Below are 72,089 nucleotides of genomic sequence, written 5' to 3'. Positions count from 1 at the left end.
ATATGTACACACATATGTATATGTGTTTGTGCGTGTGTGTGTATATATATATATATATATATATATATATATATAATATTATAGCTTTGAGTTTCCAATATCTAGTAGTAACATATTTTTGGCAGATTTTCCTTCCATTTATTTTAAAATACAGTAAAAATAATTTGACAGAGAAAATACATGATTTTTTAAAAAATACCTTCTACTTTCACAGTTCCCTTGAAAATGGGAAAGTTATAGATAGGCATAACTTAATCACTAATAACTCAGGATTTGTGCTCTCTTTCTGAAGCACAACTGTCATAAAAATATACTCTCCACTTACAGATACTGCGAGTAATCGATTATAAATGACAAAGAGGAAAATGGATATACTCCCTAGCCAAGCATTTTCATCATTAACAATAATAGAAATGTTTCCAACAAGCCCTTGGGAATTGTTAGTACTCAGAACCTGAAAGTAATTGCTCATAGATGGGGCTTACCTGGCAAGGAAAGCTCTAGGACTTTTTTTCCTTCTCAAATGGTGATTATATAAAAATGGCTCAAATATTCCTCAATGAAACATTTGTGAAAAGACAAGGCATATTTCCTTCTCAAAAAAACTACCTCCTGAGAACAGCTCTTTTTCCAGGAAAATAAATAAATAAAGTAATCTGCTATAGACCTTCATGGTATAAACCCTTTTAGGTTAGGTAACTGTCCTAACAAGGTAGTATCTTAGGCTTTTTTATGGCAGCATTCTATATGCTATGGGTCAGTTACTTGATAATCTGACTTCCGTACAGTGTTTTGAAACTAAAATCATTCATCATCTCTGTGGCAAGGGAGAGTTTGGGGGCAGAGGAAGAAATTACATGCTCAAAAGTTGCAAGGTTAGTTTCCAGCAAGTTCTCTACCTGTTGTCCTCCTCTTCTAACTCTTCCACCTTACCTTGGTGACGTGCACTATCTCTTTAAGACTCAAATAGGGAAAATAAGGGCCATGTTATTTCTCCTCTAAAGGACAGCACAAGTAAGATGAAGGTTTAGAGTGAAAATGTTGCTCTTACTTGACTATAGTTCTTCCATTACATCTTTTTGCTCTGGACCTTATTATACTCCAAACTATTGAGAACCCAAAGAACTTTTGGTTATGTGGGTTATACCTTTGGATATTTACTGTGTTCATAATTAAAACAGATTATTTTTCAATATTTGTTAATGTATTAAAACAATAAATTAATTGAATATCAATATAAATTACATATTTTTATGAAAAATAACTATTTTCCTCAAAAAATTTAGTAGCATTAGTTTACATTTCTGCAAATAACTTCAACACCTAGCTTACTAAAAGCAGGATCCTTATATCTGCATTCCATCGGTTGTAATATCAAACTCTACCAGATATTCATGAGAAGTTGAGTGTGCAAAAAGGCAAACAAGAGCTTAGTATTATTATGCAGATAGTCAAAACTAAACCCCCATAGATATCTTTGGGACTCTTAAGAGTCACTGGACCACATTATAAGAAGCACCACTACAGAGAGTCTAATACTGTGGAAATAAGATTGAAAAATCAAATTGCAATGTGGTAGAACCAGGAAGTCAGAGACAAATTATCTCTTTCAGTTTAAGGAAAATGGGAGAAATTTTAAAATTACCTGCAGGAATACAAGTTGACAAATGACAACTTTTTAAGGTGTGGTAGGTAATGATCTACAGCTCATAAAGAACCCAAAGTTGAACTTCCCTTAACAGTAGAGACTTGCTTCTAATTAACAAATACAAGGTTCTACAAATTTAACAGGGAGGCCAGTGACTCAGATGTAGAACATAAGAACATTCAAGCTACAAGGGCCCATAGAGGTTATCTTTTATCGTCTTTAAGTTTTTCATTTTAATTATAATAATATTGGGACATAATCAGACTAGAGACTTTAACAAGGTAAGAGAACTCAAATTTCCTATTTCCCAATTAAGCATTTCTTTATTCTGCACCATGCTATAATACTGAAAATAACACTTCAAATATGTCCAGCACTGGCTAATTTAATTGTCCCTAACACTTGGAGGAGGGGTGATTAGTGACTTCTAACATTCAATAAAATCTAAGAATCTGTTGCCCAGAAAAATATACTCAAGCACTTACCACATAGGTCCCTGAAGCCCAATAGTGCAGTAACCGGGGCCCAGTGTAGCCCTAGTTAAGAAGCTCCAGGCTACTACCTACTGCCCCCACTGCACATTCCTGAGTTCCTGTCCCTGAGTCCACGGCCTCAGCCCCCAGGGCCTGAACCACCCCCTGCCTCATAGCTCTTGAGGTCCTGGAGCCCTTGGGTGAGAGGACAAGAAGAAAGGAAAGCCAGAGAAATTGAAACGCTGCATTCACATAGCAGCTGGAAGAGGCTGGGAGGACTCCAGCCTGCTAGAGTGAGATGCAGATGACTCCCAAATCTTCTGTGGGACTTGGGCAATGAAGTGAATGATACATCTTGGCATGAGCCTTCCGCTGCTTCCCATCCTTCCTTAAGGCTAAGGTGATCCGAGAAAAGTGCACGGGCAAGACCATGGGCTATGTATGGCTTTGTCAGCTTTAAGGACCAAAGTGACTACATGCACACCATGCATGAGATGAATGGGAAGTATGTGGACTTACACCCCATTAAGCTGCACAAGAGTATGTGGAAGGACTGGAACCTGGATGGAGTAGCAAGAAGCAGAAGAAGAAACTGGGTCTGAGATAGGGTCTGTGGCCCAGCACCCGCTCCTTCCTAGACAAGTGCTGTCTCTTCAACCAGTTCTCTTTGGAAGATCCCCGGTGATCCACCCACCCACCCACCCCAAAACTAGTTTCAGTAAATGTATGTTTTTTCTGTTAAAAAAATTAAATTAAAAAAATTAGACTTATTAAACAGAAACAATTCAGGGATCCATACATTTGGGAAGTGAAAAATTAGAGAGCAAAATATAATGGAAGCTATAGGAGCTAATTTAATTTATTTAATGGACCAAATTTTCTTAATTTTATATGGATTAACACTGTATCAAAATAACAAATGATAATGATAAACCTCTTCCAAGGTAGGATTTATTCATTCATTCACAAATATTTTAAGTGTCTACTGAACGCCAGGCCTTTATTCCTAGGTCCTGAAGATAAATACTGAGTATAATGGACACATTCTGTACCATGATGAAGTTTCCAGTCTAGTGAGAGAGAGAGAGACATTAAATAAGAATGCAACGTATCTAAGGAATAAAATTATTAAACCTTTCCCACCTAAACTCTCAGTTTCTATGGCTTCTCCAAGGTTGCATACTAAGAAGTTCAGACCACACCAGCACAACCTCAAACATCATCCACTTACAAGACCAGAAACTGATTAAGACAGTATTTTTGTCATTGCACCATCAGTGATACAAACTAAGAAAGTAAAAAAAAAAAAAAAAAAAAAAAAAATTTCTTTCAAGTATAATGACTCTATTGGTCATTGAGCATTCCATGCAGTGTTAAAGTTTGTATCACCTAAATTGTTTTCATTAATAATTTTTTTAACACTTGTAATATTTCCCTCTTGAAATCACCAAATACAGGAACATCATGGTTTATTGTTGCTGAATTCCAAATTTGACTGTTTGAGATTTATTATTTTTCTGCCATTTCCAAGGTGTGCTTCTTATCTTGGGGGATTTGATTTGATCACAATCTATAATTTCATCACTAGAAGAGTTTCTGAGAAAGCTGACTAAAGTGCATATTATTGACATGTATTAAATCATAGGAGAGAATAAACTATGAACTGCTGATTCAATGTCAGGAAGTGAATTTTCAAAGGGGCATAGTCCATCCTTTTATCTATAGGAAATGAGGCCAGTTTTTCATCTCAATTGCCTTGGAGAGAGGAAACATTATCATTTTTTTAAACTACTTTTAGGGAAAAGCCATGGCCTCCTTTGGATACCAGTAGTAATCATATCTGAGATATACTTGTTGATGATACACAATTTTCACAGGGAAGTAGGTTTTGCGGTATGGAGTGTAATGGTATAGTAGATATTTGGTGTTATTTGTTTTCTTGCTTTACTATTTTCAATTTTAGTGACTTTTGTTATTTTTTATTTTCTTCCTTTTCTTTGCTTGAGTTTAATTTACTTTTATTTTTCTGTCTTCTTAAAGTAGAAGCTTAACTTATTGATTTAAAAACCTCATTTTCTAATATAAACATTTAATGCTATAAATTTCCCTTTAAGCCCCCTTTAGCTCTACAATTTGGATAAGCTGTGTTTTTATTTTTATTCACTTTAAGATACTTTCTGAGTATTCTGTGATTCATGAGTTATTTAGCAGTATATTAATTTATAGATATTTGGATATTTTCCAAATATTTTTCTGTTACTGATTTCTAGTTTAATTCTGCTATGGCCAAAAATATGCTTTGTATTATTTCAATTTTTAAAATTGGTTGTGAATTATGTTATGGCCTGGAATATGATCTGTGTATTTGGTGATTTCAAGAGGGAAATATTACAAGTGTTAAAAAAATTATTAATGAAAACAATTTAGGTGATACAAACTTTAACACTTCATGGAATGCAGAGTCTCCTTTCAGAGAACTGGAAAATGTGGCAGAAGGTAAGAAGTTTTTGTAGGATAAGGAATAAAGAACAAGGAAGAGAAAAATAGAAAATATTTGATGGCTGGGCTCACTTTGTTGGGTGAGAAGGAACAACATTGAGTGAGAATGAACAAGGAAGTAAGTATAGAGCCCAGCGTCTGCTTGGCATTTGGGTTTGGCTGACTAAATTTCTGGTCAAGAAGAGCATTAACAAGGACACAAAAGTTACATACGTTTTGGTTTGCTGATGTGGCTGAGGAGCAGTTCCATTTTAGGCCTAGTAAGTTATTTCAATAGCCCCTCCCCTCTGCCTTTTAATCACTCCCCTTCCCATTCAAGAAGTTTAATCACATAGATCAATCTTTGTGTGACTCTCAGCCACTATTGTCCCTCCAGGTCTCAGCGTAGTATTCACAAGAGAAATGTTAGGCTTTTGTTCTTAGACCTGGTAATATTCTTCTGTTCTTTTTTGTTGTTCCAATTGGAGAGAGAATATCTATCAGCCAGCCAATGGCTACCCACATGCATCTAAAACTTTTAAGAGAACATAGTATATTAGGGAAACAATAATAATTATTAGCAGCAAAACAATGCCCCTGGAGATCTCTTTAGAGCCAGGAGCCCCATGACCCAAACCAGTTAGAATCAAGTAAGTCAAAAAATGATCCTGAAGACACGAATATTTCTTTAAGCCAGTTGGACTATTTATTATTTCATGTAACTGTGTCTCCACTCCCCCAGAAGTGTTTCTCCAGAGAGCTTGTTTCAGAAAAACTGAGGCACTGGAAATCAGGGAGAAGTTTGTAACAGGCAGAAAGAACTACAGGATCACCAAAATCACAGCCCATCCAAAAGTTGGTTGGAATGGGACACCTGGGTGGCTCTGTGGTTGAGCATCTGCCTTTGGCTCAGGTTGTTTATCCTGGGGTCCTGGGATCAAGTTCTGATCGGGCTCCCCACAGGGAGTCTGCTTCTCCTTCTGTCTATGTCTCTGCCTCACTCTCTCTGTCTTTCATGAATAAATAAATAAAATCTTTTAAAAGAAAGTTGGTTGGAAGCTGGATTACCCTCCTTTGCAATTGCCTGAAATATGTGAACAATGGTATTATCTTTTCAGGACAGGACCAGGAAAAAGGATAAAACAAAGAATCATGAAGACCTTCACCAGGTAAGAATTAGGAAAAGCATGGTTATACAGGGAAGGTTAAAATAAAGAGGGCAGCCCAGATGGCTCAGTGGTTTAGCACCGCCTTCAGCCCAGAGCATGATCCTGGAGACCTGGGATGGAGTCCCATGTCCGGCTCCCTACATGGAGCCTGCTTCTCCTCTGCCTGTGTCTCTGCCTCTCTCTCTCTCTATGTGTGTGTGTGTGTGTGTGTGTGTCTCATAAATAAATAAATAAAATCTAAATAAATAAATAAATAAACAAATAGATAAATAAATCCATTAAAAATAAGATAAAATAAAAATAAAATAATAAAATAAATAAAATAAAATAAATAAATAAATAAAATAAAATAAAATAAAATAAAATAAATAAAATAAAATAATAAAATAAAATAAAATAAAATAAAATAAAATAAAATAAAATAAAGTAAAATAAAATAAATAAAATAGAAAGAAGCATTCTTGGTCCAACGTCTTAGGATGAAGTTTTCCCTGACGTTGGCTACTCCTCTTCCTGGTCAATTTGATTTTGAGATTTCCAGCATTAACACTTAACCCCAGACCAGATGTTTGGTAGAGCCCTCTTCAGTTGTGAAATATGCACCCAAGGTTTGACACTGTCATCTGACAGTGGTTAGTGGTCAAGAGTACTTAAACTCACTTTTGCAAAAGCATCAGAAGAAAACACTGACTCTAAATGACAAAAGATTTTTTGCAAAAGCATCAGAGAAAAACACTGTTTATAAATGACAAAAGACTTAAAAATGCTCATGGTTAAAGATCTGATAAAAGTTCAGTATAATAGAATGGAGAAGGAAATTTCTGTGGTTTTCAATATTTTAATAACTGGAAATATCACTGATAGCATTATACCGGGATGTATCAGATTTCCAAGAATTTCATAAAATGCCTAGAACAATGAGATTAATTACATGCATCCACACAAATATAACCTAAGAAGATTTAGCATTGCTTCTTATTTGATAATGCTTCCCATGTAATTTAACATGCTAAATAAACATAATCAGTTTAATTCCTTACTAAGTGAAAGAGAAATCCTTTGAGATTTTCCAGGGACCCTCTGGGAAATCTTAAAAATAGTTTGAGAAAGGAAGGAAGGAAGGAAGGAAGGAAGGAAGGAAGGAAGGAAGGAAGGGAGGGAGGGAGGGAGGGAGGGAGGGAGGGAGGGAATGAGGGAAGGAAGGAAAGAAGGAAGACCAAATTCCCTTCAGAATTTGATTTGGGGAAAACATCAACAGGTTTGAACATACACTTAAATAGGATCATAGATCATTATGAAATAATACTTAGTTATCTATTTAACTAAAGTGACAAAAGAAGATTTTAAAGGCAATACAAATGGTTACATAGTTGTGAACAAAACTTAGCTCTTTTAACATTGACAAAACTGGCTTTTCTTTAGTAATCAAAGATCTGATAATGACAACCCAAAACATAGTAAATTATTTTGGTAAGACACAGAATCATTGCTTTCCAGGTAGATTACCCAAAAGGTAAAAAAGCTTTTCATAATTTCTGATCAAGAGCAAACCAGTAGTCCAAATAACTTTGTCCTTTTAACATGGAGAGAACCAAATTCTAATTTTGCACCAATGTACTTTTGACATTAAAACTAAGAACAAAACAAAACAAAGTTAAATAAATCCATTTCAATCTTAGCCAGCTGGAACACATATAACATTATTTTTTCAAGATTCCTTTTCCACAAACTTCTACAACTACTTTATATAAATTCAAGTTTTGTCCTGTTTTTTTTTTTTGTTTGTTTGTTTGTTTGTTTTCCTCTTTCTCGTTCTGGAACAATCAGTTGTTTTATTTTAGGACAAAATTACTCTCTTTTCTCTTCACAAGAACACATATCCACACCTCATACCTTTTTTTACCAAAAACACATCCTAGTCTCCTTTCATAGAGATGTTTCCCTTTTTATTTCTAGTAGTTTTAGTTATATTAATTAGATTCTTAACCCTTAGAATCTTTAATTCCTAGTAAAAACTAAGACGTAAGCAATTGTCAACTGTCACATGAGTATTCTGTAGATTGGCAAATTTATAAATGCATTTCATAATTTCTAAAAGTATATTCTTCACAGTAGATTTTTCAATGTGGCACTAAACATGTTTACTAGTAGGCCTCAATATCATTAGTTCCTCTATAAAAAGAAATCAAAATGGTAATCTGCATATGTCCAGTAATTAATGTTTCAGTATTTTTTCTTATTCAGAAATGACCTAGATATTTGATAAATATCTATCATTTAATTTACCTCAGTATAACTGTAAGGTTCCAAGTTACCTAAAAGATTTTGGAAATTGTTTTTAAGTAGAAATATCATAAAGTATAACTATTGTTGAAAAGTTCATTATAAACTTCTATCTTTAGTTATATCTATTAAATTTACTTGTTCTTAAAAATTATGTTTAGATTACTTATGAAAATTTCATGGGACATTAACAACTAACCATCATTTTTATTTTTCTTGCTCTCAAATTCTGAAACAGAGATAACATAACCTTATTTGACTTTTACTAAACCTAATTATAATAAATGTTTTATATTTAATCATGATAACTATAAAAACATGCCTGCTTTAATTAAACCAACAAGGTAACTTTCATCTACCAAAGGATAACCTAGATAATGTGAATTTGAAAAACATCTGAGTTAGTTTCTTTATTTCTGAGAATATACTTGATTTATATAAATGTTCAATTTTCTTTAAGCCAATTAAAAGAGCTCTTTACAATTAATTTTGTCAGTACCATCCAAAGATAGAAAAAAAAATCCCACAACTATAAAATATATATAGACATACATAAATATACAGACCCAAATAGAGATCTTACAGCTTTTGCTTTAAAGTTTTAGCTATGAGACAGGTACGATAATGCAAAAGTCATTCATTTGAAAAAACTTGAGTCCTAATTATGTTTCTGGCAGATATAAGAAGTTAAGGTTGTTAGAGCAAGCAGGTTAGGTTTTAACAGGATTCTTGGAGACCAGCAAAGGGGGAGTCAAGGCCCATTATCAGGAAAGTTAGCAGCCTGTTCTGGCAGCATTTCACAAACAAGGCTACAGGAGCCAGATCAAAGGACACACTCCCAAGACAAAGGACACCAGAGACTCTGACCAATTAAGGGAGAAGAGGCATGAAACCCTGTTCCCAAAAAAATCCCCTCCCTAAATAATAAATATTCCACCCCCTTATTAACAACTACCAATAAAAAGAGAACAACCCAAAGCCCAGGGTGCAGCTCCCCTTTGAGGACTTGATCTCGTAACTCTGGGATCATGTCCTGAGCCAAAGGCAGCCACTCAACTGCTGAGCCACCCAGGCATCCCGAGTGTACTTTTTCTAATAAATTCTTCACTTGTACCAGTCAACCACTCTCTGGTCTGTCCTTTAATATTTTACTTGCAAGGAGACTAAACACCTCTGGTGACATCCCAAGAGGGGCGAGGCAGAAGCCTCAGGGCCCAAGGTCTCTCCAGTCTACCAGGCAACAAGGTTACCTGCTCACATGGCTTAAAATTTACCAATATTTACCAAAAAAGACTTTTAAGAATTTTCACTTGCCTGGTTTACAAATAACCTTTCCCTTTCTTTTCCTTCTTTTAAAAAATATTTATTTATTTGAGAGAGAGAGAGACAGAACATGTGTGTGCATGAGCAGAGGAAGGGGCAGGGGGAGAGAGAGAATCTCAAGCAGACTCCCCATTGAGGGTTGGAGACTGATCCAGGGCTTGATCCTATTACCCTGAGATCATGACCTGAGTTGAAATCAAGAGTCAGACGCTCAACTGACTGAGCCATCCAGGCACCCCTCTTTTTTTTCTTTTGATAAGAATTACCTCCTTAAAGTTTGTGTTTCAAAGAGATGGCCCTCAGTTCCCAGAGAAGATAGAGCAGAGAATATTTACATCCCAAAGGTAGAGAAAAAACATGCAACCTGACCATTGAGTTGCCTATACACACAAAAACCAACAATCTGTGTGCCCCAGGTAAACAGAAAGCCAAGCCAAGTTCTCAGGGCAAATTCAAGACACAATAGAAGACAATAGCTATTCCGGGGAGAGAAAGGACTGATAACCACGGGCACTCTAAAAGCATATTCACAAGAGCCTGGATTTGGAAAAGAAGCGACAACATGAATTTTGCCTTTCTTTCTCAACCAGGCACTGCAGAGATCTGGGAAAGCTGACTCTGGTTGGAATTCTCAAGCTTCACCAGCTTCTGCAGATGCAGGCAGCTGGCCTGTGCATCTGCTTGTCCCATGGTCCATTAGCAGTCAGCTTGGGATCCCATTCTTCTTCACCAAAAACTATTAAAAATTGATTAAAAGAAAACAATTTAGGTGATAAAACAAACTTTAATACTTCATAAAAAAGACTCTCAGAGAACTACAAAATGGAGTGAAGGCAAGACACTTCTGTAAGACGAATAGTAAAGAATAAGGAAGAGAAAAATAGAAAATAACAGACTGAAGCCACATAGTCAACTTTGTTTGGGGTGAGAAGAAACGAAAGTATAAAGCCAAGTTGGCTTGGCGTTTGGGGACTAGCAGACTAGATATACTACATTTCTGGTCAAGCAGAGCACTTATAGGGACACAAAAGTTATCTAAGTTTTAGTATGCTGATGTGGCACCCCAGGCAGGAATGACTCCATCTTGGTTCTAGAATATTACACAGGTAATTTACACAGGTAAACTCCACTAATGTACAACAGCTAAGTAAGATAATGAAAGAATAACTGTTTAGACAGATGATGGCTTCAGCTACAGCAGTATTAGCCACTGGATGCATTCCCTCTATTTCAAAGTAATGCAATTCAGTAGATGTTTATGAGTCTACATTGTGTGCAAAGCACACATACTAGTGAAAGAATTCACTTTAAATCACAATATTTAAGATGAGATGTCATCTGATCTAACCTTTTTTTTTACAGATAAATTAAAAAAAAAAAAAACAGGAACAAGTGAGTTTGGCCATGTTTTACAGGATGTCCACTGAATCCACTAAATCTTCATGGCAACGCCAAAAAGAGAACTAGGTCAAGTGTTCTCACCATAGGTGCAAGCCTGCCAATATTTTTCACCTTTTCTGGGAAACCTTCCCTGACTGTTCAAGGAAATCTGATCGTTTATCCTCTGTGCTACAATTGGGCCAAGTACATATATCTATCATTGTAATTAATCATAGTATTACAATTATTTATATCCATCTCCATTTATCTGGTATAGAAATTAAGAGTATGGGCACTAGAGCTCTAATCAACCACTGACAAGTTGCATATTACCTAGAGGAAATTTCTTTACCTCTCCATGCTGCAGTTTCCTTACCTACAATAGGGGGATAATATTGGTATCCAACTCAGAGGTCAATTAATGAAACTTAAAGGAGAAAATCTATATAAAGTGTTTAGTGCAGTGTCTAGCACATAGTAAGTGCTGAAAAATATTAACCATTGTTATTCATAGAATGCCAACAATATTTCTAGTGCCAGATATACCTTGATCATTCAATAAAAAAAATTTATTAAGTACCTAATATATCTCAAGTGGTCTTGTCAAGCACTGAACTTTCAAACATTGGTAAAATACAATAATCAGTGTGAGATAATGATCATAACTGAAATGGATTGAAGTCATAACTGTAAACAAAAGAGTTGTTAATAAGGCTAAGGACATAGTAGAGAGTGAAGACAAGCTTTATAGGAAAGAAGAAACTTTCTATAATGCCTCCCCTTTCCTCTCCATTTCTTTTATCATTTCAGAGAAAAGAGAAGTTTTCCCTATGCCTCTATAAAGCCTAGAGAGAAATCTGAAGCAAAGAAAAGTTATTTGGGCATTATAGCACATGTCAGCTACTACATATGAGTGAGGGAATGTAATATAGAGCAAGAAGGGGCAAATTCACTATTAACATAAGGCCAGGAATATTGTTTCATTAAAAAAAAAAAAGTCTAGGTCAGATAAATTACCCATGCAGATGAGAGAGCATGGTCTTTGAGATAATGGATATCCCCACTAATAATGTGTGTCCTATTTCAGGAAGAAACTAAATAAAACCTACTATCAAAGCCCACCATTTTCCTTCCTTCCACATAAACCTACTTCCATCTATAGATCAGAAAACTCCTTCTCTGGTGGCCCAGATACTCCAACTCCCAGGGCCATTAGATCATGGGACTGTAAGTAATACCTTCCCTCAGCCACCCGGGTTATATTACTTTTAAAATATAACTTCGATGATCTACTAAAATTTGGTATACTCTTATTCCCTTAACATGCCCAATGTACAATTACAGCACAAAGAATACTAGTGGAAACTATTCCAAATAACTGTGTGGCAATATGAGCATCACACTCATCACTGATGATCACATTGAAACATAAGTCGCATAAAATTTTTAACTGAGATACTTGAGCTTTGAACACTGGAAAAAACACAGTGGTGGATTTTTTTTTTTTTTTATGTGTATCTGCTCAGTCGAAGATGAGAAAATGCAATTAATTCCTTTTTTATAGGTCAGTGTATTATTCCCATGATCATTACTTAGCTAAGCTACTTATGGATAACTGTCCTTTAAGAAAGGACTTTGATTCTCATTAACTAGATTTCTGACCCATAGAGGAGTTTTAGCATTTATTCTCAGGTCCTTTAATTTTTTTTTTTTTCAATTAAGCACTGCATTGAAATTTTAAGTAGTAGTGTGATTTAATAGTGTTTTGTCAAATGTTCTTACTTAATAAATCTGATCAGACCATTGACTGAAGTCCAAAATATAAAGGTGAAGCTCCTTGACGTAACTATTCTCTGAAAATTTACAGATATAAAGAATGTAAGCAGAGATACTCCCTAAGTAGGTTTGCTTTCAGAGAATGTAACTGAGATATTCCCTAAGTAGGTACTTTGAAATTTAGAAAACCAAAATAAGCAATAATCATCCTAGTCTCTGAGATAAGAAAAAAAATTAGTTGAAGTCATATATGCAATTCAGATGGTTAATAATCTGATGTGAAGGAGAACTACGTACAGTATTTATCAATTGTCCTAGATAATAGAACCAAGGGCACTATATATGACATAATCAAAGAGTGGGTTAATAAGAAGTAACTGGCCTTTACATACTTTGCTCTGGCAGAAAGAATGTAGTGATTGCTGTTTTGCCGAAACCCTTAAGAGAGTGGTATTATGATATATTAATACAATATTTTTTGAAAAAAAGGAGTATAGATCTGAAGCAGGTCTTATATTTTTCCTATCTTAAAAAAATTGATGAACTAAATGCTTTATTTTTGTAGCTTTTCCATATTTACTTTCAAATTTATTATAAGTTATAAACTTTAAAAGACTATTCAGGGATCCCTGGGTGGCGCAGCAGTTTGGCGCCTGCCTTTGGCCCAGGGCGCGATCCTGGAGACCCGGGATGAATCCCACGTCGGGCTCCCGGTGCATGGAGCCTACTTCTCCCTCTGCCTGTGTCTCTGCCTCTCTCTCTCTCTCTCTGTGACTATCATAAATAAATAAAAATTAAAAAAAAAATAAAAGACTATTCAGATAACTGAATTCCCACACTCACACCAAAAAGAAAAGAATATAGGGTGGGGAGAGCATGAGGAGGAAAATGATCTCTCACAGGTGTTCTTTGCAAATGAAAATGCTACAGTAAGTTACTGCATTTGGCCTTTCTCCCAGGTTTCCAGGTCTTAAGTAAGGAAGTCACTATCAAGTCCCTATCAAAGCAGGATGAAAAAGATTGAAGGCACATTAGCAAAGGCCCAGAAGTGACAGAGGCAGAGCACAGCCACATTCACCAACTGCTGTACTGTTCAGGATGTGGAAGTGTTGGTTGACAACAGGGCTGCGACAACACAACAGGAGACTGAGAAGCCATGTGTGTAAAGAGCCTCCTATGCTGCCTCTGGAGCTTGGACTTTATACTAAAGCAACTGGGAGCTATTTAAGTTTTCATTAGGGGAATAATACTATCAGCTCTGTGCTCTAGAAAGATCCCCCAGGCTGCTGTGTAGACAACAAGGTAGATGGAGCAATATTGGAGGAAAGAAAACCAACTGGGAGGCAACTGCAGTAATCTAAAGGAAGATGAAGTTGTTATGAACAAAGTTTATGACAGTGAGGATGGAGAGAAGCAGCTGGCTGTGAGAGATATTAAGGAGGTCGAAGCTGCCAGACTTGGTGATTGATTGGGCAACAATGAGGTTGAGGCATTAAAATGACATGCAAGTTTCTCCCTCAGGCAACAGGATAAATAATGGTGCCTGAGTTTCCTTTGGAACATCTAGGGGTGATATCCACTACACAGATTGATATACAGATCGAGGGCTCAGCAGAATGACCTGGGTTAGAGAGAAAGACCCCTATAGAAGATGCATTTCTTCCGCATTTCTATAGCAAGCTGGATCTATTTCTATGGTATTAATCACATCATTGCAATTATATGTTTACTCTCCTTTCCTCTACCAGGCTGTATATTCACTGACAGCAGGGATCATTTGTATTCATCTTTCCATCTCTAGCGCTCAGCAAATGATTAAAAGAATATTTATCAGGCCCTGTATTTACATGCATCAATTGACTTAATTCTCCAAACAACTGATGAGGTAGTAGTATTATTATCCCCACATCACAGATGAGGAAACTGAAGCTGAGAATCAGTAAATAAATTTACAGAGCCCTCGCTACTAAAACGGACCCTAAATATAGATTGTCACTTTAGGGGCATGGTAGGTACTTAGTATCTGTTTATTTAAATAAACTGACCTGAGAACTATATGGAAAATGTTTTACCTAAAGAAATGGAGGACAGGGAATACAGGGGCATTCAGGTACCAGTTAAAATACCACCTACTGGTAAAATCTTCTCTAGCCCACTTGATTAAGTCAAATTCCTTTAATAAGCCCCCAGATATTTTCCTTTATAGTATTCTGTAATTGTATGTTTCTTTACAGAGTTTTCTATTTCTTTTCCCCACTGTTTTTCCCATCGTAATATTCTAATCTTCATATACCTAGTGCCTGGCAGTGAATCTGGAGCATGGGAAAAAAAAAAATTCTGTCTGACTTCTGCTCAGTCTTCTTTCCTGGTTAGACTTTTGAGATTTCACAGGGCCAGGCCATACCCATTATATCTTATGACAAGGTTTCTCAACCTTGGGACTACTGACATTTTGAACTGGATAATTCTTTCTGTGGGGGGCTGTCTTTGTGCACTGCAGGATGTTTAGAAGCATCCCTGGCCTCTATACACTAAATTCCAGTAGCACTGATGCCCCAAGTCATGAGAATCAAAAATGTCTCCAGTCATTGCCAGACATTTCCTGTGGATGGAGGTGGAAATCCAAATTACCTCAGGGGAACAACTGTCTCAGGGGCTGAAGTGAAAGAGGACAAAAGAAAGCTAAGAAGATTCACCTTAGGAGGTATAGAGAATCCTCCTTCAGCAACTCCTGCTGCCCAGGCCATGCACAAATTGGTGACTGGTTATTTCCCTTAACTTCAAATTCTCTTGAATCTTTTATTCTAGGTACATTCGTGTTTCTATTCGTCATGTGCCAACCATTTGGCTTTCCTCAGTGTTTTCCCTTCAACTTCAGAACAATTGTGTTCTCTTACACTGAGGCACTGAGTTATGTATTGATCCAATGTCAAGCTCTCTCCCTTCTCCCTTCTCTCTTCTCTCTCTCTCTCTCTCTCTCTCTATCCCTCCCTTTCTCTCAATTTCTCTCTCCTTTACCCCTTGGTTGCTAGTTACTAACATTGGCTAAGGTCTTTTTGTTGAGTCTGCAATTCTCTGTACTCATTAAATAATGCCACCTAATCACTGCGTCATAAACCACGCAAAAACTCAGGGGCTGAAAACAGCAATCATTTTTTTTTTCATAGAACTGAGGGTCAACAGAAGGTTGGCTGCTCTAAGCTGTATTATCAGGAGTCATTTGGCTCTGCTCCATATCTCATCATCCCAGGAGAACAAGATTAACCAAAATGTGTTCTTATCACGGTGAAGGTAGAGTGGAGCAAACCCAATTGAACAAAGGCTTTTCAAGTCTTCAGTCATGTCACGCCTGCTAAGATGCCATTGACCAAAGCAAATTGTGTGGGCCAAGTCACATAAGGAAGAGAAGAAACTGTAAATTCACATAGCTAAGGGTGTGGTTACAAAGAGGGAGGTAAAACTGGGGCCGCAATAACCTATGCCATGCTCCATTTTAATTGTCATTATTTCCAATCTTTTTATCAATCCCCTGAGTCTCATAACTGTACTTTTAAGAGTGGGCCTGCTTGTGCCAGCAAATGTGGTAATAAAATAATGACCCAGTGCTCAGACACTAGGCCTCGCTTATTAATATTCGATGCAAGTGCTAAAGATCTACCAATCAACTCTTAATTTATAAATAGGACAGATTTGTTCCCTGATACTGCTGTGTAATTTCACTCAATTTTCAGAATAGATAGTGCTTTACTCCTACACAAGAGATATAATTATCACCATTTTTTTTAAGACTTTGATTGCACATTTTGCCTTCTCAAATTAGTCACTTCCTACGAATGGGAAGATTAGGAATAGTCAGAATATATAATACTAATCAAACACATAAGGACCAGAATAGAGTGTTTCATGTAAAATGTCCCTTTATTAAATAGAGGAGGTTGACAATACACACAGCACTGAAAGGGGGAAGAAAATGAAATCCCTTTGGAAAGATTGGTAAGACACATAGTTATGCCATATGATCATGGTTGTGACACAATGTGCCTGAATATTAATTATATTAAGACACTTAAAACAGAATGGCTTATTTCTTTCCAGATTTAGGCCCTTTTGCTTATGGGACTCTGGATTATCTAAGTTGAAATCCTCATCTGCTGTCCTGAATTTTGAAGTTGGAAAAAACTAGCCAGTTGGGCCCATTCCCAATCTAGTGGTCCCTGTGTGCAATCAGGCATGTGCCTGGTAACTCGGCTGCCCACCTGCCCCAGCAAGAGCAATGGAAGGACTGCAATTAGCAACTACGGGGCTCTGGCCCTCCTGCATTTTTTCTTAAGCATTATCAAATTCCCAATATACCACTAGCTCTATGGCAAATCCTGCTTCTTTAACATCTCCATTTCCCTGCATCCCAGACACATAAAATTGATTGTGTTCAAACAAAACTCATGAACTTCCCAGTCAACTTGATCTTCCTTCTGTGTTACCTGTTTCAATAACTAGGTCTACCTACCTTCCTATTGCTCAAGGGTAACATTTGTCAATGAGTCCTTTTCCCTTAACCTCTACCTATATCTGATCTACTCCAAATAGATTTGATTATATTTTCTAAGTATTTCATGATCACCCCTCCCTCTCCATTCCATTGCCATCATTTTAGTACAAATCACTATAAACTTCACAGGGGAACTATAGTACCTTGCACTAAATCTTTTCCACTCACCATTTTGCAGGCTGAGGTGTCAAAGACAAACACTCTACAAAGCCTTTCCACTACTCATAGGATACCATTCAAAATCTTCCATCTAAACTTTTGGCTTTTTTTTTTATGATGTAACTGTGGTGATAGTGAAAGAAAGCAATTTACTAAAGAAATTTATGGTGACATAAATAGCTCCATTGGTCCCTATCAATCAAAAGCTCACTGTCCCAAGATGCCCGCCTCTCCTCAGAGGAAAAAGCTACTTTTTATGCTATCTTCTCAATACGTACTGATTGGCAGAAAAGGCATTTGGAGTTCCTCCGGAAATTTTAAGAGACAGATACTCAAGTCCACCTGCCATTACAGTGTCTACACATAATTGGTACCTAATGAATACGAATTTTTTAATTAATTAAAAGCACTATAAAAAAGAATTACCAACTTTACGTTATGGAAAAGGAAATTAAGGTCAGTTAAGAGACTTGCCAAAAACTAGAGAGTTTGCACATAGCTCAACCGGGTTTGCATCCTACTTTGTCTGTTTGTAGATCTTAGGCAGCGTCTGCAAGGTTCACTGAGTCCATACAAATATCCTCCAGCTCTGTTCTCCTTGATACTGCCCCAGAGTTAGTTGGTAGGTGGAATTAACAAGTGGATTGTATCTGGACATCATGGAGCCAACAGTATTGGAAATTAAGAAAATTTAAAAAGTAAAAAAAAAAAAAAGAAAGAAAATTTAAAAAGTAACTTCAAAAAAACAAATTTGAAGATAATTCAACAAGCATCTGCTAGAAGCTGGGAATACCAAGTTGAAGAAGACAGTGGTCTGGACCCTCCAGAGTTCACATTGTTGTAGAGAAAACAGGCATGCAAACAAATGACTATGATAAAATACCATAGGGGAGTTAAGTAATATAATGAACAAATAAAGTTCCATCCTCTGGGAAGTAGGGGAACTTTAAAAATCTGACCTGAAAATATCAGAAATCCTATAGCTCTCTTAGGTAAGAGATTGTCTAAATCAGACTAATCTTGGGTAAGTTGTGAGGTTTTAAAGAGAAGTGAAGAATTAACTCATGACTTCCATTACAACCAAACAAGATAACTTGGTAATTCAGCAAATAAGCTCTGTTCTACTACTTAGTAGATACATAACTTTGAATAAGGAGCACTTTTTAACCTCAGCTTTCTCATCTCTTAGTAATTGTTTTTTTTTTTTTATTGGAGTTCAATTTGCCAACATAGAGCATAACACCCAGTGCTCATCCCGCCAAGTGCCCCCCTCAGTGCCCATCACCCAGTCACCCCAACCCCCTGCCCACCTCCCCTTCCATTACTTTTGTTCATTTCCCAGAGTTAGGTGTCTCTCATGTTTTGTCACCTTCACTGATATTTTCACTCATTTTCTCTCCTTTCCCTTTATTCCCTTTCACTAATTTTTATATTCCCCAAATGAATGAGACCATATAATGTTTGTCCTTTTCCAACTGACTTATTTCACTCAGCATAATACCCTCCAGGTCCCTCCACGTCGAAGCAAATGGTGGGTATTTGTCGTTTCTAATGGCTGAGTAATATTCCATTGTATACATAGACCACAGCTTCTCTATCCATTCATCTTTCGATGGACACCGAGGCTCCTTCCACAGTTTGGCTATTGTGGACATTGCTGCTAGAAACATCGGGGTGCAGTGTACTGGCATTTCACTGCATCTGTATCTTTGAAGTAAATCCCCAGGAGTGCAATTCCTGGGTCAAATGGTATCTCTATCTTTAACTCTTTGAGGAACCTCCACACAGTTTTCCAGAGTGGCTGTACCAGTTCACATTCCCACCAACAGTAATTGGAAAAAAATAAAGATAAATAACTCATAGAATATTTTTGAGACTTAAAGTATAATAATAATCAACTTTCAAAGAGTTTTTGCTGTGTGCCAGAGAGCTTTTGGTACATTAGCTCATTTAATTTTTGTAAAGATCCTATGTGAGAAATACTATTATCGCCATTTTACAGATGAGAAAACTGAGGAACAGTGAATTAAGTGATTTGCCCAAAGTCATATAGCTAGTAGGTGGCATGCCCAAGTAGTCTAGCTCCAGAGCCTGCATTCTTCAATTACTTGTCCATTTTTAATTTACTTCTTGAATTAGATGATGCCTCTCAAGCTTTGGGCATTGGCCATGTCACATGAATTGAATCAGCTTAGCTTTATTTTTTTTTAATTTTTTTAAAATTTTTACTTATTTATGATAGTCACAGAGAGAGAGAGAGAGAGAGAGAGAGAGAGAGGCAGAGACACAGGCAGAGGGAGAAGCAGGCTCCATGCACCGGGAGCCCGACATGGGATTCGATCCCGGGTCTCCAGGATCACGCCCTGGGCCAAAGGCAGGTGCCAAACCACTGCACCACCCAGGGATCCCCAGCTTAGCTTTATAATATATATTTAAAATATTGAGCCCATGTGTCTTTTACTCTTCTCCTGCAACCATTTGTCCATTAGACAATGGGGAAGGGGAAAGGGAAGAATAGCACCCTGAAAGGAAATAGGTGAATTCTATCCAGGACAGAAGAGTAAACAAATAGAAGTGGGACAGGAGAGACAAAGGTGGGAGAAAAATCACTTACCCATTCCAAAGCAAAACCCAAGTTGGGAGGAGCAAGGAAAGAATCAGAGAATTTGATATGAAGGCTGAAAACAGGGACTTGATCTCCTCCCTGTCTAAAACTCTGAAGTGACACTGTCATTGACAGAATAGAAATGGCTAAGAGTTCTGGTTAGGCAGAAGAACAGCCCAAGTTCATGGCCTGAGCCTGCCTTGCCTTCTACATGATGTGGAAGGAATCCTAAATTCTACATGCTCCATGGGCAAGTGAAATTCAAATTTAACTAAGGCATCCCATATCTTATCTGGCAACCCTAATCTCCATGTAAAATTTTGGGGGGAGAAGCTATGCCTCTTAGAAAGCAAGTCACGGCTCTGTAATGGAACCTCTGAAGCAAAATAATCCCCCATTGAGTCTTTTGTCCTTTCACACATGGAGACAAAATTGGGCAAGAAATAGACAGTAACTTCAGACTAGGGAGGGAAATGGTTAGATCAGCCATGCTACACTATTTTCAAAGAACTACAAGCAGATATTATAAATATTTGAAAAACCTTGAGAAAAGTTTTATTTTTTTTCTGAGAAAACTCTTAGATCAAAATCACAGTCTCCTTAGTAATATAAAAGATAAAACGATGAAATATGGCATCATATAAAAGACTACAAAAACTTTTTAGCAAAAAGTCAAAAATCTTCAGATAAGCTATTTGAATGTTGCTTCTATTACTGCCATTTTCCACCTAAGTCAGATACTCAGTAATAGGGTTTCTTTGAATTTATTATCCTAAAGCACAAGTTACTATTAATATAACCAATATTAAGGGCAATATATGAGCACCTGGGTGGCTCACGGGGTTGAGCATCTGCCTTTGGCTCAGGGTGTGATCCCAGGGTCCTGGGATCAAGTTCCACATCAGGCTCCCTGCAGTGAACCTGCTTCACCATCTGCCTGTGTCTCTGCCTCTTTCTGTGTCTCTTATGAATAAATAAATAAAATCTTTTTTTTTTAAAGGCAATATAGTATAATGGTTAAGAGCACAGATTTGGGAGTCAGATTTGTTTTTTATCTTGCTTCTTCCATATTGCCATAACTGAAAAGCTACTGAACTTTTATCAAACTTGGTTTGAAACATGGATTAAATAATTTCTAACTTGGGCACCTGGGTGGCTCACTCAGTTAAGCATCTGCCTTCAGCTCAGGTCATGATCCCAGGGTTCTGGGATAGAATTCCGCATGGTCGGGCTTCCTGCTCTATAGAGAGCCTGTTTTCTCTCTCTCTCTCTCTCTCTCTCTCTGCCCCCCCCCCCCGCTCATGCTCTCTCTCTCTCTCTTTTGCGTGTACACATGCTCTCTCTCAAATAAATAAATAAAATCTTTTATTTATAAGTAAATAAATAAATCCTAATTCATGTGGTTATTATGAGGAATAAATGAGCTACTATAGGTATATTGTAGATATACTGGCATGTATAGTAAGTGCTCAATAAGTGATGACTCTCTACCTATCTAAATCTAGACCTAGATATATACATAATATAGATATAGAGATGTACATATGTGTATGTATAACATTTATATATACTTGATCTTTTTGTAAGGGTTAATTATTGGTTGTTTTTCCCACTTCACTGGCCAATTGAAAAAGAAAATCAATCCAGGAAGGAGTATTAAATGAGATAGAGGGGGGAGGTAATGAGCAGTCCTCACACATATTATTCTTAGAAGATGCCTGAAGCTCCAGGTTATGGGTGAATAAATTAGTCCATATAAAACCTTCTTCACCCAGAGAAAAGTTGGTTCTGATCTAAATGCCAAGGATTCACAGGGCTCATCTTATTTCAGGCTTTACATTTCATCTTAATGCTTCAATCTCCAGGACCCTGTCACACAGAATACTGGAGGTGGGAAGATTCAGAAAGGAACCTGCTATAAGCCCTTCACCTCTAGAGACAGGAATCGGGTCCCTTCCTCTAAGTTCCACCAGGAAGTTATTAGTTGAGCAAGAACAAGATCTCAGAGTTTTGAACCCAAACCATGGCCCTTTCGCCTAATCCTGGTACCTCCCCAAGGGCATAGGGTTAGTGTGTGGAGAAGGGACCTGCATGACCCATCTCCTCTTGAGGGATCAGGGCCATTCACTATTGTAGCCCTCAGGGCTTCATGCTTACTTTAGGCTTCTTTGTTCCCACTCTATGCATTCTCAATGAGAGAGTTTATTAATCCCCACTTCTACAGTAACAGCAACCAAACCAGTACTCCAGCTCAGGTAGTCTACTAAGCTACACATTGATGTATCGACCTGCATGTCCCATAGGCAAGAAAACTACGTTCAGTGTGAAAATTAGAACTGTCCCTCCCACTCCTGCTTCTCTTCCTGTGTTTACTACCTTGTGTAAGGCAGCAGCAGTGACCTTGTGAAGCATTCTTGATGTGACCCATATTTAAATGAGATTGACTCTTTCTAAAATTCAAATTGATCACAAACTCATGAGAAAAATAAATCCTTCAATAATCCCCACTAACTTCAATATATATTCCAGACTTTTTAGAATCCTTTGGCTCTCCTTCCACTACCCCTCATCATGCTCTGGTGAGTTGCCTCAATTGTTCCCACTGTCTCCATTGTACAGCTCTATCCAGGTAGTAAATCACAAGGTTCTGTGGCATCTACTTACCTGGCAATTTCTTCAGAGCCAGGAATACTGCCTGACATATGTTTAGTGACAATCATTATTTATTAGTTGAATGAATAAATGAATGAATGAAAGTCAAAGTCTTATTGCTTATAAAATCTTGAACAAGGTAATCATTTAACCACTCTTTGTCTTAAGGCCTTCATCTCTAAAGTGACATTATACCCCTTGTACCAAGTCATTATGAATATTAAAGGAAGCCATATATGTAAATGCACTTTGTAACAAAGTACAATATAGTATCAGTTACATCAACTTTGGTACTTTGTAAGTTTATTGTACGGTTTAAGACTGCCAAAAAAAAGATGCCAGAAAATTTTCTCAGAATCTATTTAACTCCAAATAATAAGCCCTTGAAAATATGTTATTGAACAAAATTTGAAGACAAAGTCATAAGTGCCCAGTGTCATCAGTATCCTTAATTATGGAGTTATAAGAAGTGGATGAACTGTCAAGGTTATAAGAGCCAATCTCTTCCCACTTCTCCACTCTATTTACATAGTAGAGCTCTCATGTACTTGTAGTTTGGTAGGGGGAGAGAAGTGGTAAATGTACAAAGTATTATAACAAAGTCCACTCTTATATAATTATAACTTAAGTTAATTACACTGACATTTCTCAGCAAGGATTAAGTAAGTCAGAAGGAGAAAAAAAAGCGTATGAGAAAATAAAAAGCAAGGGTTGGACTACAAGAGCATCTCTTTTGTCTTTCATTCAGGAGTGTAATTAAATTAAGTAGGATTGATTGAGTGTCAAACATCTGTGGGAGTCATTTCCTAACTTCATTAATGCTATTGTGCCTGAAGAAGCCTCAGTGGTAATTTCTCTCACAAGTATCTAATGAGAGTCTAGTGATGTGATATGAAAGCATTACACCGAGCTGCTGTGCCCTACGCCACCGCCTTATCTGTATGTGAGGAATTTATTAGAAATGCCGGCCTGGCAACAGCAAAGCTACATTATCCACCTCAGCAGTGGGAGCAGGACAGCAGGCAGCAGTGAGCTGGGGTAATGGAGTCATAAAGTTGAGAGTTTAGACAGCAAGCATAACAGAATAAAAACAGGACTGCTAAGAAGAACTAAATGGTCATAAAAAAGATCATATATAATGAGGTACAGCAGATAATGAGGTGCATTTATATGAAAAACACTAAATAAAAATTATGACTGCTTCCTCTTTAACCCCATAACCATCAGAGCTTCTCCCAGCAGCTAGATTTGCAAAGTAAACTAAGGAGTATAAATTAATTGAAAGGAAAAAAATACATATGTTGGCCAGCTTAGTTCATTATTATAAGCATTGCTGAATGCACAGGGCACCCCAATAGAATATGAGCCACTGGGCAAAACATTATGAAAGATCTATAACTCCTATCCTTTCTGTAGAATTATGATTTTAAAAGGTTATAATACTATTATAATTATAAAGTAATTAAATGGGAGATAAAGATAAGGCTAGTTGTTTCATTCGTTTTACCATTGTGGTTAGAAGTTACCTGCTCCCAAGCTTTGTTCATTTATTCATTTATCAGTTAATGAAACTTTCCTGTGTGTTGGAAGTTCTAGCCAGCTCGAAGGCTGCCAAGTTGCACAATAACAGTCCCTGCCTTTGAGGAGCTTTTAGTCTGGTACAGAAAACTTCCAAGAAATCAAATCAGCAAAATAAAAATTTAAGTGGAAAAACAGAGATGAGCACTGAATCCCATGGAAATGCAAAGGGGACAACACTTGGCAGGGCTGAGAGTATTAAAAAATGAATAGAAATTGGGTGGATTCAGGGTGCAAAGAGAGATGAAAGAGAAGAAAAAGGGAGGATTACAGAGTTTCAATCTGAGCAAACAACATTTACAAAAACACTTAAGCTATGAGATGACAAATTTAAAGAAGGACTCGGAAAAGAAGGCTGATATGATCTGAGGGCAGAGAGGCTGGGTTGAGGCCATGATGTGGGGCTAAGATGTTATCCTGCACACGAGCAATGGGGACAATTGAGGACTGTTTGCACATAAGTGTCCTCATTTACCGCTGCCACAAGAACATTTAAATATAACTTTCCACTACTGAATTCTTTCCCTACTATGATTCTTATTGAGAAAACTAAGTCTGAAAGACACAATATATAATTTTTTGAAATGACTAACTTAAATTCACACAGTTAATTTTCCATTGTAAGGGGTGCCTATCTTTCAACATATCATATGCTTCAATGGCAAGGTAGTCTATACTTGACCGAACTAACTGGAAATTTACCAATTTCACTGAATTCTAAGTAATCTCTCGGCACCAAATCTTGTTCTTTTTAATGTATCAATAGATGGTGCTGAAAGGAACAAAGCTGCTCTGAAGTTTTATGAAGTTATGTTCATTTAATATTTCACCCTACTTATAAATGGGAGTTTTGACCCAATCAAAGGGGATATTGTAATGCGAAATTAACTTATCCTCAAATTATCATCTGAAAGGGATTTAATAATCATATTAATATCTTTAAAAGCACCTTAAAAATTTAGTAGCATTACACTACTTGTATTGTGATACAGTGTTTATATTTCTGGCCATTGTTTGTGTCAAGCTTCCACTGTAAGTAGCTGTTAAGATCTGGAGAATTGACATGAGCTATGATTGACCCAACCCTGCTCATTAATAATCCATCTTGCAAGATGGTTCTACTGCAATGATTTGTCCTGGAGTAATAGCTCAGCAAAATTTGCTGCCTTAGAAAGCTAACATATATGTGGTCAACTTAAGAAGACTGTGAGCATCTTGAGGATAGAAATGATCACATTCATCACTCTTTGGCTTGACAGAGGCTCAGCAAATATGTTAGAGTATTCAACATGATGACATGTCATCCCCATCTATATTATCCTCTACTGGGGGTCGGGGAGGCACTGTGGAGAGACTACATTTCCCAGAGTTCCTTTCCTCATATTATTCTAGGCTAGTATCTGTCAGGGAGAGGAATCTGCGTGTCCTGGCAAACTAAAAAGAAGCCGTTATTCTGGCAGCTGTGGAAGAAGAACCTGCTTGAGAATCTTCTAGTTTGGTGTAGACACCATGAATAGTGGCTTCCCTGATTTTTGTGCCCCCAGCCTATCTAACAACTATGAGAGCCTCTGTTTTCCTGCATTAAAACCCTCTCCACTTGGAATATTTAAAGTGGCTTCTGTTTTCCTCACCTAAGCCTGCCTGTAATGAGCTCAGGAGTGGAGAAAAGGAAAAAAAAAAAAAAAAAAAAAAAAGACAGCAAAAAAGGAAAAGGAGAAAGGAGGGGGAAAGAAAGGAACAGATGCATGAAATCGCTTCTTTGGCTTTATAGGGCAAAGGGTGAGCTTCGCTCTTACTTCTATGTGCACACTCTATCTCCTCAGGAGAGGAGTGTGATTCTCCTATATTTTGGAAATGTTAAAATGTCAGGAGCTGAGTCCAAGCCAGTCTTCCTCAGCATCCATGGATGCCAATAATGTAAACTGCTGAAGGAGAGCATCATAAGAAATCACTATTAATTCTCTAAATTGGAAGATGTGAATATGTTGTGGTATGAATAATCAGAGCTGACACAATCAGAAGAGCCAATCAGAAGAAAGACTGTACAACAGTGAGAGCGTGTCCATGATTACACAAGGAACTTTTGGGGAAAGATCCACATCAGTGAAAAAGACAAAGAAACTGTTCTTTTGAAGATTTTCTACTCTGGGAAAGAATAGGTACTACAAGTGAGCAAACTAAAGCAATGAAGGCTTCTGTGAATCAAATCCCTAACTTCTTTCACTATTCATAAGCCAAATGTTAGGGAAATAAAAAGCAGAATATGTCTGAGGCATATGTTAAACAAAGGAAGGTGTTAAACATACAGATTTTGACATATTTAAATCTGAACTAAAACAATTACTGCTTGTAACACATCCAATTTCTGAAACTACTAAATTCAGTATGACAATCTCTTCATGTATGTGTATGTATTCATCTGCCATGAAGACATGGAAAATTTTCTTAAAAAATTTTTTAGCTATTCAAACATATTCACTGATCCACAAAATGTAACCAATCCTTCCCATACTCATTGTTGTCAATGAAGTGACAACAACTGTTAGTAATTTAAGCCAAATAGCAACAGTTTGTAAAATCATCTTTAGACAGTGTTTACTAAGAAAGCAATGACTTTTCAGCTGAATCTCTTGGAACTTGAGTGGTGGCCTTGTGCTAATTTACTTGGCTATGTACATGTTTCCCAACCCAAACTTCTTTCCCCAAAACTCCTCCTTTCAGTCACCTGGAGTTGCAGTTCTGGGTGCCTGAGTGGTTCAGTCAGTTAAGCATCTGATGTTAGTTCAGACCATGATCTCAGGGTTCTGGGACTGAGCCCACATTTCAGCCTTCCACTTATTAGAAAGTCTGCTTCTCCCTCTGCCTCTCCCCCCACTCATGCTCTCTCAAATAAATAAAATCTTACTTAAAAAAAAAGAAAACCTAGAGTTTTTGTTTGATTATTTTGCACATTCAATCTAAACAAAAGAGCATAGAATTTCTAGCACCTTTCCCTTCTTTTCTCATTCCTGCAATACTCTGCAAACTGATTTTCCCCTTCAGTTAAAATTATTTAACAAACCTGTAGAAAGTTTCTGACATATAATAGATCTTCAGTAATGTTAGCTTTCTTATCCACCTTTCCTTTCATCTCTCTGGTCTAAACTCTCAATCATCTAAGGCACAATTCTGATCAGATTATCCCCCCCCCCCACTTAAAAATCTCCAGAGCACCAGTTTCCTGAAGCATGGCCCACTCAGGCAGCATTTAAAGGTGTCTGGTTCACATTCACCTTTTCAATTTTCTCTCACTGCTATCTTATATACAACCCTTATGCCTAGCCAACTAAACCATTACCCAATGACATACACAAATATATCTGAGCTCCAGCCCTCACCAGGCAAGCCTCCACTGGAAATAATTAAGCAACCAGTTAGTTAATTGAAAAATACCAGAGATTGAAGCTAATTATCTTAATGTCAAATGGACAGCCTTGAGTATTTAACTTAACTCTAAGACGAAAAACATCAACAATGAATATATTACTTTCTCATTCCCCAACAAGGCAGAGTATTTACTATCTATGCCATGGACCAGCAAATTATGGTCCACAGACCAAATCTGTCCCATGTTGTTTTTGTATAGCATTCTAGCTAAGAATGGGTTTTATATTTTTAAATTGTTGAAAAAAATCAAATGAAGTATCATAGTATGTCATGCTGCATGAACATCATTTGAACCTCAAATTCCAGTGTCCATAAATAAGGTTTTATTGAAACATAGTCATGATCATTCATCTACATAGCTGCTTTTATGCTACAATGGAGTTGAATAGTTGACACAGAGACCATATGACCCCAAAAATCTAAGATATTTACTATCTGGTCCTTTAAAAAAAATATTTGTTGACCCTTAATCTATACGATGAATTAGGAATTTACTACTTAGTATTAATATTATGCTTTATTTGTGTTTCCTATTCCCAACTTCTCTTAAAGCCTCCCAAGAATAGAAATATTTCTGCAACTTTCCAATACTCTGGCCTACCATAGATGTTGTTTTGGGTTGTTTTTGTTTTTGTTTTTGTTTTTTTACATAGCTGATACTCAATAGATACTTGTTAGTGACTCTGATGCTAGTTCTACAAATAGGTATAGATAAATAGATTTTCCTGAACCAACTAGAGAAACAGACAGCAGTATATATTAACTACAGTCTTAGTTATAAAAGATGATATTTATTCTTTCATTAAAAAAATAGTTGCCATAAGGTAATACTTATGAGTTTTTCCCCAGAAGTACACTCCCATCTCCCTTGTACCTTAAAGTACACTTAGAGGTACCACAATGCCATTTTGTATCTTGGATTATAGTGCCATTTCTTTCACTCAATTCTTTCACTCAAATTCTATTTTGGCCCAACTATGCCTTAAAAAAAAAAAAAAACTGTCGATCTGGGACACAGCTCTTCAAATGGTGAAATTATCAAACCTAAATTGTTTCATGGACAGGGGCATTATATCCTAGATGACACCAAAATAACTTGCAAATTAGGTTGGTTCCATTCAATAGCACAGTGATTCTATGGGATAAAAAAATAAAACTAATCATTTGACTAAATTAACTTCATTCTATCCAGATACTCTACCTAATGATACTGTGTAGAAAGTATATATATCCTGATTATTCAAATGTCCTAATGCCCTCTATCAAATACAATGTGTGTGTGTGTGTGTGTGTGTGTGTGTGTCTGTGCTCTACTTAAGATGACCAAATAGCAAAATTTAATATAAAACATCATCATGAAATACATTGCACATTTTTGGACCCTTGTAGATTTTGCCAATTTTCTTCCCTCTGAATCTCTAAGACCTGTCTGAGCTGTCAACAGTGTTATGTCAATTGTTTACAAAACAAATCTCACTCACAGGGGAGATAGAAGCCTGATTCAGTATTCAGAGAAGCCAAGAAAGAAAAAAAAAATAGATGAAACACTGACAGTTGCAGATTTTCATTTGAAGTAGTGAAATCTAACGAATAAATAGGATGTCAGCACAATCTAAGACTTCTTTTTCTGGCCACAGGTTTATATTAAGAAATACTGGGACAATATTCTTTAGACATGAGAAACATTTTAAATAAAAGGATTCTTGGAATAAGACAAAACTGTTACATGATGGATTGTATAATTTCAGCATCTATTGTAATTTCCCTTTGTTCGTTTCATTGTGTTCTCTTGTCCTTTCTGCATTTCTCAAAAATTTGATAGCAATTTTAATGTGTTCAGACCATGTGTTGTCACTCCAGGTATCTGAAAAGTTTCTAATGATCTCTGTTGATCTTTTCATGTTAGTTGTAAAGAGAGTTATAAACACACAGATCTGACACTTGTTCCCAGAATATCATACACATGATGTTTGGTGGTTGCATTGTCATCAGTGAATCTAATATACAGTTGAGCTGTACAATGTAGTATATTAAAAAAAAAAATTTAAGTTTCTAGTGAGGAGGCAGTTGGTAGAAACTGTTCTTCATTATGTAACTTCATTATACAGCTACCTTGGTCTTGTAAAATATTAAATCTCTTCCTAAACATACTTTCAGAAGAAAGTACTACAGGGTCAGAATAGACGACTATGATTTTTAAATCTCCAGATTCCATTCATCCTACTCTGCTAGTGGCACTCCAGTCTTCATACAGGGACTCATCATTCCTTCATTCATAGACCACATGGATGCTGCAAAGCCAGGTTGTCTTCCATTTTCTGGGGTGACATGGCCCCAGCCTGGTTAGGCACATCATCTCCTTCCCCTGGTGACAGGCATCCATTTATCTATGAGCACACTGCTCCTGCTGAGTCAGTCAGGTCCAAGCAGAGATAGCCTCAGAACCTTAGCCTGAATGGCTGACAGCATACTGGAATTTGCACTTGAATCTGAGAAGATATGAGGCTGATGCTGCACCAGAGAGGCACAGTCTAGCAGTGAATGGAGCCAATGCTAAAAGGCTATATGAAGAAATGAAGAGAGCAAATGCTGTCCTGGTAAAAAGCATCTGAGCCCTGTCTTTCCCAAAGCAACTTTATGCCCAGACTTTTTATTTTTATGTGCCAACAAATACTCTCAAAATCAGTTTGAGTTGGGCATTCTGTCACTTGCTGTTAAAAAAAAAAATCCTGATATGAAAATTGGTGACTCTTGTTTTCCCCTTTATCCCTCATAAGCATAGGGGGTAAAAAACTCTAGCACTTTCTTACACCTCCATTCAGAAATATCAATAGTGTGGAAAGTTTCCAAGAACGCAGGTTAAACAGAGATCTCCATTTCTAAGACATCTCTGATAAGGAATATTGCTAGTTCCCTCCAAGGACTTATACTCAAATTCTCTAAGAGCAGCCACTGTGTGGGAAGAGTATAAATTTGTGTGAAGAGACTAAAAAGAAAGGGAATCTCCAGGAATGATGGTTGGAAATTAATGTTCAGTCATCCTTCACATGTGGGTAGCCAGCCTTGGTGTCAGTCTGGGAGGAGCTATCCCTTTGGTGCTTGAATAAAATATTAAAAAAAAAAGAAAAAAAGAAAGAAAAAAAAGAAAGAAAGAAAGAAAGAAAGAAAGAAAGAAAGAAAGAAAGAAGAAGAAGAAGAAGAAAAAGAAAGAAAGAAAGAAAGAAAGAAAGAAAGAAAGAAAGAAAGAAAGAAAGAAAAAGAAAAAGAAAGAAAGAATTTCCATACAAAAGGATACAAAAGGTAATCAATGGTGGAACTGGTCCACCTACTTCAGTAAATGGAACTATTAACAAAGAAAATACTGGACTGGTCTGGGCTTGGCGAGCAGACTTTGAAAAATGTTAAAAATGTAGGAAACTAGTCTTAAATAACTCTGAAGTTGGACTTCCTTTGAGGAACAAGGCATGATGTTTTCACGTCTGCTTTAAAATAAAGAATATCTAAGATCAGATTTGGAGATCACCATTCAGAAGGGAGGCCCATGGGTCAACAGTGTCAAATCCCAACTCCACATTTTCTTAATCTCCTTGGGTTTATTCTGTATTCAACTTCCCCACCAGTCACCCTTCCTCTAACTTTGAAAGACTCACCTCTAATGGAAGGTCATCTTCCTTCCTGTGTTTCTCAGCTCCTAAATGTGAGATTTTCAAGCCCAGAATCTCAGTTTTGGATATTCTCCATATTTGGGAAACAAACAAACAAACAAACAAACCTTTTCTGGAAAGCTCACCAGAAAGATTTTTAGAATAGGGGTTTGGAAATGTGTGTGCTGAACTTGACCTTCCTGAGCTGAGCAGAGAGGGCTGGTGGTTATCTGTCTCCATTCGGGGAGTGTCAGTGAAGCTCCCAGAGGACAGCAGAGCAGCTGGTGCTGGAGAAGGCTTTGCAACTAGCGGGACTGGAGGGACAGCCAGTACCAGGGTACTCAGCATAGTCTCCACCGAAACTCTGAGGCCATTTACATAAGAAGCTGTCCCCACTGTCCTTTTAACACAAACATGAAAATCCTTATAAAGTGATTTGAAGAAGGGAAGTCTGTTTCCAATTCACATGTAAGAAGTTCTCACCCTGCTTTACAGAGAAACCTGTCTGTCAAAATCACACTTAATTTCAAAGAGCTACTACATTGAAAGATGCTTCCGAAAACTGTGGAATGCACGTGAAAAACACTTTCTGGTCCATGTGGCCAATGTATGAACAGAGCAGATGGAATGTGCTTTCTGGTGACTTAGTACGTTTGAAGACAAAGACTTCACTTGCCCACACCTTAGGTATGTGTTCCAGTCCCAGCCTAATCCTACAGACAGCTGGTCAGACACAGGAAACACTTTATTTTTTAAAATACTTTGATTCACTCACTTTTAAACCAGTTTTTTCCTCATCTACATTTATTAATATTGTTGGGTTAAATCTTTAGAAAGGGCATTCTTTACAAATTCAGATTCAAAATATATTAACTTCCTTGTTTTGCTCTTTATGCCTCATTATATACCATTTTTTATTAAAGCTATCAATATGAAGTATAAATTTATTTCTAAAGAGAGTAAAATATTTTCACTGGCAATAGAAATCTCAAGCATGTAATTAAATACCAACATAACACGCGCACTTAATTTAAATCTTTGGACCATCTGAAAGTATTTTTAATGGAGTAAAATAATCACAATTTACCGTGTTTTGAGTAAAAAAGAAGTTAACATAATTAGAAAATATTAAAGTTCACTAAATTGGGAGATTGAACTTGAAAAAGATGCAAACATTATACTGCTACATATATATGTATCTCTGTAATACAAAAAAGGTGCATAAGATGCACATTATTAATAAATTCTATAAACAAAACATATATATGCTGTAGGAAATTAATCCAACAAGATTCTTTAAGATGGGGACTTGTGTTCTTTTATGCACTATATGCCTCACTTTCAGAAGTTTTGTCAGCACTATTAAAAACAGAACACTTATGAGCCAAAACCAAAAAATCAGCTGGATGTCAACTGTTGAAACTTCTCCCTCTTCGTCAGGAAACCAAACATGTTTTTCCTGCTAATTTACACTTTACTTCACAGTTAAGGGTACCTTAAAAGTGTTAAAGATAACAGTCATTCTGTGATCTGGTTAAACTTGAAAGGGCACCGCCTTTCCTCTCCTTGTGCACAGAGCAAGTTGAGAAAGGCATTCCAAACTAACATATTCATGGAAGCCTTTTATAAGCAAGATTTTACTTCTAACGCTGACCACACTATTTACATAGACTGCAAAGAGAGCCACGTTTCAGTGACGACAGTGAAATATCAGTGTCCGCAAAGGACCAAATAGAGCTAGCTGTGCTAAGGGCTCATCACCTGTCAATCATTAGAGACCCTGGGCCATGGCACCTTGTGATCCAGTGGCATCCAAGACAACTCCTGGACCAATTCCAGCTCTCAGAAACACCTTGCTTCATCTTGTACTCGCCAGCTGCAGAGAGGCTGTTAGAACCTCTGAGGTGTCTCACGAAGTACCAAAGTCTCGTGGCAAACTTGCTCCTCTTGTTCCCAGGCCTGACACACCGAGGCTCGAGGTGAACCCTACAGAGGGAAGACAGAGAGAAACAGGGAGCCAGGGAACTCAAAGGCAACTCATGATCTCTCCTGTGCACATTGTTTTACATCTATAGGCAAAATGGAACGGAAACATTATACAGCCTGGGACTGCCCCAGATTACAATTTCTGGAGAGTGTTCCACATAGTCTTTCTTCCTATTATTTTTCCTTCTTTGAAATAGTAATGTGTTGTCCAGTCCTGGTTTTTCACTATTGTAATCCAAATGTAAGTTTTATTCAGCTATGCATTGGTCTTATTTACCCTATTAAAACATTCCCCTTCTCTTCTCCCATTGCCCCCAGGCTACCCTCCTCTCAAAATACTGTATCGCCATAACCCCCAAATTCCCTTGTAGTTTTCAAGTTTTGAGTTATTTTTTATTGCTCTCTTCACTCTTCTTCACACAACCTCCCACAAACACTGAAATCATGCCGTTTTAATCTACCATTTCCTCTCCACTCGCATAGGCAGCCAGCCCAGGGTCCTCATCAGCCCACATCCGAGTTGCAGTGATGGCTTCTGAGCCAGTTTCTCTGCCTCCAGTCTCTTTTCATCAGATCCCACCTACTCACAGATGCTCTAATGATTTTCCTCTAACTTCATTTTCTTCAGGTCCTTTGCCTGCTCAGCAGTCTGTGGTGCTCCAGTGTCACTTATTATGCACACCCCAAGCCCTCCCTGGCCTTCAGCCCTTTCCACTAATATTACACCCCCAGGATCCCATCCCACCTTCATTTCTCATTACCTCTCACCACAGCCTCTCTGCTCTCCCCAGCAATAGCTGCCTGCTATCTCATATAAGTGATATGCTCATTTTCATCTCCGTATCTTTCCTCATGCCACCGCCCCCCCCCCACACACACACATGCCCAGTGGCCTACAAATTCATTTCTACTCTCTCCATCAGTATCTTGCTTCTCTGCAAAAATCTGCTCATCAATAATCTCTTCAGAAATAATTCCTTACTTAATTGCAACTGAATATGGGATTCCTTTTGTCCTTTATCCCATCAAAACAGAGCAATCCTCTAGAGTTGTTGAGGATGGGGACTTGGGACATAAAGAAATTCAGGGCAATGCATACTGTTTTGTACAAATAGGTTGCCAAATAAACAAATAGTTTGTTCTAAATTCATAGCAAAGAAAATATCTTGCAAATGAAAATGATCAAAGGTCCAAACAAACAAAGGACTCTTACCTATGACAGCTTGTATAAAGGAAATATCCATGTATAATAACAATATCTGCCATTTATTAAGGGCTTTATTTCTGCTAAAGACTTTATATACACTAACTCATTTAACTTTTATTATAAACAAGATAAGCATTGTCATAGTCATGTTACAGAGAAGAAAACTGATAAACAAAATGAAAAAAAAAATTTTTAAAAAGAGAGAGAAACAAAATGACTTGCCTGGGGTCACACTGTCAAGAATAAAGGCAGAATTTGAATCCAGGTTTAGCCTCACTCTAACATCTATTGTCTAAAACTGCATCAGCTACTCCCACAAATTCTTAACAGCTTTCATAGCATTCTGTTCTGACAGTTTCTGGGGGAAAAAATCACATTTGAGCTGACTGATTTCACTTTATCAATTGCCACTCAAAACTGCCTACATCCTATTTCTCTCTTCCTATACAATTCCTCCTCCTTCCTCCACACTAAACCTGCCCCTTACTACAACTAGAAAATTGGAGCCATTACATACAAAGCCCTCCTACTCCCACAACTCACCTTAAAAACTGACTGAACTTGAATGATCCGTCTCTTCTCTCCCATTTCAGTATCCCTCCCCATAAAAGGTCAATCCATTGGACCGATCCACTGGTGGCCTTGGTAACAATTCTCCCTTTTCTTCCTAAAACCTGTCTCCATCATTCAACCTCCAATCTCCTGCATCATTCATATTTTTCTTTCTACCATACCATTTCCACTATTTCCAAATATGCTATGGTTGCTGCCATGATTTTCACAATAACATAATAAATAATTTACTTTTTTGATTCTCATAACCCCATATACTAGTTTAGACATGGCCTCATTTCCTTGTTCCCCTGTATGGTCAAACTCCCTAAGTGGGTTGTTTTCACAACAATCCCTAATTCCTTACTTCCTATTCATCATGAACTCCTCTCAATACTGGTTTCTTCCTCTTTCCACAGGAACTATTCCAGTCAAGTCTCAAAGGACATCTGCAGAAGTCAAATCCACGCTGCCAAGGTTTGTGGGAATGTTCTTTCCTTATCTTGCTGAATTTCTCAGCACCTTTCAATAGGTTTTACCACTTTTTCTTTTTTTTTATGGAAACATTGTTCTTAACTTCAGTGACATCACTGTTTGTCTACTCATCTCTACTGCTTCCTCTCAGTTTCCTTAGCTGGCTTATGCTTTCTTCTCTCTACATTTTGAGATCCTTAGAAGTGTGCCTTGTGCTCATTTTCTTCTCTGTATTCTCCCTAAATGATCTCATTAAATACCATGGGTTTAAATAAAATTATTATGTCTATGATTCTCAAATTTATGCCACCTTCCCAGACCTCTCCTCCGACTCCTATATTTGGTTTCCTCTTTGTATCTCAAATTCATATATGCAAAAGAACTCTTTTTTTTTCCTTCTAAAACTTGTTTTCACACACACACACACACACACACACACACACACAAACCCATTCTTTCCTATCTTGGTAAAAGGCCTAATCAATTCTCAACTACTCAAACCAAGTCTTAGGAGTCACCCTTGGCTCTACTCTTTCCCTCAATTCTTCATATACAATTCAAAAGTAAGTCTTATGGGGGTGCCTGGGTGGCTCAGTCAATTAAGCATCTGCCTTCAGCTCCGGCTCCACTCAGGTCACGATCCCAGGGTCCTGAGATAGAGCCCCACATCAGGCTCCCTGCTCAGTGGGGAGTCTGCTTCTCCCTCTTCCTCTGCATGACCCCCCACCCTGCCCCAGCTTGTGCTCGCTTTCTCTCACTCGATCTCAAGTAAATAAAATCTTTTTTTTTTTTTATTAAAATTTAGGGACACCTGGGTGGCTCAGTGGTTGAGCCTCTGCCTTTGGCTCAGGGCATGATCCCAGAGTCCCAGGATCAAGTCCCACATTGGGCTTCCTGAATGGAGCCTGCTTCTCCCTCTGCCTATGTCTCTGCCTCTCTCTCTCTCTCTCTCTCTCTGTGTCTCATGAATAAATAAATAAATAAATAAATAAATAAATAAATAAATAAATAAAATCTTTTAAAAAATTAAAGATTAAAAAAATTAAAATCCCCATGTGCTTCTGTAACATTTGTACCATTCTCTCTCTTCAGTCATGTTGTCTTGGCCACACTTGTCTTCAAGTCCAAGAAAATGTCTATGCATATACTATTTTCTTACTGCCAGAATTCCCTTCTGATCCTTATCCTTCAGTTAACTATTAGTTCCATCTCACATGCCACTTCTCAAAGAGGATTTTCCTGATCATCCTGTATAAACTAAGTACACCACCTGACTATCATTATTTTCTATTCTCAAGGCTTTACTCATTTCTTCCATAAAAATTATCCACTAAAAATCAAATTTTCCCTTACTTATTTTTGCCTGTTTTTTCCTATTATAATGTAGATTTTATAGAGATAAGCAACCATGTATATTTACTTGATCATCATTTTATCATCCTTGTCTAGGCCTGTGTCTGTCTAATACATAGGAGCTGCTATTCAATAAATATTTCCTGAAAGGAAAAATGAAAAGAATCAAACAGATATGTCATCCAGTCACACAATTTAAGAATTGATTAAAACACTGGTCCACAATTTTTTTTATTACTATATACAGTTTAAGGTGAAAGAAACAAATGAGTATACCCCCCCGCCAGTATATGCACATGCTTCCTTATAAATAACACACATACTATAGTATAAATTATTATGGTATAAAACATCCACAACAATATTATGAAAGTAACATTAGCAGAAAGAAAGAAAGAAAGAAAGAAAGAAAGAAAGAAAGAAAGAAAGAAAGAAAGAAAGAAAGAAAGGAAAGAAAAGTTTATTTCTTCCTCATATATATCAAAAACTATATTCCTTATCTATGGCAACTCTCTTACAAATGGCTCCACAATCTTTAACAAATGGTTTTTTGAAGCCACTATGCTTATGTCATCCATCAAACCAGCAGAAGGAAAAGAGTATTTATGAGAACAATGTGAGTTTTTTTGGGTCAAGCCTAGAAGTTGAATACGTCACTCACCTCATGTACTATTAAATGGAATCCAATCATGTGGATGCACCTAACTGCAAGGGAGTTTGTGAAATGTAATCTTGTTGTGTGCCAGGAAAAAAATTAATGATTTTGACAACCAGCTAACCTATGGCTGCCACATCCATGTAAATGGAACTTCTATTTTATTCTTCTATCTCTTCATCTTGTGTAATCACTGGGGGAACCACAGTCCACTTTGGAAATCACTGAATTAGATTATATGACCATTGTAACATCTCTAAATGGTCTTTTGACTGAGAGGCAATATTCACTAGTAAGGAAGAATTGAAGTTATTCTTAACCAAATGACAATTCCTTAAGATTGCCAATCAGCCAATAGAAGAAATTGGAGCAATAGTACTAGTTTGCTTTGTCCTCAGGATATTGTCCTCAGCCTGAACCCACATCATTCAATATTATTGAGTGATTGAATGAATTTCACATGTTCAAACATGTTTGAACTCCTTTCCAGAAATAATTAACAAAAGGGGTGCCATTTTGCTTAGTGGTCCTGAAAAAAGTAATGACAATAATATTTGAATCAAAGAAGTGACACATTCTTATTGGAAATGGTCTCTTTAAAGTCATTTTTTTTTTCCTAGAGAGAGACCACCAGAAACATTGCATTGTCAAATTTAGTTCTTCCATACATTACAATGGAATCAACTTTTTTCCATTTCTTCAAATCTTTATATGCTAATTAAAATACATTCAAGTTTTTATTTTATCCTTACTATTTGGACTTCTCTAGAACACTGATCATGAGAAAATTATCCCCAGTTATGCTTATTAATAGAGCAGTAAGTTTCAAAAATTCAAAAATTTTGAGCAGCATGAACATGGACAGGTATTGACGCTTCTGTAATAAAATGTAGTTGTTAAGAAGTTAAAAATAAATTTCTAAAAAGGTTTTATTCACTTATTTGACAGAGAATGAGAGAGAGAGAGAATGTACAAGCAGAGGGAACAGCAGAGGGAGAGGGAGAATCAGGCTCCCAACTGAGCAGGGAGCCTGATGCTGGGCTCGATTCCAGGACCCTGAGATCATGACCTAAGCCAAAGGCAGATGTTCAACTGACTGAGCCACCTAATATCCCCTAAGAATAAATTCTTAAGGATGTTTTTAAATGACTACCTAGTCTGAGAAATCACAGATGAGAGTCTGAGAAATCATGTTTTTTTTAAAGATTCATTTATTTATTTGAGAGAGAGAGAGAGCCTGTGAGCATGTGGGGTGGAGGAAGGGGGGTGGAGGGAGAGAGAGAATCTTATGCAGACTCATCACTCATCACTGAGTGTGGAGCCTGACAGGAGACTAGATCTCCTGACCCTGAGATCACAACGTGAGCTGAAACCAAGAACTGGATGCTTAACCGACTGCGCCACCCAGGCATGCACACATTTTTTTTTTACACTAGAGGTAATTTAGTATTTTTGAAATAATATGATGGCAGAGAAATAGTTTGTGGCAGAAAGAGATTCAAAGTTAGGAAGTGATTCTAAAGTTCACAAGAATTTAGCTTTTTAAATAAAACAGCTTCAATATTCTTAGAAGAGACTATTCCAGAAGAAAGTGTCTTTCAAGTGTCTGGCGGAATATTATAGCCCACTATTAAGAAAGGTTACACTGCTTATTTACACTCTGGTGATTATATCTTTAAATATAAAGCACTAATCAATTAGTATTAAAGATTTATGAAGGGACAAGTTAATAATTTTCCACTCAATTCCTTCTTACTAATTAAAGATTTTTCACTATTAATCTTTGTCCTTTAGTATTTAATCTGAAGTAATGTTTGTCCTTTAGCTTTAGAATTAATTTTAAATAACATCTTTAATTTTGATAGAGAGCTATTTCACAATTGCCTTTCAGATTAAATTAAGAAATCTCTAAAACTCTCCCATTTAATTTTATATATAAAATGTCATTTGCATTAATCTGATGATTTTAAATTATACATTTGGCTCACAATATCTAATTAATTTGGCAAGAGAATTATGGAAATAATAAAATTACATCCAAATTTCAAGGAACACTTCATTTTTAAATGCCTAATTAAATGTATCTTTGTAATAAAAGACATCATTCTGAAGAAATGTAATAGTACTTTAATTTCTGAGTAATAGGTATGCTGAATATTAATTTGCCCTATATTTGGCATCCATGGGAGACAAAAGCATAGTGTTCTCAATGCCAAAAGCAAGCAGTACACTCACGCTATCTGAGAAAGAAAATAAAATCAAAGTTGTTTGGCAAAGGGTGCAAGGGATGACTTGAAAAACTGAGTGCTTCGTTTTTTGTTTTTTTCTTAAAAACTAATTGGCAGATGGTTATTTTTAGTTTTTCCTGCTTTTCAGTCAAGAGACTAGTGAAGGGCAGTGATATTTAAGATTAGCATTGTAGTTACTTGTGTCTTCATTTATTTATTTTGCGATGCTGCTTCTTTCTGATGGGTGCTACTTCTGACTCACCTCAATAACCCAAAATGTTGTTTTATGTTAGCAATGAAGTTGGATACAGAGGAAAAGTCGCTCTTTTTCTTTTCAAGAGTGTTTCCAACTCTCCTGCCTGCTTTTTCCCACTCTTACTTCAAATATTAAAATTAATTTACACACTAAATTCTCCAGTGAATGGCCCATAGTTATCCATTTTCTTCTTTATCTAATTATGTGATTCTATACTTCCCATTTCTTTGTTAAAGCCTATTGAAAATCATCTTACTTCCTTTCTTTCAATTTTTCAAGTTCAATGACATTTAAAAACTTATGCCAACTATATACCCCATGCCACAAGTATAGGACAAAATTTGACAAGTGTGATCCTTCTAAGCACTAAATATATCTTTAAAAAATAGAAGTGTAATTTCAATACCAATGGGGTCAGAGTTGGATAATTTCTAGATTAAGGCATATTAGCAAACATTACAATAATTCTAAGGGATATTATAATACTTCTAAGGCATATGACAATTACTGAAAGAAAAATCAATATAAGCATATTCCATAAATGCACACATTAACCTGCTAGGTATTTGGAAACAATTTATTAAAAATCATTATTCTTTTCCGTATTTCATATTCAAGTATAAACAGCTTGTGGCTCACATTTAAAATTTCATCCATCTTCAGAACAGAAAGGTAACAAACAAAAACCTGAAGCAGAGTCAAACTATGTCATTTAGAAACATCTTCATCTCTGTGGATTATCAGGGGATTACACTCCTCATGCCTTGCCATGCCAGAGAAGCTCTGAGTATCATTGGTTAATATTAGGCTTCAGGCTCCTGCAGTTTTCCAAGTAAATGAAAGGTCAATAATGCTTGTCACTCACAGGCTCCAGGCAGACAGTTTTGCCTACCAATTCAGCATTGCCCGCAGTACCACTGCTAGAGTTACAGTGACTATCCCAAAGGTACTTACAGCTCGTTTTCTATTCATTCTAGCATAATCCTCTCACTTGCTGACCATTAGCGGTGTAATTAATGGGCATTTTCTGATCGATGTACCCTTGCAGATAAGTGTTATAATAAAGGGTGATTACAGTGAAGAATAATACAGTTGAAAATCAGTACCTAGTCGTCACCACTCATTGGCAGTGCCATAACAGAATCAGACAGTGAGACCAGACTGCATAGAAATTATATCAAATAAAGTAATTCTTTCAATTTATTGCACTTTTAATTATGCCATCTTTAATTTAAAGAACTACCTTGCCCCATACAATGTACTCTCCAAGCTAAAGGGAATTAATCTAAGGCTAACTAATATTCACTCCCCAGCACATTTGAAATCAATTTTACCTTAAGCAAAATGTTTTATGAGTCTTTAGTTTACCCTGGGCATTATGCATCTTCATAATTTTCTAATGAGCTTAAGATATCCATGAGCAGAAGCCATGAATCTTGTTTTTGGTAGCCCTTAAAAACAATTTTTTTCCAATCTGCTGTAAATTAAGAGATGTGAGAAAATGAGAATAAAATCTCATTACCACTGACAACCTCACAGCCCAATAAACCTGTGTTAAATCTTATTAAAGGGTCAGTTATTTGTCATTTTTAGTAACCTTCATCATCAGAGCCAATATCGTGCCATCCAATCTTTCTTTAAGATACCAGGGCACAGAGGTCACACAAAGAGCTTGGGCCATGATAATCATCCCTGAGCGTGATATAAGAAATTAGAGCTCTTTCCAGAGGTCTCAACTTAAATATTGACACACACTGAGCTGCAGTATTACACAGAAGCGTCGAGGACGAAAATCCAATGAACAAAACCTGAGAAGACCCTGTGATTTCCTGATGACCAGAATCAGAAGGGACATGATGACCATCTCACAGACAAGGCAAAAGGAACATATAACCAAGATGAGGCTTAATCATTGCTTATTGGATAAATAAAGATAAAAAAAAAACAGATCTCACACAGCCATAGGCTTTACATACAACCAGTTTTCTACAGACAGATTAAACTTCCTGTAGATTCTTCTAAGCTGAATTTTAATAACAACAGACCAACTTCTATTATTGACCAGTATTTTCTGAAGCTGATTTCTCTCCCCTGCCCTGAGTCTATTCATGGGAAAACAGAATCTTTATATAATGTAAATATAAAGATATATATATACATATATATATATATATACCACCAAAAATGACAACAGCAAACAACTATTCTAGTAATTTAGGCAAAATATAAGGTGATTTTTCAAAATTCTGTGCTAGTCTGTCCAAGACCATTCTCTTCCATTTTGCAAGTAATATAGGTGATCATAAATAGAGGAGAGCCTCATGCTTTACAGTTATAGCACATTTTTCTTGATTTCAGCTTATGACAAGATAGTTTGTAGGCCACTGGCAAGAATTAAACGGAGAAATTTAAATGAAGAAATTTCTATGTTCTAGGGGAATTTCAAAGAGGTGTACATGTGTTTGTACCAGGTAGGGAGAACTCCCCACAAAATAGTTATACAAGCCCCACTTAGTCCCACTGCTCTTCAGTTTCACCCCCTTGTCAGCACACCTGATACAATTCACCTTATCCTGCATCTGAAATTCCTGGGACACCTGGGTGGCACAGTGGTTGAGCGTCTGCCTTTGGCTCAGGGTTTGATCCCAGTTTAGGGATTGAGTCCCATATCTGGCTTCCTGCAAGGAGCCGGCTTTCTCCTTCTGCCTGTGTCTCTGCCTCTCTTGAATGAATGAATGAATGAATGAATGAATGAATGAATAAATAAAATTAAAAAATAATAAAATTCCCAGGTTCTAAATAAGAGGAAGGAAGTATACAGCAAAATCAAAGGCACTGATTTTATTTACAGTCCCTTAGATGTAATTATCACCAGTCCCAACTTTACATATTGGTCTACTCAGGCAGCCATAACTAAATACACACACTGGATGGCTTAAAAAAAAAAAAAAAACAGAAATTTATTTTCTTACAGTTCTGGAAGCCAATGAAGAGAGCAGGGTACCAGCATAATCAGTTTCTGGTGAGGTCTCTCTTCCTGGTTTGCAGAAGGCCACCTCTTGCTGTGTTCTCACATTGCAGAGAGAGAGAGAAAGAGCTCTGGTGTCTCTTCCTCCTCTTATAGAAACCTTTCAGATTAGGACCCTACCCTATGATCTCATTTAACTTTTACCACCTTTTCATAGGCCCTATCTCCAAACACTGGAAGGTACATGAGTCCAGTCAACATACGGATTTTGGAGGGATACAATTCAGTCCTTAGCACTTTATATTACAGAATGTCAAATCTCTTTTATTACCGCCACTTAGACTGTCTCTATAGGACACCAAAACAAGCAGCTGATGTAGGAAGAGTTACACTGAATGTTTTGAATGCTATATGCAATGGACACACTATTCAAACTATAATCTTATTTTCTACTATTACTATGTTTCCATTTCTGTCTGGTGGCAGAAAGAAAATTACATTCACCTCTGGGATTTTTCCCTCCACTCCATTTCCATGGAGCAGCTTGGACATTCTGTCAAATTTAAGTAGGATCAAGACATTGAGGAGTCTGGGAGGCAACATCTGATTTTTGGTCAGCCTTTTTCCACAAAAGCTTCCCGTCGTCTTAGGATCTCAGCACTGATGCAAACTTTTCCTGGACCCAGCCTTGAAAAGGAAATGGAGGCCAAAGGGAACAATATGGAGAAAACACAATTTATGATCCTAAATATTATCATATTAAGCAGAAGTTATAAGTTTGACCCTTTTATCTATCGAATGTCAGAGTTGGAAAGGCTCGTAGTGATTTTCTACTGCATTACCATAATTTTGCAGATGAAGACACTGAGGCCCAGAGAGGTGACATAACTCATGCCAGGTCCCATGACAACTCAATGGTGAGTCACAGACTAGAAACTCGGTCTTCTCATGACACCTTGCTGTATAATTCATAATATAATTCAATTCAACCAACACCACATGAGTATATGAAACTATGGCAGGCCCAGCAAGTACCAAGAGAAGAGTAAAAAAAAATGACACCTACAGTTTTAAACAGCACTGGGGCTGAACGGAAGGAAGTCTCTTGATGTTGCTATTGCTTCTTGTTGACTTGTTTTCAGAAATGTACACTGAGGAGCAAGATATAAAGAGGACTTTGGTAGACTAAGAATACCCTAAAAGATTACTTGCTTGAAATATTTTTTTTAAAGATTTTATTTATTCATGAGACACACACACACACACACACACACACACACACACACAGAAACACAGGCCGAGAGAGAAACAGGCTCCATGCAGGGAGCCCAATGTGGGACTCGATCCTGGGTCTCCAGGATCACGCCCTGGGTCAAAGGCAGTGCTAAACTGCTGAGCCACCTGGGCTGCCTGAAACATTTTAATTAATAGAAAAATTTACATTTTTTTCTCTCCATTTCAAGTCCCCTGCAGTAGAAAAGCACTGCTGGACATTGTGATGAAATCTTGTGAAACACTCTCTTGCATCAGCTTGGCTAAGATTAGGCAGGCCTCAGAATCAAGGATCCTATGAAGTGAAAGGAGGGGGAATCTCTTCACTTCTATGGAAGAGGGTTTCTCTTGATTTCTTTTAATTAAATAAAAGAATTCAAATACATAAAGGTAGATTATTAAGTTTTTATAACAAATCCTTATTAGTCCTTCCACATAATTCCCTTTTATAAAAACAGGGTTATTATGGCTCTACTATAGTAAGAAATGCCATATTTTCTCTCTCAGCTCTAGAAGTAGATAGCAAGCAACTTGCAAATTATACAATCCCATTAAAAAGTCAAATTATGGGCACCTAAGTGAGTCAGTGGTTCAGAGTCTGCCTTTGGCTCAGGTCATGGTCCTGAGGACCTAGGATCAAGACCTAGGATGCAGGCAGCCTGGGTGGCTCAGCGGTTTAGCGCTGCCTTCTGCCCAGGGTGTGATCCTGGAGATCCAGGATCTAGTCCCGCATTGGGCTCCCTGCATGGAGCCTGCTTCTCTCTCTGCCTGTGTCTCTGCCTCTCTCTCTCTGATGAATAAATAAATAAAATCTTTAATAAAAAAAAAAAAGACCTAGGATGCTAGGGGGTCTCTAGCATCCCCGCAGGGAGCATGCTTCTCCCTCTTCCTATGTCTCTGCCTCTCTTGTGTTTCTCATGAAATCTTTAAAAAAGAAAATAAAAAATAAAAAATAAAATTACTCTGCAAAAGAAAAATGTTTTCATTATCATTTTATCATTATTTTCATATGATTTTTTTCAAATGTAGAGATATAAAATGAATATAAAAATGAATCTCCCCCAAAAAAATGAATCCCATCATCCTGTTTCAATAATTATCAATACCTAATTTGTTTTTCTTTATCCCCTCACCTACAATGCCTCTCCACACAATTATTTTGAAGCAAATTACAATATATTTATCATATACATTTCATCATGTATCTCTATAGGAATTTTTAAAAAGTATGTATCAAACAAATACCATTGTCACATTTTAAACATAAACAAGTATTCTACAGCTTTATCCAATGTTTCCAACTCTTGGGATGCCTGAGTGACTCAGTCAATTAAGCATCTGACTCTTGACTTCAGCTCAGGTCTTGTTCTCAGGGCCATAAATTCTAGCTCCATATTGGTCTCCATGAGTTGGACATGGAGCCTACTTAAAAAAAAAAAAAAAAAAAGCAAATAAATAAATGTTTTAAATGCCTGTAGTTTTGCTTTTATAGTTTTTGCTCTTTCTTACTGCTTTTCAATTAACAATCCAAATAAGGTCCTTGTATTACAGTTGGTTTCTATGTCTCTGAAGCTTCCAATTCATAGGTTCTTCTGCTGTCTTTTATTTTTATAATTTATTTATTGAAAAGCATAGATCATTTGTCCTATAGTTGTACACACTTTGGATATTGGTTACTTCATGCTTGTAGTTACCTTTAACATGTTCCTCAGCCTCTGGATTTTCTGGAAATGAGAAATTAAATCTAGAGGCTTCATCTGGTGTACAGATTTTTAGCATAATACGTCAAAAATGATGTATGCTTCCATCAGGAAGCATATAATCTTTGATTTTTTTCTTGATATTAGTAGTTATCCATATATCATTAGGGTTTATAAACTGATGATATTTTAAGTTCTATGCTGTCCATTTCATATATTAGATGGATATAGTTCTATGTTTCTACAAAAAGAAGCTTCCCTTCACCAACTATTTGGTTGTCCTTGGGTACAATAAAAGGATATCTTTTAGTCTCCTGCTGTTCATTTCTTGTGGCTTGTTTCTTGCAAGACGTTCTATCTGAGCCTACTTTCACAATGTACTTGCCTCCCAATACTTTATGCTTCTTGTTCCAAGTCCCCTATACCCCCAGGATGTTTGTAGTTAGTACCTATTAAGGTGGCCAAGTTCATGAAAGTACCATTTAAGCAGTGCAATGTAGCAAAGTGGTACAGTTCTGAAACCTGGAATTACAAATAACTTTTCAACCTGGAGGCTCCCAACTTCCTGAAATAGAGTTTTTTCATCTGTAACAGGAGTAATAAAAATACTTGCCTGTGCCAGTTATCACATTATTACTCTAAATCTACCCTTCTTTGCCATGCCCTGTGACAATGGAATTAGACCACACAACATTTCTCCTTTGCTAAGCTGACATAGTGTAAGGCTTCTCAATGGAGGATACTGGAGGGACCACAAGAGAAAGGAGCTTTCATTCCTGATTCCAGTCTAGGCTTCTTCTCCCACCTATGTTACAGGTACCAAGACTGTTTGGGAGGCCCCAGTGTGCTCACTCTCCAGAAAGTTTTACCTGTAGCCCAGGAGTTACTTCCTAAAAACCTTGACCTATTGAAACTCCAGAAAACTTCTATAGGCCTTTCCTACAGATAACTTCCAACATACTCACACCTTTTAGAAGGTCTCTTGGCCACTCAGCAGGTTTCTCTTACAGGCCAACTCTGGCTCACACCTTCTGTCAAGGTTGTTTGCCTCCAGCAGCCTGGTTGTGGCAGCCATGACCCAAGTGACAGCCATCTTCATGATCATGCAACCTGTGTAGTGGCTTTGATGTTGCCATCTTGAAATTTTCAATAATTTAAGAAATTTCATTGTCATTTTGCACTGGACCCAACACATTGTGTAATTGGTCCTTCTCTGTGTTCTGAATCTCAACCTGGGGGTGGGGTGGGGCTCCTCCACACTCTTAGTTCCTTCCTGCTCGCTCTCTCTCAGAAGTAGTGGCTGCTTCTGAATTTGTTTTCCCTCTAATTTTTTAAGTTTTTATTTTAATTCCAGTTAGTTCACATGCAGCGTTATGTTGATTTCAGATGTACAGTATAGTGATTTAACAATTCCATACATCATCTAGTGCTCATCACAACAAGTGCACTCTATAATCCTCATCACCTGTTTAACACATCCATCCGCCTCTGGCCCTCTGAGAACCACCAGTTTGTTCTCTATAATGAAGAGTCTCTTGCATTGCCTCTCTCCCTCTTTTCTTTTCCCTTTGCTTGTCTATTTTGTTTCTAAAAGTCCACATATAAGTGAAATCAAATAGTGTTTGTCTTTCTCTGATGGACTTATTTCACTTAGCGTTATACTCTCCAGCTTGATCCATGTCCTTGCTAACAGAAGATTCCCTTCTTTCTTATGGGTGAATAATATTCCATTGTGTGTATGTGGTATACGTGTGTGTGTGTGTGTGTGTGTGTGTGTATGTACACCACAACTTCTTTATCCATTCATCTATTGACAGACACTTGGGTTGCTTCTATAATTTGGTTATTGTAAATAATGTTGCCATAAACATAGGAGTGCATTATCCCTTTGAATGAGTATTTTTATATTTTAGGGGTAAATACCCAGTAGTGCAACTACTGGATCATAGTGTAGTTCTGTTTTCAATGTTTTGAGGAACCCCCATACTGTCTTCCACAGTGGCTGCACCAGTTTGCATTCCCAACAACAGTGCATAAGGGTTCCTTTTTCTCCACATCTTCCCCAACACCTACTGTTTCCTGTATTGTTGATTTCAGCCATTCTGACAGGTGTGAGGTGTTATTGTGGTTTTGATTTGCATTTCCCTGATGATAAGAAATGATGAGCATATTCTTACGTGTCTGCTGACTGCCTCTATGTCTTCTTTAGAAAAATATCTGTTCATGTCTTCTGCCCATTTTTTAATTGGATTATTTCTTTTTGGTGTTCATTTTATAAGTTCTTTATATATTAAGGAAACTAACCCGTCATCAAATATATCATTTGCAAATATCTTCTCCCGTTCCATAGGATGAATTTTAGTTTTGTTGTTGTTTCCTTTACTGTGCAGAAGCTTTTTCTTTAGTTGTAATTTATTTTTGTTTTTGTTTCCCTTGACTCAGGAGATGTATCTAGAAAAAAGTTGCCATAGTACATGTCAAAAAGGTTACTGCCTTTGGTTTTTTCCTAGGATTTTTATGGTTTCCTGTCTCACATTCAGGTGATTCAAAATCCATTTTGAATTTATTTTTGTATGTGGTATAAGAAAGTGGTTCAGTTTCATTCCTTTGCACGTTGCTGTCCAGTTTTCCCAACACCATTTGTTGAAAAGACTGTTCTTTCCCTATTGGATATTCTTTCCTGCTTTGTTAAATATTAACTGACCACATAGCTGTGGGTTTATTTCTGGGTTTTCTGTTCTGTTCCCCTGATCTATGTGTTTACTTTTGTGCCATTTCCATACTGTTTTGATCACTACAGTTTTGTAATATAACTTGAAATCCAGAATCATGGTGCCTCCAGCTTTGTTTTGCTTTTTCAAAATTGCTTTGGCTATTCAGGGTCTTTTGTGGTTCCATATAAATTTTAGGATTGTTTGTTCTAGTTTTGTTAAAAATGCTGTTGGCATTTTGATAGGGATTACATTAAATGTGTAGATTGTTTTGGATAGTATTGACAGTTTAACTATATTTGTTCTTCCAACCCATGAGCTTGGACTGTCTTTCCATTTCCTGTGTCATTTTCAATTTCTTTCATCAGTGTTTTATAGTTTCCAGAGTACAAATCTTATACCTCTTTGGTTACGTTTATTCCCAGCTATCTTTTTTGATGCAATTATAAATGAGATTGTTTTCTTAATTTCTCTTTCTGCTGTTACATTATTGATATATAGAGATGAACCCAACTTCTGTACACTTATTTTGTGTTCTGTGACTATACTGATTTATCAGTTCTAGCAGTCTTTGGTGGAGTCTTCAGGGTTTTCTGTACACAGTATGTATCATGTCATTTGCAAATAGAAAAACTTCTACTTTTCTAGATTTTTTTTCTTTTGGTTTATTTCTAGTTTCATAGCACTGTGCTCAGAAAAGATGCATGTTAGTGGCACCAGGGTGGCTCAGTCAGTTGAGCATCTTACTCTTGATTTCAGCTCAGGTCACAATCTCAGGCTCCTGGGATCGAGCCCCACATCAGGATCTACACTCAGCAGGGAGTCTCTCACTCCCTCTGCTCTTCCCACCAGCTCACATTCTCTCATTCTCAAATTAATAAATCTTTAAAAAATATGCATATGACTTCAATTTTTTTAATTTGTAGAGGCTTGTTTTGTGACCTAACGTGATCTATTCTGAAGAATGTTTCATGTGTACTTGAAAAGAATGTGTATTCTTCTATTTTAGGATGCAATGTTCTAAATAGGTCTGTTAAATCCATCTGGTCCAGTGTGTCATTCAAAGCCACTGGTTTCTCATTGATTTTCTGTTTAGATGATCTGTACTTTGATGTAAGTGGTATGTTAAAGTCCCCTACTATTGTTGCATTATTATCAATTAGCTCCTTTATGTTTGTTATTAACTGCTCTATGTGTGTGGGTGCTCCTATGTTGGGTACATAAATATTTACATTATTATACCTTCTTGTTGGATTGTCTCCTTTATTATTATATAGTGTCCTTCTTTGACTCTTGTAACAGTCTTTGTTTTAAAGTCTATTTTGTCCAATATAAGTATTGCTACTCTAGTTTTCATTTGACATTCATTTGCATAATACATGTTTCTCCATCCTGTCACTTTTTATCTGCAGGTGTCTTTAGGTCTAAAATGAGTCTCTTATAGGCAGCATATTCATGGGTCTTATTTTTTTTTTAATTTTTTTAATTTTATTTACGATAGTCATACAGAGAGAGAGAGAGAGAGAGAGAGAGGCAGAGACATAGGCAGAGGGAGAAGCAGGCTCCATGTACCGGGAGCCTGATGTGGGATTTGATCCTGGGTCTCCAGGATCGCGCCCTGGGCCAAAGGCAGGCGCCAAACCGCTGTGCCACCCAGGGATCCCTTTATTTTTGTACCCATTCTTCACCTTGTCTTTTCATTACAGCATTTAGTCCATTTACATTCAAAATAATTATTAATAGATATGTACTTATTGCCTTTTTATTGGCATTTACTGTTTAGATATTGTTTCTGAAGTTTTTCTCTGATGCTTTCTTATATTTCTCTCTTTCATATATTGCTGATTTTATTTAGTGATATATTTGAATTTCTTTTTCTTTATACTTTGTATATTCATTAGTGGTTTTTGATTAGTGGTTACCATTAGGCTTGCACATAACCTCTTCTGCATATAGCAGTCTATATTAAGTTGATGGTCATTTAAATTTGAACACATTCTTTTCTCCTCTACTCTCCACATTTTAGGTAAATGTTATTATATATTATATCCTTTTACTTTTTGAGTTGACTGATTTTTTACAAAAATAATCATTTTTACTACTTTTTTGTTTCCTACCTTTATGCTGTCACTTTAGTGCTCCTTTCCCCTCAAAGAGTTCCCTTTAAAATGTCTTGCAGGGCTAGCTTGGTGATCATGAACTCCTTTAGTTTTCATGTGTTTGGGAAACCCTATCTTTCCTTCTATTCTGAATGAAAGCTTTGCTGGGTAGAGTATTCTTGGCCACAGATTTTTCCCATTCTGCCCTTTGAATATATCATGTCACTGCCTTTTAGCTTGCAAAGTCTCTGCTGAAAAATCTTCTGCTAGCCTTAGAGGTCTTCCCTTGTACACTACTGCCTCTTTTTGTCTTATGGCTTTTTAAATTGTTCCTTTATCACTATATTTTGCCAATTTAATTATAATATGTCTTAGTGTGGGTCTGCTTTTGTTGAATTTGTTGGGAGTTCTCTGTTCCTCCTGGATCTGAATATCTGTTTCCTTCCCCAGACTGGGGAAGCTTTCCACTATTTTCTCTTCAAATAAATTTTCTGCCCCCTTTTCTCTCTTCTTTTTCTTCTGGGATTCCTAAAATACAACTGTTATTACACTTGATGAAGTCACTGAATTGCCTAAGTCTATTTTCATTTTGCATAATTTTTTTCTCTCTTTTGTTCAGCTTGATTACTTTCCATTAATCTTCCAAGTCACTAATGCATTCCTCTGTTTCTTCTATCCTGCTCTTTATTCCATCAAGCATGCTTCTCATTTCATTTTTTGAATCCTTTTATCTCTGCTTTGTTATTCCTCATCTCTGTGTTAAGGGTCACACTTATGTCTTTCACTCTTATTTCAAGTCCAGTGAATATCCTTATGATCATTACTTCAAATTTATTATATGGCATGTTGCTTGCATCTGTTCTGTTTAGATCTCTGGCCATGGCCTTGTCCTGTTCTTTCATTTGGATAAATTTCTGTTTTCTCACTTTGTCTGCCTCTCTGCGTATGTTTCTATATGTTAAGAAAGTCAGCTATATCTTCTGCTCCTGAAAGTAGTTACTTTATAAAGAAGAGGTCCTGGAGTGCCCAGGAGTTCATTGTCCCCTATTCACCAAAAGCTGGCACTTCAAGAGAGTATCCTATGTGTGTTTTTATGCTATGCTGTTGTATCTGAATCACTTTTCCTTTCAGTACCCTCTGACTGCCTAGTGTGGGCTGTGCTTGTTCTCTGTGCTGTTAGTGGGACCTAAACAGACCAGTTCTGGCATACCCACTGGGAACTTGGGAGTGGGGCGGCAGTGTTAACAAAATTTGCACTGTGCCACTAATCCTATGCTAGATCCCAAAAGGCACTGCAGAGGCTGGAGGCTATGCACCAGAGTACCCAGGAGGCAAGGCTGAATGTGGCATGCAGTGATAGCTGGGCATGGCCAGGCCCATTGCATTAAGAATGGGTGTGGCATGGTGGCTGGACACTGCATGCAGTGCAGGGCAGCAACACTGCACCGAGTGGTTGGGTGGGGTGTGGGGAGGGCACACATGCAGCTTTAACAAAATTTGCCTTAACCCCAGGGCCTGAGGTAGCAGGCTTAAAGTCGGTGAATCCTTAGGACAACTTAGCATAGCACACGACTAGCAGATTAGGTAGCAAGTATCTGTGCAGCTCCACCTCCTGGAGATGGCCCTGTGTTTATGCTGGGGGTATGGGGAAAGAAAATGGCACCTGTCCCTCATTTTCAGAGAAGTCCCCTAACACACTCAGAAATCAGTATAAACAGATATGTCTCCTGTTTGGCCCCTGTGTTGTGTGAACTGCTCTTTTTATGTTGCCTCTCCACTCTTCTATGCCAGTCTTTTCTGTTGTCTTTTTAAGAACAGCAAGTCGGCTATCACTTGCCCTCTAGGCTATCCCAGTGCTAAGTCAGTTGACTTTTAAAGCTCCAGGCTCCAAGTCCCACTGGTTTTACAAACTCACAAAATTCAACCCCTCTGGTTTTTAAAGCCAAATGTTATGGGGATTAATTTTCCCTGTGTAAGCTCCCTGGTGTGAGAGCCCATTGCTCAGCCTTCTCTGTGTACACACAACTCCCTGCCTCCTGTGGGCAGGCACCCTGCCCTCTACCTTTCTGACTTTCCTAAACTTTCAGACAGAGCTTCTTTTCTATATTTACATTCTGTCAGTCTGAATTGCTTTCCAGTTCATTGGCTTGGAGGTGGATGATATTTAGTTGTAAACATGGGATGAGGTGAGTTCAGGGTCCTCCTACTCTGCCATCTTGCCAAGCCCCCCATCTTACCTATATTTTTTAAGGCCTCTTTTACCCTTTTTAGTTGTTAACCACCTTTTGGTAGTTTAATAATTCTTTATTTTTAAAAAAAGATTTTATTTATTCATTCATGACAGACACAGAGAGAAAGAGGCAGAGACACAGGCAGAGGGAGAAGCAGGCTCCATGCAGGGAACCCGACGCGGGACTCGATCCTGGCTCTCCAGGATCACGCCCCAGGCCAAAAGTGGCCCTAAACCGCTGAGCCACTGGGGCTGCCCTAATAATTATTTAGATTAAATTACTGGTGTGATTTCTATTTCCTGATTGGACCATGATCAATTCACTGACACAGAGAGTTTCTGAAAAACTAAATTGACGTACTCCATGTAATAATGCAAATAATATCAATGCCTGACACTAAGTATTAATTAATCCAGTTGTTATTCACTATGATGATATCTCTACAAAACCATGGGTGAAAACCCTTAAATAAGGGTTTACCTATAAAGGTACATCACAGTAAGAAAATATAGGAAATATAGGAAAATATATGGCTTGCTTTCAATTCTACCACTTTCCCTAAAAATGAACTCAGAAGAATGTCTGACCTTTGAACAGGAACGTCAGCAGAATGCTATAGTGAAAGTAGAATTGTATATGGAGTCACACGATCCAGATCTGAAATTAGAAAACCTGAAATCCAGCATTTTGATGTCCCTGGCTCTGGTTTTCTTTTTCAATATTCCTCTGGCTATTCTGGGTCTTTTCTGATTCCACACAAATCTTAAGATTATTTGTTCCAACTCTGTGAAGGAAGTCCATGGTATTTTGATAGGGATTGCACTTAACATGTAAATTGCCTTGGGTAGCATAGACATTTTCACAATATTAATTCTTCCAATCCATGAGCATGGAATATTTTTCCATCTCTTTGCGTCTTCCTCAATTTCTTTCAGAAGTGTTTTGTAGTTTTTAGGGTATAGATCCTTTACCTCTTTGGTTACGTTTATTCTTAGGTATCTTATGCTTTTGGGTGCAACTGTAAATGGGACTGACTCCTTAATTTCTCTTTCTTTAGTCTCATTGTTAGTGTATAGAAATGCCACTGATTTCTGGGCATTGATTTTGTATCCTGCCACATTGCCGAATTGTTGTATGAGTTCTAGCAATCTTGGGGTGGAGTCTTTTGGGTTTCCTATGTACAAGATCATGTCATCTATGAAGAGGGAGAGTTTGACTTCTTTCAAGACAGTGTGGTACTGGCACAAAAACAGATACATAGATCAATAGAACAGAATAGAGAACCCAGAAACTAATATTCGACAAAGCAGGAAAGACTATCCACTGGTAAAAAGACAGTCTCTTCAATAAATGGTGCTGGGAAAATTGGACAGCCATGTGCAGAAGAATTAAACTAGACCATTCTCTTACACCATACACAAAGATAAACTCAAAATAGATGAAAGATTTAAATGTGAGACAAGAATCCATCAAAATCCTAGAGGAGAACATAGGCAACACCCTTTTTGAACTTGGCCACAGCAACTTCTTGCAAGACACATCTATGAAGGCAAGGGAAACAAAAGCAAAAATGAACTATTGGAACTTAATCAAGATAAAAAGCTTCTGCACAGCAAAAGAAACAGTCAACAAAACTACTAAAAGACAAACCTACAGAATAAGAGAAGATATTTGCAAATGACATATCAGATAAAGAGTTAGTATCCAAGCTCTATAAATAACTTATTAAACTCAACAGCAAAGAAACAATCTAATCATGAAGTGGGCAAAAGACGAACAGAAATTTCACCAAAGAAGACATAGACATGGCCAACAAGCACATGAGAAAATGCTCCGCACCACTTGCCATCAGGGAAATACAAATCAAAACCACAATGAGATACCACCTCACACCAGTGAGAATGGGGAAAATTAACAAGACAGGAAACCACAAATGTTGGAGAGGATGTGGAGAAAGGGAAACCCTCTTGCACTGTTGGTGGGAATGTGAACTGGAATAGTCCCTCTGCAAAACTGTGTGGAGGTTCCTCAAAGAGTTAAAAAATAGAACTACCCTGTGACCCAGCAATTGCACTGCTGGGGATTTACCCCAAAGATACAGATGCAATGAAATGGCAGGACACCTGCACCCCAATGTTTATAACAGCAATGTCCACAATAGCCAAACTGTGGAAGGAGCCTTGGTGTCCATCGAAAGATGAATGGACAAAGAAGATGTGGTCTTTGTATACAATGGAATATTACTCAGCCATTAAAAGGACGAATACCCACCATTTGCTTCAACGTGGATGGAACTGGAGGGTATTATGCTGAGTGAAATAAATCAATCAGAGAAGGACAAACATTATATGGTCTCATTCATTCGGGGAATATAAAAAATAGTGAAAGGGAATAAAGGGGAAAGGAGAGAAAATGAGTGGGAAATATCAAAGAGGGAGACAGAACATGAGAGACTCCTAACTCTGGGAAACAAACAAGAGGTAGTGGAAAGGGAGGTGGACGGGGGGAAGGGGTGACTGAGTGATGGGCACTGAGGCGGGCACTTGATGGGATAAGCACTAGGTTTATGCTATATGTTGGCAAATCAAACTCCAATAAAAAAAATATGGGAAAAAAAGAAATTAGATATCCATGTCTATTGAACCATGACCAAAACCAATTTACCCATCACATCCCTGCTTTTTTCCCTGTATGATGTGGTGATAAACATACCTATCTCAGGGTTTTCTAAGGCTTCAATGACAAAAATATATGAAAAGACATTATATTTTACTAGTGCTATTATTAAAGGTATCTGTTGCTGCCTTTATGCCTATAGTGTTGCCAAAGTCCTTGACAATGGTATTAAATATTTATTATTATTCTATAACTACTAGTCAATAGCTTATTGTGTGCCAGGTCCTTATGAATTATTTCATTAACTATCACAGCCCTACTGTACAAAAGCATCTTTGTTGTCATCCTTCATGCCTATTAACCTCACACCTCACATTCAATCCAACAGTGAATCTAAAATCTACCATCATAATACAGTCAGACTCTGTCCACTTCTTAGGACCTCCACTCCACCATCCTGGTCTAAGAGACTGCCTTCACTCCCTGGATTCCACAATTGCTTCCTAATTGGCTTTTCAGCTTCTGCCATTCCTCCACCTGCCACTAGCATGCACTCCACCCATTTTATACTCAAAACAATATCCATAAGATCCTTTAAAAATTTAAATGATGTCATGTCACTTTTCTACTCATAACTCTTCAATGGCCTGCCATCCTGTAAACTTAGAATAAAGCAAAACCCCTATAATGGCTTACTGACCTTTCACAATATACTACCATATGTTACTTTTCTGACTTTATCACTTATTCTCCATTTGTTCCCCATAGTCCATTCATGCTGGCCTCCTTCCTGTTCATAGAACATGCCAGGCAGAGCCCTGCCTCAGACCTTTGCACCTATCTGCTCTTACATTGGCCAAGAACACTCTTCTCCCAGATGACCTTCCATCTTACTCACTTGCCTCTTTCAGGTCTCTATTTAAAGGCTGCTTTCTCAGCAGCCCGTCCTGACTTCAGTTGTAGTTATTCAGCACCCCCAGTGCAATACTTTCTCTCTCCTTTTCTCTATTTTACTCCATATTAATTGTCACTATCTGACAGCTATGTCAGATACAATATACTTATAGTACACTTACGAGTTAGGATTCCTTATTTTGCAAATAATAAAAGCACAATTCAAGTTGGATTAAACAAAAGGGAATCTGTTTATCAAGTAACTAGAAATTCTAGAGGTAGGACAAGCTTTGGAAGTATATGATCAAGCTCAGTCTTTATTTCCTAGCATTCGCTTTCTACTTCTGTGTACAGGCTTTATCTTCCAGTAAAAAAGTTGCTACAGAATTTTAGACTTTTCACCTGTATACAATACTAACCTGGATGTATCTTATGCAAATGAGCTGCACATCACTCTGATAGGACCAACCTTAACCAATCACAGAGGCCAGTACAATGTCATGCACTGATCGACTTTGGCTCATGTCATTGCTCATCCCTGAACCATCTTTGTGGCAAGGGATACTATGTCAAATACAGGCTAAACACAGAGCTGGGGATGATGTTAAGCCTACTCCCAGGGAGCAGGATAAGTGCTGGAAAAGCAAGTATAATATCCGTAACAGCACTATACTGTGTACAGTACCTAATTAGAGAAAACTGCATCTCAAAGATCAAGTGACACAGCCAGTAAGTGGTAGAGCCTGTACTCAAAGCCAACACTGCCAGTTAAACTACATCTCAGTGATCACACATCAACATTAACATTAACTCCTCATAATCCCTGATATTTTCTCTCTATTAAAGAGGACATGTGCTTAAACGAGTTGATCAAAAGCAAATGTTCAGGCAATTGGATAAACATTAAGGGTATTCATAAGGAATAGAAAGATTTCTTCCCTCCTCACACTTTTTACCACTTTCTCTCATTCTCAATGGAAAACAGTGTAGTGTGTCTTCTGGCATAGTAACACTTCAAGGTCGTGCTATGAAATAGAGTACAATTTAGTAAGAGCAAAGTTGATTTTCCTCATACATTCACCATTCTGATTAACTTCAAAAAGCTTTAAATCTGGTAGGTGAGATTTATTCTTGTCCTCCCAGAATTATCTTGAGACCTTCTCAGACTCCTCTGAGGGAGTCAAGACCTAGAAATGAAAAGAGAAAGGCAGAAAACAGTGGAGGCAACCAATGTGAGGTGAATATCTCTTGCATCGAAGTCTGCTTTTGTATGAACTGATGGGAACCTCAATGCAGCATCCTCAGAATTCTATTTGTGTTCCTGACCCACTGGTATTAATTGTTTTCCTTCTGGTACCTGCACTCCCTTTCAGCATCATAGAGATATGAGCCAATGCTTGTCACTCAGGCCACCTAAAATTCTTTCTTAAACAGCATCATAAATGAGGTATATTTGTTTACCTGGAATTTTTTTTCCTTAGGTTTTTCTTGAAGGCAAACAACCAGAACCACAAGCAGTTTTACAAAAGAAAAGCAGTATTCCTTCCAGTTTTATTTTTATAGCCTGCTTGTTTTTAGGGCCAGAGAATTCAGCAGGTTGAGATACTCAGGGTGGATGGCAGTCACAATCATTATCCAAAGGCAAAACTGGTATCTCAGAACCTATCAGGCTGTAGCTATAGTTTATTTTTTCAAATGATAGTACCCTATTCAGACATATATATACAAGGATTATCTGCTACTTCTATGCTGATTAATACAGCTTTAAAAGGACTTTTTTTAGTTTTCTCTGACAATCTTAGCATTTGTCCACCTAACGAACCTAATGTCAGGTGCAAAATGCAGAAGTTGAACCCTGAACTCCCTTCCCTGGAATCATATGATTTTCACATCTGCATTAAAAGTGGATCTGTTTTTAAGCAGAGTAAGCATTGAAAGGGAAATGCATTTTGTGTTTGATGTTTGAAAGTATAGTCAAGAGAAGGGCACACTTACTTCAAATGAGTTTAGGTTTACAGCATCTTTCTAGATCAATTATTGAAGGAATCATTCATAAAGTGAAATTTTAAGAGCTGCTTAAAGAAAATGAAGGCAAGTATTAAGAAGTAGGTGAACTAAAATTTATGCCAGTATCATATTACTTACTTAGATGTGTTAACTTACTTAATTTAACAAAAATATTATGAAGTAAATATATCCCCCAAAAGAGAAATCTTTGGGTTATGAAGGACAAATGTGCTACCCAAATAATAGAGATAAATTCTAACCGAGTTTCAACGGGACTTAAAAGCCAGTGAGTACAGATAAGTATTTCCCAAAGTATGTTTCAAAGAACAATAGTGCCACAGAAAGTTGAAAACCAATACTTTCAAATCTGAACAAATGTGTAAAACAAAGTTAGTTATTCTTTTAATTGCAAGATGAGACATTCATATACTAATTGTGGTGTGTATCTTTAAGACAAGATACAGTTGTACAGCATTTCCAGAATTCATTTGACCATTGAAACCCTTTGCACAAGCATCTTGGGATACTAGTATGTGTTCCATGGAATATTTTTTGAGACACAGTCTGACTCTCTGCACTAGCACTCACAAATAGAATCAATATTAACATTAGAAGCTCAGATGAGCTTTTATGCTTAGAAGTTTTCATTAAGCTTTGCATATATAGATCAATGAGGATCAAGTGCATCAATAGAAAATATGCTAGCCCACGTTCTTGCTGTCTATCACACAGTATAGTGGACCATTTTAAGCCAAATAGACAAAATGGTTCACTTGCCAAAATAAATAAGAACATGCACCAAAGGCCCATAGTATAGCAAAGTGAAATAAAATTCTTGCCAACTCAACCTTTGCAACGAAGAAAAAGAGAAGGAAATATGATGGTGGTAAATAGCTCTATCAAAGAGCTTTTAGGAAAGGGATTTTATAAATTTTCTATTGTAAATAATGTACAATAAAGTAAGCTATTTGATCTTTTCCAATGATTTTAACTGAAGAACTGTAATCCTAGGGGACAGTGTTGACAGATAATTGTCCATCAAGATCTTGGTAGTCATTATATTCACCAGTGTGTGCTTGAGGTCTGAATAGAACATGACTTACACAAAGCAAATCCCACAGCATCCTTTACTGAATCAAAAGCTAGCTAGGTTTTAAAACTGAATTGCCAGAAGGTACAATGATAATCATTTCAATTTTGAGATATGGGGATAGTTTACAATTCAAGCAAGTGGTTTTATATACATACACATACGTGCATGTCTGTTTACATATAGGTTTATATACATATAAATGTTGTGTGCATGCACATATATTCTGATTTCTTTCTCTCCCTTCTTCCTTTTACCCTGAAATTCCTATAAGACCTCAAGCTGGCCCTTATTAATGGAAGCTGATGTTTTCAATTGTCCATAAATTTCTCATCTTGAATGAGGTTATTCTGAATTATTTCTCATAGGCTGTGCACTACAGTTGAGCTTTACAGACTTGGATTTGATTCCAAGTCACAACACACAATAGTTATGAGAACCTCATTCAAGTTATTTAACTTTTTAAGATTCAGTTTCCTCTTCTGTAAAATAGACTTGCTCTGAATATGAAATTATATGTTATTGTAAAGTATGCAGCAGAATTTGAGCATATAAGAAATGGTAGCTATTATTAAGTTCTGGTGTTGCGAACATGAAACCCATCTAACATTGACAAAGGAAATCTACAGTACTGTACTATTCTTCTCAAACGTTTCCACAGAGGTATCTTTAACAGCAAAGAACAGTAACTTATGTCCCACCATTTACATTCCCAAGGCATTTGAGTTCTTAGGCCCAACACAGAAAAATGAAGACATTTCTTTAGTGTGTTTTCATCTTCTAAAACTATGTAAATTTTGTTTTATATTCAATAATATCTCCTTGTTTAATTTAATATAAAAATACTTTCAAATCACTTACCACTAAGGAAAATTAATGGTTGTAGAAGACACCAAGCAGCCAATAACAAAGTTTGAGAAGTTTAAAGAGCCTGTATTAGGTCATACAATCAGTTTGTAGTAAATTCCCCTTCACTGTAAGCCTAGAATATTATGGCTTGGCTGTGTTCTACCATTTCGTAACTAAATATTTATTGAAGGCTGCCATGACTGTGCTCAGAGAATCTGGGTAAGCCTAGCAAAAGCCTTTCTCATTAAGGGTTTTAATGAGAAGGGTGGTGGGTTGAAACAGCATCATAATAAGTAGAATAAAAATCATAGTCAAGAGGAAAAAGAACAGTTATGCAAGAACCTTGAGTCAAGTAGAAAATAATGAGGTCAAAAGAGAAGTTAAGCATCAAGAAATGGATCACGGCAAGCAAACTGGGAAGGAGGTTACAAATGATAGGTTTTCATATTGACTATGTAGTATGGGAACAAGTAAACTAGGGTAATGCTTATCATGAACATATGATTATGCAAGGTGCCAGAATCTATGCAAGCCAGAAAGGCAAGGTCTTTATCCCTTAAAAATCTAACGATTTTAAATGAGACAACAAAGACAAACATAAATATTTTATCTTTTCTCTGTTTTAGAATACAATATTAAAATAGCTACCACCTACTGAACTAGTACCAGGCATCAGGCCCTTTTCTAAACATTTCATAAGCATTAACTCAGTTAATCTTTACCAAAAGTGGATATAATTAATTATCTCATTTTACTGATCTAGAAATAAGCTTAAAGAGGTTAAATAACTTGCCCAAGATAGTATATCTAATAAGTAGAAGAGTCAAGCTCAGGTAATCTAGTTCAGTATCCTTATACTTCACCACCAAAACATCATGCAATTAGAAAGTGGAATACAGACTAATAAAAAAAAAAAATGAGGTCTCAGGGATTGGAGGCTGAAATATCCTAGACAAGAATGGTATATTTGTCAGAGACTTTCAGTGCAAGGGGAGGAACACAACTAAAAATAGTTTAAGCACAAAAGGATGAATTAATCCATGAAACTAATTAATTCAGAGGTTGCTAGGTTCAGACAAAATTGGATCAAGTAATGCAAATTATATTATTAGTTCACTCTCTCTTACTTGCCCCATCTCTCAGGTTTGATTTTCTCTGTGTATTATTCTAATTCTATCATGTTACAAATTTACCCATGGATTTCTTCAATGCATCCAAGGAAGTTGGCCCATCAAAAAGCCCATCAGGAGCAGCCTGGGTGCCTCAGCGGTTTAGTACCACCTTCAGCCCAGGGCCTGATCCTGGAGACTTAGGATCGAGTCCCACATCAGGCTCCCTGCATGGAGCCTGCTTCCCCCTCTGCCTGTGTCTCTGCTTCTCTCTCTCTCTCTCTCTCTCTCTCTCTCTCATGAATAAATAAATAAAATATTTAAAAAAAAGCCCATCAAAGTCTATAATGCCCCATCCCAAAAACCCATAGAAAAAAGAATGTCTGTCTCCAACACCCATATGTACATCCCAGGGAAGGATTATGATTGACTCTGCTTAGATCCCCCAAACAAATTATTCTGGCCAAAAAAAAAAAAAAAAAAATGGAGAATTAAGCTGGGTCAGGCCTAAGTGACAATGGATGCCCAGACATGAGCGTTTTTTTTATAATAGGGGAAAGGAGCAGAGGGATAAGAGAAAAAGTGTTCTGTTAGCTAGAAACAATAGCTAGTAATAAAGTCCATTACAAATGGCATATAGAATTTGCTTGTCTTGAGTCATGGGACAAAATGGCAGACCTAGTAGTTTGGCTGGGCTGAGACAGGCAATTGACTTTCAAACTAGCCCAAATAACAATCATAGTGATTTCAAGAGTAAGCAATTGTATACCACTTTACCGTTGAAAAGCATTTTCCACACATTACTTCCTTTGAAAAAAATGATCCACTTTCCTTTCACTTTTGCCAGAGATGGGTTCTCATTTGCTGTCATCTCTTCAGAGATTTACTCTAAGAAATATTGATTAAAATGTCTAATGTTTTACTTCTCCAAAACTAGCTTTATAGGATATGGATGATATAAACACTCCAGAAGCTACACTGTTTAGCTTTGATCTCAGCAACTGTCCTTTTAACACGCTACTATGTACCTCTCACATCTGAAGCTACTCTCACCAAGCCATTAGTCAACATTTAAGAATCTACTGGGTAATGCCCTCTTGATAAAGCTAAAGTAAAATTTTTTAATGTTCCAAATAGGACCCATTAGTCTCGGCATATAAACTCACGCATGCTATAAATGTAATGTTGAGACTATAAAAAGAGTGCTGACGTCAAAACTATTTTAAATTTATAATGTTTACATAAAGTATCTCAACATGGAAAATTAAAGTAAACTACAGGCATAGATACCAGGAAAATGTTCAGCATGCTTTGGGTAGTTAACACAGATCAACAACACAAGTAAAATGATATATTTACTCAGTGTGGATGATGACTGCTTCTTTCCTCAAGTCCACATTAGCTACTTGACTGCTCTGGCTCATGCAGAGCTGGCACCTCCTCTGCACCACCCCTTTCACCTCTTGGTAGTTGGAAATTAAGCTGTTGTCATTTCTGGAAGGAAACTTGCCAGCAGATCAAGCAGGAAGTGCAGTAGGAGGTGGAAGAATGGGTGACATTGGGCAACAAAGTGGCCACACCTGAGCATGGTTCTGGTTGGTGAGAATCCTGCAAGTCACTCCTAGGACCTCAACAAAACCAAGGTACCTACAGAGGTGGGAATAAAAAATGAGACAATTGTGAAACCAGTGTCAATTTCAGAGGAAGAACTGTTGAATTTAATCAATAATCTAAATAATGATAATGTAGATGGCCTCCTTGTTCAGCTGCCTCTTCCAGAGCACACTGAGGAGAGAAAGATCTGCAATGCTGTTTCTCCAGACAAGGTTACTGATGGCTTTCATATAATTAATATAGGAGGAATGTGTTTGGATCAGTATTCCATGTTATTGGCTACCCCATGCAATGTCTGGGAAATAATTAAATGAACTAGCATCCCAACTCTAGGGAAGAACATGATTGTGGCTGGAGGTCAAATGTTGGAATGCCCATTGCAATTCTATCACACACAGATGGAGTGCATGGATATCCTGGAGGCAATGCCATTGTTCTATATCTCATCAATACACTCCCAAAGAACTGAAGAAACATACAATTCTTACAGACATTATGGTCTCTGTTGCAGACAGTCCAAATATGATCACAGAAGATATGATCAAGGAGGGAGCAGTAGTCACCCATGTGGGAATAAATAGAGTTCAAGATCCCCTAATGGCTAAATCCAATCAGTTGGAAATGTGGATTTTGAGTCAGAAGGAAAACCAGTTACATCACTCCAATCCCTGGGGGTGTTGTTCCCATGGCAGTGGTGATGCTAATGAAGAATAATTATTGCTGAAAAAAAGGCACCGAGGCTTGAAGAGTGGGAAATACTGAAGCCTAAGGAGTAGCAACTAATTAACTGTTGTGTCTTCCGTCATGAACAACATGCCAAGAGAGTTTAAGAGGCAAAACAGGCCAATAGAAATGCAATGTTTTTTCATTTATTTTACTGAAATGATTTAAAATGATGTTTTATATTTACCAGAAGCTTAAACAGGTGGGTGTTTGTGCACATAGCTCTGCAGTACTTCACCATGGAGCACACTGGTATCATGATGGGTGATGTGACCCAGTCAAGAGAAGCTACTAACCTACTGATAAACATGGAGGACATTGTCACATTGAAAATGGATGCCGACCTTCATCAAGTCACTTCAGTTAAAATCTGCCTTTTCTTGGATTGTAGTTCCCAAATGCTATTCCAATAAGACATTGATACTCACTTTAGGTTCCAAACCTTTCATGTTCAACTGGTCTACCCAAAGGAAAAAGTTGCTAGAGAAAATTAGGGAAAAGGTGAAAAAGGAAGAAATGAAAATTGAGTAGAAAAAAAATTACTCTAATTTTTATATATTGTATGTAAAGACTACCTGTTAATGATATCCTGAGCTGTTACTTCATGGCTTAATCACTGGGAAAATGTTCAGGGTTGTTCCACATAGTGTTAGCCTAATTTTGTGTGTGTTACATTCATGAGGTTTTCCCATTTTATTCTAGGATTTAAAGGCTTTTGTTATAGATTGTGTATATTATCATAATTGGCTTTTTCTATACCCTTAAACTTCATTGTTATATCTTTGTACTGATGGAGGTGTCCATATGATTGCCTTGGCATATCCTGAAACCTATTTTTGATAAACAAAACTTGGCCTTGATAATCATTAGAGCATCTTGTATAAGTATGCAACTTACTTTTCCACCAGAGACTTGTCAGTAGCTGCCTGCTTTTCTCTGATGTACCTGTTGGCTTTCCCCAATGGGTTTTTGAGAACTTGAGTTAATACTGAAGTTAATCAGACTTTCTAATTAAAAGAGGGTCTTTTTGGTATTTGCTTCACAGTTGTTATTTTAAAGCTACTCACTTTAAAGTAAGTATTATTTTAAATAAAACACGTCTGGTTGGTGTGGGGATTAAAGATATATTTAGTTAGTTTAGGAACAAATTTTTTTTGAGAGCTTGCTATGGACCAGGCACTGTGCTTAAAACCCTGATGTTTATAGCAGCAATGTCCAATAGCCAAACTATGGAAGGAGCCTCGGTGTCATCGAAAGATGAATTGATAAAGAAGATGTGGTCTATGTATACAATGGAATATTACTCAGCCATTAGAAATGACAAATACCCACCATTTGCTTCGATGTGGATGGAACTGGAGGGTATTATGCTGAGTGAAGTAAGTCAATCAGAGAAGGACAGACATTATATAGTCTCATTCATTTGGGGAATATAAAAAATAGTGAAAGGGAATAAAGGGGAAAGGAGAGAAAATGAGTGGGAAATATCAGGAAGGGAGACAGAACATGAGAGACTCCTAATGCTGGGAAACAAACTAGGGGTGGTGGAAGGGGAGGTGGGCGGGGGGTGGGGGTGACTGGGTGATGGGCCCTGAGGTGGGCATTTGATGGGATGAGCACTGGGTGTTATTCTATATGTTGGCAAAATGAACACCAATAAAAAATAAATTTATAAAAAAATAATTAATTAAATTAAAAATGTAACTTTTCCCATTCAAAAAAAACTGGGCATAAAAACATAAATAATATCTCTGTACTTGAGGCACTTAATATTTAGAGGGGAACAACAGGTACACATAGTGGCAATTTAACAGGGTATCTTCTGAGCAAGAGGAATACTCAGGGAATTAAGGAAGACTCAGGGTACTGAGAGAGTACAAAGAAAAGGGAAACTGACCTAGTTTGGATATTAGGTATAGGCTTCCTAGAAATTATAATGCCTGAGTTGAGTTCTAAAAGAGAGGTAAGAATATTCATGTGAAGGAAAGTAAGAGGAACATTCAAGACAAAAGGAAAAAAGTGAACAAATGTGGAAAGGTGGAATAGCATGAGGTATGCTAAGACAAACACACAGTTCCAATCTAAGTGTGAATTATAAGGCATGAAGTTGGGGGAGATGAACTGAAGAAGTAGTGTTATGGACTAAATGTTTGTGTCCCCCAAAACATCTGAAGCTCTAACCTCAAATGTGATAATATTAGGAGGTGAGGCCTTTCAGTGGTAATTAGGTTTAGATGAGGTCATGAGGATGGACCCCTGCTGCTAGGATTAGTGCCTCCATAAGAAGAGGAAAAAACACCAGAGCTTCCTCTATCCACCATGTGAGGACACAGCAAGAAGATGGCCATCTGCAAAGTAGGAAGAGGGCCCTCACTGGAAACCAAATCTGCCAGCACCTTGATCTTGGAACTCCTAGCCTCCAGAACTGTGAGAAATAAATGTCTGTTGTTTAAGCCACCCAATTCATGGTATTTTGCTAAAGTAGACCAAGCCAAGTGAGACAAGTAGGTAGGAATAAGTTCATGAAAGACCCCAAATACCTCATTCCACTTTACTTTGTAAGCAATGGGAAGTCACTGAAGGGTTGTAAGGAGAAGTCAAGGTCAGAGTTGTATTCAGATAAGTAACTGACAACTTTGCTGAAGATGAGTATAAATCATACAGCAGAGTCACCCATGAAAAGACTATTATAGTTAGTCAAGGAGAGAGGGGTTTACAGCTTGTAGTGGTATAAACAAATTTGTAGGAAGAGATAAAAATAATCAGATTGTGGTAATTATTGTGTATGCAGTGAATGGGCTAGTGAAGAGTCAAGAGTAGTACCTGAGTATTACACCTAGAGAAATGGGTAGATGGTAATAAAAAATAAAGGATATCAGGAATACAAGAAGAGGAACATGATGGGGTACAAATTGAAGAGGAAGAAGACACATCTTTGACATGTAATCTTTATCCTGCCTGCAGAATATCTATGTATATCCAGCAAAAAAATGGTTTTGAGCTTCACTCTCAATGGAGAGGGAGAAATGTAAATTTGTATAACATGAGAGACAAAGAGATTTCTTAAGCTTCTAGAGGATAAAGAAGAAAACTCATGTAAATAATCAGAAATTATAATAGCTTTAGACCTCTTAAAAACAAGACTGAAATTTCAAAGACAATGAACTTGAAGACTGTGGTCCTAAGTCTCATTCGCAGTACCTGTAATTAAGTCTAGAGGGAGAGACAGGTCTTGAAAATAATTGTGGGATGTCAGACATTAAGGAGGTTGCACAATGAGACAAGCTCTGAGCCAAATGTTGGCAAACTGAATTTAAATAGAATTTAACAAAAAAAGAAAAAGGAAAAAAGAAAAAAATATATTTGTGGGTGTAGCTTTTGTCATATGAACTAAAATGAAATCTAATACACACAAATCCAATCAAATGTGAGAGCTGAATTGGCAAGAAAGCCACACCCTAAACTAAAAGACCTGAGACTATTGAAAGCCACATCCAGGGCTCTTAACTTGCTAGAGGCAGGAAGCAAACTATGAAGGCTGCTCAGGCACCAAAAGTGGCTATTCCAACACTCTCTCTTGAGAAATAGCCAAGGATAGAGATAGAAAAGGAAGAATGACTCAGAAGGCAGGGGAAATCTTATAGAAATAGAGTAAAAAAAAATTTTTTTAATTAAGGAAAAAAAAACACAAGGGGGAGAAAATCTAGGAAATTAGGGAACTAGTATACTGTAATAGGAGCTTCAAAGAAGGAAATTGGAATAAATGCAGAGGAGGAAATCACTGAAAAAAAAACTTAAGAACATTTCTCAGAATTCAAGGACATGAGCATACAGACTAAAGGACCTATCATATATACAGACAGACTCCTACTGAGGCATATCATCACATACTTTCAGAATATGAGAGGAAAGAGAAGATTCTACGAACTTTCTGAGAAGGAAAAAACAGCTTATATGAAAAGGATAGAAATCAGAATACCTTTTAGGCCTCTCACAGCAACACTGGAAACGAGAAGAGAGTGGGAAAATATCTATAAGATTATGAAAAAAAATATTATATCCAATCTACAGTACAATACTCAGGCAAACTATCAATAAAATGTGAGTATCAGGTGCCTGCAATTAATTAAACACAGTTGGTTGAGCGTCAGACTCTTGGTTTCAGCGCATGTCATGATCTCAGAGTTGTGAGACAAAGCCTCACTTTGGGCCCCACACTCAGCATGGAGTCTGCTTGAGATTCTCTCTCTCTCTCTCTCTCTCTCTCTCTGAGCCTCCCGCTCATGCTTGCTCTATCTCTCCTTCTCTCTCTCAAATAAATAAATAATAAATAAATAAATAAATCTTTTTAAAAATGTGAGAATAGAATATGATTATTTTTAGATATTCAAAGTCTGCAATACAGAGAGTAATTCAAGGAAAAGGAAGTTATGAAATATAGGAAACAGAACACTCAATACATGAGAGAGTCAAAGGGAATCCCAGGATAATGGTGAATGAAGACCCCAGGAAGACAGCAATATACCAGCTGCATAGAGGGCAACTGGTCCAGGTCTGAATAGTGTACACCAAGGTTAAACTTGCTGAGTATGTTATGATATCATTACCAAGATGTCTGAATGGGCCATATGCTGAGGACACTCATTACACCCTCCAAAAAGTTCTGCTTTTGCAAACTTCTGAGAACTGGAACCTGGCCAATGTGAATTTGAAATCTGAAATATAGAGTAGGATTATATTCCTATTAAAAATCACCACCTGGCTCACGACAATGAGCAATAATCCATTGTGGTGAGACCTACATCTTCCAAAACTAATTCTTGCCCACCTACCTTTCCAGGAATGCCTACATTCTCAGAGAAGCAAAAGCCAGATCATGAACTAGAAACTCTACTCAGGTTTTCTTCTGAAAGCCTGCATCTATCAATGGTGGTACTGCCCTTTCTGTCATAGCTAGGTTTGTACTCACTACTGTCTCTTTATAGTATCACCCTTCACATTCTTTTTACACAAAAATAATCATTGATAAAAATAATAAAATATCAAACAGAATAAAAGAGAAAAGGAAAACATCTGTAGGGATGTAGATCAATCTTATCATAATGGTATATTTTTCAGAGTCCAGTCAGCAAAACAGAAACTAATTTATTACATTGCAGACAAAGGAGCTTTTTTAACACAGGAGTTAGAAGCCTAAGAGAATGCAGAGGTAACACTAAGGGAAACCAGATGTAATAACTGCAGGAAAAAGCCACCATATCCTTGGTCTGAGCAACAAAAGGGAGATGGGGTTACCAGAATCCAGATACATAAAGGAGGTGTCTGGAGGCTTCAGACATTTATAGGGATGATCCCCATCTGTCTCATCTATACTTCTAAGGAGTCCCTGAGGCTGATTCTGGAACTGCCAAAAGAACATGGAGACTGGGGCAAATTACCACTGGTGGGACTAATACTGAAATGGAATGGGGAAGAAAAAAAAACCTGATAAGTGCCTTCTCCCTCTCCCCACTCCCTATTGACAAAAACCTTCAAGGAAGCCATCTGGTAAAGCAGTCTGGGAAATGTCATTGGCAGAGACACAGCCCCAGCTGCCCCAGCTGCAGCATCACAGAGTAAAGGAAGGCAAACTTGTTGCTGAGGACTCTAGATAATAACTAGCTCAGCTGGCTACATCTGGATATGAAACTAAAGATGCAGAAGTGTTTTACTTTTTCTCTGTCATTTGAATCTTTTACAAAAATATATCTGCATTTTACTTGAATTTTTAAAATGAAAAATCTTTAAGGGAAGCTGTAAGTTAATTATCAAAAGAAGTATATTTATATTTGTCCAATACGTTCATGAAAGGGATAAAATTGTTTCATAAGAAAGATACCATTTTCGGGATGCCTGGGTGGCTCAGCAGTTGAGCGTCTGCCTTTGGCTCGGGTCGTGATCCTGGGGTCCTGGGATCGAGTCCTGCATCAGGTTCCCCACATGGAACCTGCTTCTCCCTCTGCCTGTCTCTGCCTCTCTCTGTGACTCTCATGAATAAATAAATAAATAAAGTCTTAAAAAAAAAAAAGAAAGAAAGATACCATTTTCTTTCACATTATGCAATGCCTAGTAGTACAGTGTTGTATGGCATGAAGAAATTTCTAAATAACTAATTATTTAAAACAGATTGTTTAATATTCAAATATATTTTATGGTGAATAACTAAAAATAGAAAATGCAAAGTTCCCATACTTTGCCAAAGGACTGAAAATGTGCTATATATTGGTCATGAAGAGATAAGCTCAAGACACTGGGTCAAAAAACCCTGGCCTTAGACTCCTGCTCTACCACTTACTATTCAGGCAAACTGCTTCATCTTTCAAAGACAGTTTCTGCAATCTGTAAAATGAGGAAACAATTCCCAGATGAAAATATGGCAGCATCTTAAGTGAGAATAGATTAAATGATCGTCATTAAGAGAGCACAAAATAACAGAATCTTAAAAATCATGGACTGGAAAAGACTGAAAATTATTCAAACAGGTAAACTTTTCACCTAAGATGTATATTTCTCTAGATCTGAGTTGATAATACAGTTTTTCCGAATTGAGAACACAAGTTGAGGCAATAAAGGATTTGTTCATTAGAGATTTGATGCTGTTATTTGAATGTCTAATTGATGGAAAATATAATACACTGGATGCTGTGCTAATCTCTGCCTAAGAAAAGCCTAACTGGTTGGCTTACACAGTCATAAACTCAAGACCCCACTAGCACACACACTAGCAAAGTATGTTCTTGGCTTTGGGACTGCCATTGCTATTTGCAGAGACTAGTGATGTTTGCCCGATTCCAAGACAACAGGAATTACTGCGGTCTTTGTTCAAATTTCAACTTGGACTGCTATATATCAAGTTTTTTGGTTTGCTAACAATGTTTTCCAGCCCTGCACTGTTTTGTCATTTCATGTGAGGCTGTGTTTCCATTTGTCCTTACATTTTTCTCTTCCATTTTGTAGCTACTCACTGAATTCGCCGATGCTTCAGCTAGTCAGGGTGTATATACGTAAATATCACTAGCTATGATGGAAAACCTAGGCATTGGTTTTAGTCATTCATCCATTTATTCTTAAGCTCTTACATTTATTGTCTTCTAAATATTGATTCCATGCTTAAGGCATGTACATAAATAAATAAGGCAATATACTTGCCCTCAAAGACATGTAGAAAAGAAATAAAACACAAAAAGATTTTAAAACAAAGAGCCTTCAGAAGAAGAGATAGATCCTGGAAGAGTTCAATTTTATGTTTATAACAACTCTAGAAATTTTAGCAGTATGAATCATAGATGCTATCTACTTGAGGATCTAAACAAATCCTGGGATGCCTGGGAGACACAGTTGGTTAAGCTTCTGACTCTTGGTTTCAGCTCAGGTTGTGATCTCAGGGTTGTGAGATAGAGCCATCCCTACATCAGGCTCTGCACTCAGCACAGAATCTGCTTAAGATTCTCTCTGCACCCTCCTCCCTGCTCTCCCTCTCTCTCTCTAATAAATAAAAATATATCTTTAAAATAAGTAAATAAGGACATCCCTCGCTAATTTCACATTTTCCCTAAAAGACTAACCCACATCCCACTGCCTTTTGTACTGTGGCTAGTCTTTATATGTACATCATGTAGCTGTCTGTAAGTTGCTATTGTTGCATTAGTAATACTGTAGTTTTGTTTTTCTTAATATTTTCCTTTCAGTTCTTTGCTACACAGATATGTGAATTTGGTAACTGCTCTTCACCCTGCATTGCCAAAGAAGTCCTGGGTTATGTGAAACATTCCCCTTGAAATCAGACCTTGGTCACCAACTGACAATCAACATCCTACTACTAACTCAGTGAATAATACAAGACACAATACTTGTTTGAGATAGTTTAAAAATAAAATTACATCCGTCAGAATGGCTAAAATTAACCCAGGAAATAACAAATGTTGGCGAGGATGCAGAGAAAAGGGAACACTCTTACACGGTTGGTAAGAAGACAAACTGGTGCAGCCACTCTGGAAAACAGTTTGGAGATTCTTCAAAAAGCTAAAAATAGGACTATGTGTGACCCAGCAATTGCAGTAGTAGGTGTTTATTCAAAGGATTCAAAAATGCTGATTTGAATGGTACATGTACCCCAATGTTTATAGCAGCAATCTCCACAGTGGCCAAAATATGGAAACAGCCCAGATATACATTGACAGATGAATAAAGAAGATGTGGAATATATATACAATGGAATATCATTCAGCCATCAAAAAGAATGAAATCTTGCTATCTGCAATGACATGGATAGAACTAGAGGGCGTTATGCTGAGATAAGACACTCAGAGAAAG

At 37.2% G+C, this 72,089-nt stretch overlaps 1 pseudogene; it reads left to right on the top strand.

Annotated features, from left to right (window-relative positions):
- The first annotated feature begins 13,836 nt into the window (after positions 1–13,836).
- Positions 13,837–63,738, top strand: LOC144283028 (bifunctional methylenetetrahydrofolate dehydrogenase/cyclohydrolase, mitochondrial pseudogene; annotated as a pseudogene).
- Positions 63,739–72,089: the final 8,351 nt, after the last annotated feature.

This window comes from Canis aureus, chromosome 14 (genome assembly GCF_053574225.1).
Source record: "Canis aureus isolate CA01 chromosome 14, VMU_Caureus_v.1.0, whole genome shotgun sequence".
Lineage (NCBI taxonomy): Eukaryota > Metazoa > Chordata > Mammalia > Carnivora > Canidae > Canis > Canis aureus.
Note: the sequence above shows the minus strand (reverse complement) of the source record. Positions and strands in the feature narration are given on the sequence as shown.